Below are 72,089 nucleotides of genomic sequence, written 5' to 3' on the forward strand. Positions count from 1 at the left end.
TATAGTAACAGTTGGAGGTTGAAGAGAGAGAGAGAGAGGTGGGAGAGAAAGGGAGAGAGAGGAAGGAAGAGAAAAAGGATGTGAGAGAGTGGAGAGAGGTAGGGAAAGAGAGATGGAGAGGGGGAGGAGAGAGGGGGAGGTAAGAAGAAATACATAGAGAGAGAAAGGTTGAGAGAGAGAGGGAAGGAGTGATAAGGAAGACAGGGAGAGAGGACAAAAAGAGAGAATAGAGATAGAAGAGGGGAAGAGGGAGAGAAGGGGGAGAGAGAGAGAGAGGGAGAGGAGGAGGGAGTTATAGATAGATAGATAGATTGGAGAAAGAGAGTGTATGTTTTGGGTGTGATATAGAGAGATAGAGTAAGATAAAGATATAGATGGAAGGTTAAGAGAGGGAAGAAGAGAGAAATGGAGACATGGAGGGAGGGACAGAGAGATTGATAGATATGGAGTCAGAGAGTGTGTGAGTGTGGGGGGTGAGATAGAGAGACAAAGAAGGAGAGATGGAGGGAGATAGAGATATAGATGGAGGGGGAGAGAGGGAAGAAGATTTGTTGCACTAGATGCACTGATCTCAATGTAGATGGTGATTTTTAATCTTATTTGATTGCTTGTACTAGATGCATTGATTTTTGTGTAGATGTTGATTTCTAATGATATTTGATTACTTGCACGAGATGAATTGATTTAAATGTGGATAATTTATAATCCTATTTGATTGCTTCCACTAAATGCATTGATTTCAGTGTGGATGGTGATTTCTAATGCTATTTGATTGCTTGCACTAGATGAATTAATTTCAATGTCGATGTTGATTTCTAATTATATTTGATTACTTGCACTAGATGCATTGATTTCAACGTAGAAGATTTCTAATCCTTTTTGATAGCTTGCACTAAATGCATTGATTTCAGTGTAGATAGTGATTTCTAATCCTATTTGATTTCTTCCACTAGATGCATTGATTTCAATGAAGATGTTGGTTTCTAATCATATTTGCTTATTTGCACTAGATGCATTGTTTTGAGTGTAGATGTTGATTTCTAATCCTATTTGATTGCTTGCATTAGATGCATTAGTTTAGTGTAGATGTTTTCTAATCTTATTTGATTGGTTGCATTAGATGCATTGATTTCAATATAGATGTTGATTTTGATTTGATGTAATTGGATGTATGATGGTACATTAATTTTAAAGTGATTGGATTAACAGTCTGTATCGATTTCAGTGTAAGCACAAAAAATTATTGACAATGTACATTGACTTTTGTGTTATAGTAATTCAACCTATTAATATTGGAGAGCAATAGAGACAAGGTATGATGTTTACTACAACAACTCGAGTTAAATATTTAAATGGTTTACGATTTCAACTATCCTTTTCATATAATCGATATGAAAAAATGACAAAACTAACAAGGGTGACAATAAGAAATGTACAAGAAAATAGTTTGAGGTTGATGACAATGAAAACTATTTGTAATTGACTATATTCTTATTATTCACATTTTCTATCATTAAATACTATTACATTGTGACGCTTTGCATTCAAAAATTTTATTTCATCATTTTTCATTATTAAAGTTAATAACAATATTTATTATCTTAATAAACTGAGGTAACTAAGAACATTTAAAATTAAAATGACCATAGACATATTTAGCATATTTAAAATCATTATATTAATATTAGATGTATTTACATATTATTGATAAAATTAATCATATGTTTGATAGATTTTTCTTCACACGACTCAAACCAACCTAAATCCATATCTATCAAGCACTCAGAGGGATCAAATCTACCTTTCCTCAAGTTTTGCACTAAAAAGAGGTTTGCACCTCTACATATTTTATTCCTCTGGGATCTTGATATAGATTTAGGCTGGTATATATATATATATATATATATATATATATATATATATATATATATATATATATATATATATATATATATATAGATAGATAGATATATATGGAAACTACCACAAGAAACACATCAACTTTTACACTGTTTCAAATTTTCAGATCATTTAATAACTCTTAATAATATCACTGTAATGCCTCACAAAATTCATCAAGAATTTTTTAGTTTATATTAATGTTTAGATAATGAATTTTTGGCTGGTGAGAAAGTATTCAAAAATCTAATTATAGGAATGTTTAATTATATTTTTAATAGCGGAAATGGATTTAGCACCATCAAAAACTTATGGGACATCTAAAATAAACTTGCCAACTGTAACTGGGATTTTCAAAATTTTCCACCAGATGTTTCAAAATCATACTAAAATTTATATTAAATATTACATATAAATAAAATTTTGAGCAATATTGATAATGGATGGAAATCAATCAACAAAATATATTTTTTTATTAATACAAAGTTAAAGTTCTACATATTTTTTATTTTTTATTTTTACGGATTATGTTATAAGAAAAAGAAAATCTGCATGATAATGGAGTGAAAATCATTCAATGAGCATAGTCAGCCTCAGCCCACAACTGTTTCAACACCACTCATTCAACATGTGCCGTCAAAAAGCTCCCCTGGTCGAGCACGTTCTCTTCTTGTTGTTTATTCAAGGCCTATCCATTGTAGACACTTTTCTATAAAAACATGACAAACATTTGATACCAATCTGAGAATTGAGATTCACTAACCGATCATGATCCACTGAATCTTTGCAACATCGCCATAAATCCATGAATCACTTCCATGGGGATTTCATTGCAGATGACCAACACCCGAGCTCTTTGATTGTATTCAGTAAGGCTTTGAACACCAGCACCAAGAAATACTTATGAACGCCAACACTAATTGTCTTGAACGCCTAACTAAATCAATGCTCCCTACTTTCCCATCTGCCAAGTGAATGGCCCGTATATCTGTTTCTCGATTCCAATTTTAAAATTTGAATTCACCAACTATTAAATTCTATCAATCAGAACGGAAGCCAACTTGAGAATTAGGATAGGATAACGAAGTTTGGTACGGAGAACGTTGGGAAGATGGAGTAGGATACCCTGTAGGGCACTACCCGCATTAATTATACTGAACGATGGAGCCTCTGGGGGTTGGAGAGCTGTCGTAAAATGTAGAGATATGCATGAGTATACATATTCTGATATGTCATGGGTCCATGCACTAAGCGACTAATTAGCTTTGTGTGCTGTCATAAAATGTAGAGATATGCATGAGTATACATATTCTGATATGTCATGGGTCCATGCACTACGCGACTAATTAGCTTTGTGTATGGCCTTTAATCTTTGGGCTGGGAAAACAATAGGGGTGAATATTGTTCATTTAGGTTTTAACCAGACACAGAACATGGTACAAGACTATTGTAATGTTTTCAGAAAATTGTAAATATTTTACTTTACTGCAGTAAAACCAAAATTGGGTATTATGATTATTGTTTGAATTAAGTATTTAATTTTGTTAATTATTAAATAGATTAACAAATCTGATAACTTTTCATATCAAGAAAGTTAAGGTAGGCAGTTGCCAAAAACCCTAACTACTTGTTTGATTATGAATTCTCTAAATAAAGAACTCAAAAAGGGGAGAAAAGCCTGTGAGTTACAAAGGAGAAAGGGAGAGGAATCATGCTGAGGGGTCAGAGTAAGAGAAGCTAAGTCTGGTGGTGACCAGATAGCGAAAGCACTGTGTGCGAAGTCTTGCAAGAAGACATTGGTCTTGTGAGCAAGCTCGGGGGGAGACTTGGACCCGAGGACAAGTCTCATGGACGTGAGGATTGAAATCTGTAAATTACATAGGTGACTTCAACAATTGAATTTTATTTCATTATTACAGCTGTACAGGTAAGTAAATAACCTAAAGCAACTTATTTTTTTATGAGCTGTTAGGACAAAATGTTTAGTTTTGGTAGATGCTGTAAATAACACCTAATAACACCTAAAATGATTGAGTTTAGGCTTCTGTGATCCATATCAAGTTAAGAAAGATTCTTCGGCGAAAATCACATGGAATATCATTTGTCGACGCGTTTTGAACCAACCAGTGTGGTTCATCGTCAGGACAAGTTGAAGAAACAAATCAAGCTCATCATGTTAAATAGACTAAGCGAAGCCTCCAACAGCTATCCTTTCTAACAGCTAGTTTGACTCAAGGATAGGGGTCAAAATTATTATAATCGTTTAATTATCAAAAATTATAGGTTAATTAATAATTTAAAGGAAGATTTTGAAGATTAATTAATAATTAGGGGATCTGTTTATGGAAGATTTTGAGTCCAAGGCTCTGAACTCTTCCCGGCTCCTACCTAAGCTTTGGAGGAGGTATGTGGATGACACCAATGTCATCCGGTCTCATGGCCAGGTTGAGCTTGATCTCTTCTTTGATCATCTCAACAGGCAGTCCTCAGCCATTAAGTTCACTGAGGAGCAGGAGGTAGATGGATGCCTTCCTTTCCTTGATATTCTTATTTCTAGGAATGATGATGGTTCCCTCGCCCATCAAGTTTTCCAGAAGAAAACTCATACGGAGCAGTATCTTCATGCCAGTTCCCACCATTTCCCAGCTCAGAAGATGGGTGTCCTTAGTACCCTTGCTACTCGGGCCCTGAGGATCTCGGACAAGAAGAGCTTTGAGAAAGAAAAATCCCATCTACTGGATGTCTTTGCGGAGAATGGTTATAGTAGATACATGGGTCAAAGGGCTTTCCTTAAAGCTTCCAGGAATTCTCTGACTAAAAGAGAACCTAGAGATCGTATTCTAGGTGTCCACCTTCCTTATGTTCAAGGGACCACTGATAGAATTGGCAGGATTCTCAGGAGGCATAGTGTCCCTGTGACCTTTAGGCCCCTAAACACCATTCGTATGTCCCTCAGATCAGTGAAGGATCCTATCGACCCTAAAGATATGAAGGGCATTTATATGATCCCTTGTTCCTGTGGGACCCCCTATATTGGGGAGACTGGTCGTTCCATTAATCAGAGGATTAGCGAGCACACAGCGGATATTAAGCATAGGAGAGCTAAGTCTTCCGCTTTGGCTGAACATGCTGAGAAAACCAATCATTATGTTTGTATTGAAGAGGCCAGTGATATTGCTAAGGTTTCGCATTTCCACCATCGAAAGTTCAGGGAAGCACTTGAGATTGAAAAGAGACCAAGCAATCTCAATAGAGATGATGGATGGAAAGTCAGTAGGTGTTGGGTCCCTGCCCTCTCGTCCTAGTTGTTTTTTCGTCCTCTTTGGTTTTTTGTCGTTTTTCTTTATTTGTTCTTTTACTATTATTTTAGTTTTTATTTTATGTTATTTATTTTAATATATTTATTAAAAAATATATTTATTTTTTTTCTATTTATTTATTTTATTTTATTTTTATTATTTTTATTTGCATTTATATTTTTTTCGAGTGTTATTTTAATTTTAGTGTGATTTCTATTTATTGTTTTCTCCTTTCTTTCTATTTCTTCTGATATTTTAAGGCCTTCTTATTTTGAGGTCCCTCTTATAACTAATTTTGTTCCTTATATGTTTAACTAATAGGGTCCTTTTTGACCTTTTTGTATACATGACAAATAATATTTTTTATTTATTCTTTATATTCTATTGAGGCAATTACCTTTTTCATAAGGTCATTTTCCTATTAACTTATGGTTATTAACTTTGGTTTCTAACTTAATTTCCTTTGATTTATTAATGATATTTAAATAAAATTATTATTTTCATATTAATAAAATGTAAATAAAATTATTATTTTAGGTCATTTATTTAGCAAACTGCCCTTTAAATTATTAATCAACTTATAATTTTTAATGATTCTTTTAATTATACATTCTATTGAGGCTTTTACCTTTTTCATAGGGTCATGTATTTAACTAATTTTCCCCTAACTTATGATAATTAACTTTGATTTTCTAACTTAATTACCTTTTATCTATTAATAAAAATTTAAATAAAATTATTATTATTTTTATTAATAAAATTTAAATAAAATTATTACTTTCTATATTACTTTTTAGGTATTCTATTATTTTAAGGCCATTTATTCAACTAACTTTCCTTTAAATTATTAATTAACCTACAATTTTTTATAATTAAACGATTATAATAATTTTGACCCCTGTCCTTGAGTCAAACTAGCCGTTAGAAAGGATAGTTGTTGGAGGCTCCACTTAGTCTATTTAACATGATGAGCTTGATCTGTTTCTTCAACTTGTCCTGACGATGAACCACACTGGTTGGTTCGAAACGCGTCGACAAATGATATTCCATGTGATTTTCGCTGAAGAATCTTTCTTAACCTAAAATGATTATTGTACAATGATATCTGAAAATTAGAGATAAGATATTCCTACTTAAATAGAGATTTGAACAATTAATTATAGACTCAGGAAAATAGTTTTTCATAGAGAAAAAGGAAAACTATGCATGCATAGTATTAACAAAAAAAATCTAAGTTCAACTAGCCATGAGAAGAATGTATGAACAAAGTACTTGCTAAAACTAAGAAGCAAAAAAAATCACGGTAACCCTTTTCTTTTCTCAACATTTTTTAATACTGGCAGTAGAATCCAAAAAATTATATGGCAGCACTGAGCAATGGAATCCCAAATTAAATCCCAAAGTAATTTAAGGCGAATAAATAGAATAAGCATGACACAAATAGCCATATAAATATATGAATAGCTTAACCATAAAAAACTCTTAATAATCATTGAAAACAAATGTGCATCTTAGAACAAGAACTGTGCTTATAAGTCAAGAAAACGTTTTAAAAGCCCCAAATTCCACATATGTCAAAATAATAGAGTTCGATTCATTGCCTAGTGGTTCGTATGCATCACGCTCCAGAACTGGAGAGATGCCAGAACATAGGGCTATCCAACGAAGACATCAAATAAAACTAAAGATAGAGTTTAGTCGTATCTAAAAACATTATATGCCTAGTCATAAAAAATCATGCTATGCCTATGCTGTAAAGACGACAAGCCCAGAAGGTATCAATACACCTGGAAGCATCGCGGAGAAGGATTTGGGCCTTCTCGTGAGTTTTCCTAGGTTTCCAGTGTAAACCCAGATGCCATTTGAATATCAGAATGAAGGTTTCAAGCCTCCTCTTAAATACAAACAAAGATGATAAAGGCTAAACCCTGATTCCATTTCAACAAACAAGAGATATGTATAATCATTCGAAAATAGAAATGAATACCCAGTTAAATATACATTCGCAGTAGTGAAGTTTTCCTCGGGCCAAGCCCCTTTTTGTTCAAATTAGAATAATTACATTTTTTTTTCAAGTGTAAATCTAGACAACCTAGACAATTACTCTAAACAATCGAAAGCAACATCTACAAGAACAACCGACCTCTTTACTTGGCCATTACACAAACTGCAGCTAGACTAAAGCATACACGTAAACCCTTTAATGACTAGAGCAGGAGAACAGTGGCAGGATCAACATAAATTGCTACGTGGGTCCTTAGGAACGCCAAGACTATATCCGCAAAACCTACATCCCAATGTCGGCAAGGTGTCAGACGATACCATCGGAGATGAACTTAGACGAAAGCCAAGAAAAAGATAATGAGAAAAAGATAATGAAATTTATGGACTTACCTAACATATGTCTCACCTTGGTAGAGAAATCATTTGCCTCAAGAGCCATTACGGATGCCATGACATCCTCGACACTGCACAAACCCTCCTGGAGTGAAAACCTAGTAGCATAGCCCGAGAGTCGAGAGCAAAAGTGAATAATGAAACACACCGCTAGCATATTGCACATTGAAGTTTTCTAGAAAGTATAAAAACTGTAGGATCAACACCCAAGCTTGTGCACCGTCGATGAAGCGAAGAGAATGAGGTAAGGAGGACCGCTGGAGGACAACTGGCGTAATGGACGAAGCCTGCTCTTGCCACAACTCCGTCGCAGAGCAGAACATTAATAAGCTTTAAATTACATATAGAGAACTATGTACAACACTAAATCCCAAGTGTCTTTTGAATTGTAAACATTACGCGTATCATATGCATATTAGTACTAAAATATCATTTGAAATAAGATTGTATACGGTATCAACATAAAGCTTATAGTAAGTACCATCATAACCATGCTCCAAAGTTGTTATTTGACTTATGGAAATTACAATAAACCTTGATAAATAGTAATCATTCATATGACTATGGTAAGTAGGTAAAAGAGTTATGGTAGAAGGTGATTTATTATTATTATTATTATAATATATATGGAGATGTGACTAGTATCATTTTATTTTGAAAGGTGACAGACATTGTAGATGAGCACGAGATCAATTTTGAAAAGATAAGTTTAATTTATAAATATTATTTATTTATTTTATTTATCTATTATAATTTTTTATAATTTAAATTTTTTTAAATATAGAAACAAATCTAAAGTTTTGAAAAATTATTATATATTTAAATTTTGTAAAATAAACAAACTTAAATTTATTCTTAAAAATTATCATTAAATTTCGAAGGAAAAAAAACAAATTATTTATGCACTTATCAAATTAAGGTTTAATTGTGTTTTAGATAAAGGATCAAGTGCTCTCTTAATGCACTCTTTGATGTTAAGTTTCAACCAAAAAAACAATTGTAATGATAATAAATAAATATATTTCTTTTTTATTAATTTGTTTATTATAATTTTTTAATAATTTAAAATATATTTTTAAATATATAAATAAATTTAGTGTTTTGAAAAATTATTATACATTTAAATTTTGTAAAATAAATAGATTTAAATTTATTCTTAAAAAAAACAGCTCATCTCTACAATTATCCCAATGATAATAAACAAGTGCTACTCAGTTTAAATATAATAAAACTAAGAGATAGATGATAATTTTTTAACATTGATTAGATAAATATTAAATAAATTTTATTTTATAAAATATATTATATGATTAATATACATTTAAGTTATAATTATTTTATATTTAAATATAATTTGAATTTATTAAAATTATTAAAGCTAAAAATAATAATTTAAGTTATTAACTTTACCAAAATATTTTTATAAATAAAAAGCGTGAACATAAAATTCAAAGAAAGACCAAGTATATATAGTAATTGAAAATATATTTCTTTATATCTAATTGTTTAGATCTTTCAATTTCTAATTGTTAGGAATGTATACCAATTTTTTTGAACCAAATCAATGCAGAAAATAATATCATATGGAGGAGGCTCCTACCAATTCAAATCAAGTTTCCAACGCTAGTGAATGCCTGGATTTTGATTCAATTATGGCATATGTAATATAGAGATTTCATAACAATTAATTTATTGAATATATATCTGTTTGATTGTTTATGGCATTTTCCAAACTTTGTATCTCTTTGTCTCTATGTAATTTTTAAATTAATCAATAACTATATTATACTGTTTTTTATACCCAAAAAAAAAAATAATAGCAAAAATTATTGTAACTAGGATAAAAATAATACTACTATTATATTTATAGTGAATTGGAATAGAAATTTTAGAAATTTAATTTAATTATTAATAGCTATTAGAAGGATGGTAGGGATTTATCTTTTATGGAATATTTTAGAATAATTTTAATAGTGTTATAGAGAAAATAGTTATGCCCTTTCTATGATTTTAATTAAAATGACTAATTAAACAAAGTCATATAAACAAGTGTCATAGGAAATGAGTTATGATTTTATGGACATGTGAAATTGATAACCTATGATATTTAATGATATTATGCATCATTAAATCATCTTAATAAATATTTTTGTGATCATTAAAATCCATATATTTATATTTTAAATAGACATTGGGTAAATAATAAATTATTATTATTCCATTATTTTAAATAAATATATGATCCTATAATATTTGAAATTTTATAATTTTAAAAACATAATTGAGATTATGGAAAAATTGAGAAAGTTATGTTAAACATGATTGCAATAACACCAATTGGGATGTTGTTCCCTCATTTAATGTCAAGAAGCACAGATTAGTTTTCCTTGGTTAAGTACATAGACTCACTTCAAATAAATGAGTGCAATCAAACCACCTACTTATAAAATTATTTTTCTAAATATAATAATATTTAAATATTGACCAATTAAATAATACCATCATAAATCATGATAAAACATTAATTTAATTAATGTTTTAAATTCTATCTATTACACATATAAATAAACGTACATAGACTCACTTCAAATAAATAGGTGCAATCAAACCACCTACTTATCAAATTATTTTTCTAAATATAATAATATTTAAATATTGACCAATTAAATAATACATGATAAAACATTAATTTAATTAATGTTTTAAATTCTATCTATTACACATATAAATAAACGTAATATTATAAATAACATGACAGTGAAACTCTTTAATAATAAGTTAATTTTTTTATAATTTTTTCTAAATTAGAAAAAATATTTAAAATTTTGAAATTAAAATATTTTTTATCAATTGTTTTTCTCTTATAATTTTAAAGTTGTTAAATTAACAGACTTAAAATAATTTATATATTTTTTATATATTTATAAATAAAATATATATAAATTATTAATAATAAACAATAAAATAAAAAAATAAAAATAAAAACAATATTTTCTTTTGTTAACTTATGGAATTTAAATAAAATTTCCAATTGTTGTGACATAGGTTTTTTCTTTTGAGAAAAAAATAAAAATACAATTATAAAATAATATTGCATTTTAGATTTTTAATGAAAAATGGAATTATCAGTTAATGCATTGTGAAAATATGGAACTTTATTATTTTGATAAGTATATTAAGGAAGATACAACTTATGAAAATATGGAATTTTATTATTTTAATAATAGCATTCTTTGCCTCTTAGTTTAATAAAATATTTTAATGTCATGATGTGTTATGTAATAAAATTGTAAAATGAGTTATATAGATGCTTGTTTAACCTTTTTTTATTAATTTTTTAATATATCTATCTATCTATCTATCTATCTATCTATATATATAACATTGAAGAGAATGATAACAAGTTAATAATTATTTATTTAATATTGAATGATGATATTTTTTTTACGCGTAGTCTAATGAGGTAGAGGAGTTGCCCGGAAAGTTATGGAAATTCCGATCATATTTAGAGAAAATCCGGCAAGGATTTTTGTAAATCCAAGTTATAGTTATTAAACTTCAAAATTTTAGGTGTCTAGACGTTTTTGATGGTGCTGAATCCATTTCCACCATCAAAAACACGATTCAAACACTGCTTCTATTAGATCTTTTGAATTTTTTTTTGCTCAGGCCACTTTTGACTGTTCGGGCAATTCCTCCGCCATTTTTTATATGATGTTCATATTATAATATACATGTCATGTCATTAGAGTATAGATTGATATAATGAGAGTTGTACAAGTTGGACACATGTTATTTTTACATATTTTTTTCAAATTTATATTTTTTAAATTAAAAAATAAAACCCATAAATATTGTCTATTCAATACTTTACACCAATGAGAAAATGGAATTTTTGAATTTAATTACAAACTATTTGTGTTTACGGTACATAGTAAGTAATATATAATGTTATTTTTCAAATTATTTATATTTATTGTACGTAGTAATTAGTGATAATACATAATAATTAATAATAGAGTACACAAAAGTCAATTCTTGCTATTATTACATAAAAGAAAGGAGACATTTCAACCGATCATATTTAAGATAAATAAAAATAGACTTTATTTAAAAATAATAAATTTAATTTCATAATATTAAATTTTAGATAAATTTTAAATTTTTATAGTAAAAAAAAATAATAAGAAATCAATGAAAAATTAAATACTTCACAAAAATGAAATACTTGAAAGACAAATATAATAAAAGCCCCGGGATTATTATAATTAAATATTGATATGAAAATTATTATAGGTGAAGGTTGTTATCAACGTCAGTCGTTCACAGCATGAAGTCCATATTCAACCTGAAAAAGCCAATGTAATTTCTTCCTATATACTCAATGCAACCTGTGGATTAAGGTATTATGCGTCTGTCTTTTTCAATAACTACATGACACTGCTGTTACGTGCCATTTGTGCTTTTATGTGGGTTGTATAATAGTTTTTATTTTTTTATTAATTATATTTTTATACCGTTACAAATAAAAATAAGAGTGGTAATAAAATTTAAATATTATGAAAAATTAATGAAATTTAATTAATAATATTAAATTATAAAAAAGTTTTAAATTTATTTAAATTAAACATAATTAATAACAGATTAATTATAGTCTGTTTCAATTAATAACTAATCAATTATACATTGCTGATAGCAGGTATATATCAGTTATAATAATGTGCAATGTAAACCAGAATTGTATTTTTAGAAATCAAAATTATAACGATCAAGATTCACGATTTTGGATATTCCAAAATTTTTGTATAATTAAATCCAGCTGATTCAAGCATAAATTCTCCATTAATTTCTTAGCTGATTAAAGCCTCGTTAAACAACGCCATAAATGCATTCAATCATCCAAGAACTTTACGTGCTGGAAACTGTAATGGAGATAAATATGTGTCTTTCCGTGTGGATAAGGTAGGGCATACAATTGGTGTGAGTGAGCGATCAAGAACAGAACGGAATTGAAGTTAGTATGAGTCATTTAATATCCCGCACGTTAAAAGTATCATTTAGTATCATCATCTCATTTAGTTCTGTTGCATCTCTTCCTCGGCAGAAACTATCATTATAATTACATCCCCCTTCACATTCTTCCAGTTAGGGTATAACTTGCAGCAATATCCAATTGTCCATCCACCATGGATACACTTTCAGAGGTCTTTCACGTTGGCCCTCATTGCAGGTCTACGTCTGGACAGCAAAAGAAGATTGAAGGCTTTGTGGTGTTACAAACGAAAAATGTTTTAGATTTTAATGATTTCAGTGCAGACATACTGGACGATCCTAGCGAGCTGATTGGAAAGGGAGTTTCATTCCAACTCGTCAGCGCATCTGCAATCGATTCCAGTGGGTGCTGCTTTCCTCCAGCCGCTTTTTCCTTCTTCTCTTTTCCAATTTTTTTTTGTTAATTTCGCAGATTCACCCAATTTTCTGTAATTTAATATGTAAACTGTTCGAAAATTCATCTGCAGGCAGTGGATGTGGAAAGTTTGGCGAGAAAGCGCTTCTACAAAACTGGATTTCTACGCCTGAAAGACTCATTACCGGCCAGACTACGTATAGTATCGACTTTGATTGGGACTCCGACTTCGGACCCCCTGGAGCTGTCTTCATCACTAATTCGCATCATGATGAGTTCTTCCTCAACTCACTCACGCTTGAAGTTCCCCATCTTGGCAACGTTCATTTCGACTGCAACTCATGGGTGTATCCCGCCTCTACAGACAATAGAGGCCGTATCTTTTTCTCTAATCGGGTAATATATATATGATCAGTATGTAGTGTTCTGTGCAATCTTTCATTGATGGTTCTGTGGTTTAGATAAATTTGATTTAGTTAAGTTTGGAGCTAATTCATGGTTATGGTTTTGTTTATGATATTTAAGTGGAATGTAACTGACGCTACTTATCTGGACATCTTTTAACTTTTAAATCTATTTTAAAGATAAATACCATAAACAAAACCATGAAACCATGAGTTATCTAACCAAACTACCCTGAGATTGATGACATTTATGAGTTGGGTCAAATTATGCGCTACTAACCATGTTTTACTGTAATCTGCAGAGCTATCTCCCTGCGAATTGTCCGCCTGCGCTCATAAAACTGAGGAATGAGGAACTGATAAGCCTGAGAGGCGAATACGATGGAATGGCAGAGAGTGAGAGGAAGGAGAGAGACAGAGTGTATGACTACGATTTCTACAATGATCTCGGAGACCCAGACAAGAGTGTGGAGCTCAGCCGACCAGTGCTGGGAGGGTCTCAACAGTTTCCATACCCCCGCAGGGGCAGAACGGGCCGTCCTCCTACAAAAACAGGTCAGTTTACTTGTGATGCCGATTTATAAAATAGCACAATCCCTATTTTCCCACTCAATTGCTTAATTGTGCGGGATTCGTTGATTTTGTGGCATTACAGACCCCGCTACCAAAAGCAGATTGCCATTAGAAATGAGCCTTGACATCTACGTTCCCAGAGATGAACGTTTTGGACATCTGAAAATGTCTGATTTCTTGGCGTATGCCCTCAAGTCAGTCGTCCAATTTCTGATACGAGAGCTCCAGTCTCTGTTCGATCCAACCCTGAACGAATTCCATTCCTTTGAAGACATGATGAAGCTCTACTCCGACGGGATAAAGCTGCGCGACAACCCAATTCTGGACGCTATCAGGAGTCTCATCCCTCTTGAGCTCATCAAGGAGTTCCTTACAACAGATAGGGAAAAGTTGCTTAAGTATCCGCTTCCTCAAGTTATTTCCAGTGAGTACTTTTCTTCTAAACTGATCCCTTCATGTTCTTATTCTGCATTAAATTTCGACCTGATATTAACTGAAATTGATACAATTATGGAATGAATGTACACAGCTGACGAATTTGCGTGGAGGACAGACGAAGAGTTTGCGCGCCAGATGTTGGCCGGTGTCGATCCTGTTGTTATACAGACACTTCAAGTAATTAGCAAAAAGCTGGCCCCTCCCTGCCATTATCAATATACGGAACCTCGTTTGATATTTTAGTTATGCTTACTTCACATTGTTTTCATGTTATGAATGATTGAATTGACTGTTTTCCTCCGACAAGTAAACTGGACCCAGAGATATATGGTCCTCAGATCAGTTCTATTACGGCTTCACATATACAAAAGAATCTCGATGGGCTAACAGTGGAGGAGGTATGATCCAATCGTATACTCGTTTCTTAATCCGATTCTGCTTATGGAATTATGTAAATGAAATTCATTGCATCCAGAGTGTTAACAAATGTAAATGAAATTCATTGCATCCAGAGTGTTAACAATTTACAGTACAGTAGAATAAAGATGAAATTCATTGCATCCAGAATGTTAACAATTTACAGTACAGTAGAATAAAGATGTCATATTTCAATGGAGTAACTATTTTCTTTTACAATTTATAGTACAGTAGAATAAAGATGTCATATTTCAATGGAGTAACTATTTTTTTTTAAATGGGGTGGCTAGTCTGCTTATGGAATTATGTAAATGAAATTCATTGCATCCAGAGTGTTAACAATTTACAGTACAGTAGAATAAAGATGAAATTTATTGCATCCAGAATGTTAACAATTTACAGTACAGTAGAATAAAGATGTCATATTTCAATGGAGTAACTATTTTCTTTTACAATTTATAGTACAGTAGAATAAAGATGTCATATTTCAATGGAGTAACTATTTTCTTTTTTTAAATGGGGTGGCTAGTCTGCTTATGGAATTATGTAAATGAAATTCATTGCATCCAGAGTGTGAACAATTTACAGTACAGTAGAATAAAGATGAAATTCATTGCATCTAGAATGTTAACAATTTACAGTACAGTAGAATAAAGATGTCATATTTCAATGGAGTAACTATTTTCTTTTACAATTTATAGTACAGTAGAATAAAGATGTCATATTTCAATAGAGTTACTATTTTCTTTTTTTAAATGGGGTAGCTAGTCCCCCGAAGAAGTATTTATTAGGCCATATGTACAATATATTTATGAATACAGGCAGATAAACCGTCATATCAATCAACATTAATCTCCATATATCAAATACACTGCCGAGCAGCATCAAGATGGCGAATTGAATGCAGGCAGGCAGCGTATAAGCCTGCCACCCCACAGCTGGACCATGCACACATGTGCAATGGAGTAACTATTTTCGATTAAAAAGAAATACAATATTTATAAGAAACATAAATGAAATTCATTGCATGCAGAATGGTAACAAATATTTACGGCACCCTGGAATGAAGATGCCATATTTCAACGGGGGTCACTATTTACTATTTATAAAAGTATAAAATTTATATCAATGATAATTCGATAAGTCGGTGAAACATCCATATAAATTAAAAATATCAATATATAATTTTATTTTTTTTCTAAAACAGATAGAAGTCACATCACTTATGAAATTGATAAATCAATTTAGATTTTAGTACGATATTTTTTTTTCCAAAACAGATACCTAGTCACTTCACTTATGAAATTGATAAATCAATTTAGATTTTAGTAGGATTTTTTTTCACAAAGAAAGCAATTTATATATCATTAATTTTCTATTTAAATTAATAATAACTTTAAAATTGTTAGGTAAAAGAGAAATATTAAAATATATTAATTTTACAAATACATATAAAATTATGAAAATGTAGTAAGAAACAATTTAAGTGATTCACTAAATAATTTTTTGAAAATTTTAAAGTATTTTTTTTTACCATGCTTTTATAATGAACTAAATAACAATTTATAATGAATTGAAAATATTATAGACAAAATCATAGGTTACCAAAATTGGTAAATCTCATCTAAATTGACTCTAAGTTTGAAATGTGTTTACTCTAAATATCCTAGAAATACTTATTTTAAACTTTATTTACATAGATTAACTTGGTCTTATGTTCTTTGGGATTATACATAAATGCTTCAAATCAAAATAGTTTATACTAATTTTCCTCTCCACAGCCATACTAGGCGATGATGAGGAACAAGCTATATCCTTATTGTTTCTACCCAAAAATATTTTTCCAATCTTAAATTTGAAATACTTCTCACCATCTCCATGATAATGTAATTCGTCATTTCGAGAGTACCATTCCATTGAGGAGTATCATCTTTATCTAGAGCCTATTACAATAATGGTTAAATTCATTGGATGGAACAATACTCTACATTATTTGTCCTCAAACAATTCAGAAGTATGTTACTCTCAATGTTATCCACCATTATTTTTTCTTAAACAAAAATATCTCAAACACCTCTCACCTCACATTTCCTTTTCATGACATGGGCCCAAATTTTCCTGGCTGCATCATCTATGAATATTACAAAATAAAGCTTATAAATATAAAGTTTCTTTAAGTGGACCAAATACAACAAAATGTAACAATTCTAATATATTTGTTTTCCTTTCATGGTGACTTCTCATAAATAAAACTCTTTATACAATTATGTAACCCTAATGATTAAAAATGTGTGCTTCTAAAACATCACAAATTCATATCTAAAAAAATAAAGTACACACACTTCAATAAAATTTAGGAGTTAACCTTCTTCAACTATATTTTCATATATCATGATTTTCCAATAAAAATCATAAATCAATAATCCATAATCACAATATTTTTTTTTTTTATTATAGTCTAATATAAATTAAATTAATAATAATAAATAATAATAAATAAATATAAAGAAATAATAATAATAAAAATTATTTAATTCAGTTAAGTCAATAACCAATATCGATAGTGAATAAAGTTAACTAAATAAAATTTACTGTAACAAAACATAAATTATGAATAAATAATAATAAACAATATGAATATATAATAATAAATAAAAATTATTTAAGTCAAACTTCAATTAAAAAAAAAAATTCTCGAGCAAAAGCGCTCGATATAAGAATTATTTAAGTCAAACTTTAATTAAAAAAGCATATCTCTTATCGATGGAAAGATGTGTATTAAATAATATTTCTCTTATCGAGCGAAAGAGCTCGATATAGGAATTAAAAAAAAGCATATCTCTTATCGATAGAAAGATGTGTATTAAATTATTAAAAATCTTATATTCCAAGTTCGTGATCCCCTTTGTATTTATAAATTAATATGATAGGTCTCGTATCTTATAATTATAAATTAATAAATTAATATGATGTTTTTTATTTATGGAAATATGTATATCAACCAATACAATACATTAATATTTATTAAAAATAAATATTAATGTGGTTACGGTTGAAAATTTGATTTATATTTATTAGTGATAAATATATAATAATAGAAATAATAATAATAAAAGTTAATGTAACAAAAATATTATTATTATGAATATAATTAATAATAATTATTTCTATATAATAATTATTGAATTTAAGCTTTTTTATCCATATCGAGTTTATAGAGAAGAGTTTTTGGTGAAAATCACATTGTAATTCATTTGTCGATGCATTTCAAACCAACAAGTGTGGTTCATCATCCCAAACCACACTTGTTGGTTTGAAACGCATGGGACAAATGAATTACGATGTGATTTTCACCAAAAACTCTTCTCTATAATAATTATTATTTAATAGTAAATGTTATTTAATATTATAAACCCAAGGGATAATAATATCAATCCCTTGGGTATATTAATCTAAAGATTCATATTCCTAGAATATAATATTATTCATAGGTTTATAATATTAATCTTTTAGGTTCGATATAAATCATGGTCATCTACGGGTTTTATAATATTAGTCCCTTGGGTTTATAATACCTTGTGGTTTTAGTATTAACCCTTGGGTTTATAATATCAATCCCTTGGACTTAATATTAAAACCCCAAGGGACTATAAACCCAATGCAATAATATAAACCTAAGGGATTAATACTAAAACCCCAAGGGGTTATGAATATAAGGGAATAATATTAAACCCAAGGGATTAATAATATAAACCCAAGGGATTAATAATATAAACCCAAGGTATATAAACCCCAAAATAAATATTATAAACCCTAAAATAAACATGGTTCACCATGTATGATTTTAATATTGAGACAATCAATGTCACAATGTGACATTGGACTATCCTTAAGCATGATTGATTTTCATATAGAAACAATATTTGTCACAATGCGAAGTTGAACCATGGTTCGCCATGGTTAGTTTTCATATTGAGACAATGTTTGTCATAATGCAATGTTGGACCATGGTTGACAATGATTGATATTGTAAACCCAAGTGATTAATAAACCCAAGGTATTAATACTAAAAACCCAAGGGATTATAAACCCAAGGGAATAATATTAAACTCAAGGGATTATATTATAAACCCAAGGTATATAAACCCAAGATAAATATTATAAACCCTAAAAAAACATGGTTGACCATGCATGATTTTCATATTGAGACAATGGACCATGGTTAAGCATGACTAATTTTCAGATCTAGACAATCTTTGTCACAATGTGACATTGAACCATGATTAGTTTTCTTATTAAAACAATATTTGTCACAATGCAACATCATACTATAGTTGACCATGATTGATTTTACAAAACATTAATATGATATGTCTCTATTTTAAATTATTAAAAATCTTATATTCAAGATTTTGAATCCCTTTCAAAAATATGTATTTATAAATTTATATGATATGTATGTTCAGAGTATGGAGGACAAGGTTGTTCATTCTGGACCACCATGATGTCTTCATGCCTTATGTGAACTGAATAAACGCTCTTCCTACCACCAATATATATGCTTCTCGCACAATTCTCTTCCTTAAGAATGATGGCTCATTAAGACCAGTTGCAATTGAGCTGAGCCTACCGCCTTCAGATCAACGCCGCGAAAGTGTTCAGGAGGTTCTTACCCCAGCAAAGGAAGGCGCACAAGGAGCTCTATGGCAGCTCGCCAAATGCTACGTAGCCGTTAACGATTCTGGCTGCCATCAGCTTATCAGGCACTGGTAAAATCTGATGGGAATTTTTGATAATTCCAGAACAAAATGAACAGAGGAAAAAATGCTCTGTTTCTTAACACAGGGAAGATTTTAAATTGTATTCCAGAATTTCATCCACATTTACTTCAATCCATAGAAATGGAGATCGATTCACATAACAGATAACAAGTTTTTTATATTAACCAAAAACAGTATTACGCTGCCATACATAAAATGCATTAAGTAAAAAACATTGAACATCACACCGTCTCTGCACTGTTGTGCATTACCAAAAAAATACTTTCTCATCACTGATATGCATTACAAAAGGAGAGCTCTGTCTCTATTTAACATTGACACTGCTGTGTGTCAATTTCCTTTTCTTCACACCTTACATTCACACTGCTGTGCCCTAAAAAGTTTTCCCCTTTCGCACTGCTACGTCTACACATACATTTCATGTTCAATAAACAATTAAACAGGACATTAGATTTTTACTGTGCCATACTCCCGTGAAAAAAAAAAAAAATAAAAAATTAAAAACTTTTACCTACATTTACCAATCACATTAAATCTCATTAATTACTTTTACTGGAAAAACTGGCGGTCAATGAAACTTCTAGTTCATGTCACGTAATATGGTGCAGGTCTGTACATCAACCGTTGATTTAATCAGATGATGAGATTTGATCATAGGGAGAACAAGTTTAACGCTGCGGGAACTGTTGGATTATGCGATTTGCGATTTGATCACATCGCACAATCGCATTCAGCGCAAAACAGGGGGGAGCCTTGAATCCCATGAATACGATTTGTGATATGCGATCAGATCGCATCGCGAAATCGCAATCAGAATACATAGGGGTGCAATGGGTTAATGTGCGATAGCGATCAAATTGCATTGCAAGAGAAGAAAACGGAAATAGCGAGGAATCCTCAGGTGGTTTTCAAAACAATACGCTGCAGTTGGAATTACATTTCAACACTCCCCTTTAATTTCAACTGCTGGGTTATCAGTCATATCTAGACATTTCCTCAAAAACTCAAAACTTTTCTTCCCCAATGTTTGGTCAGAATATCTGCAACCTACTCCTGAGTTCTGCCGTGTTCTAAAACAATTTCTCCATTGTTTACCAATTCCCTGATGTAATGAAACTTTGTGTCAATGTGTTTCGTTCTCTTATGAAACAAAACATTCTTGAATAATGCAATAGTTGAGCTATTGTCACAAAAAATCACAGTTCCTTTTGCTTGCTCTTGGCATAAATTCCTTAACATCCTTCTCATCCAAATTGCTTGACACGTTGCTGTTGTAGCTGCCACATATTCTACCTCTGCTGTAGATAATGCCACAATAGGCTGTTTTTAGAAGCCCATGAAATGGCTCCTCAACCCATGTGAAAAACATAACCGGATGTGCTTTTCCGATCATCTACACTTCTAGCCCAATCACTATCAGTGTATCCAATTAAATCTAAACATTCTGAAGTAGTATATAAAATGCCAAACCTTTTAGTACCTTTAACATAACTCAGAATCCTTTTTGTTGCCTGCCAATGTGCTTCTTTTGGCCTCTCCATGAATTTGGAAATCAAACTAACAGCATACATTATATCCGGCCTAGTTGCAGTCAAATACATGAGGCTGCCAACTATGCTCTTGTACAAACTAGAATCAAAATCCTTGTTGTTGTCCTCTTTGCTGAGTTTTAATCCCATCACTATGGGAGTGATTGCTGCTTTGCTCTCTAGCATATTAAATCTTTTCAACACTTCATTAACATATTTTGCTTGTGAGATAAAAATACCATTTCCATTTTGTTCTACTTCTATTCCTAAGAAATATCTTAGCAAACCCATGTCAGTCATTTCAAATTCTTCTTTCATGACTGTTTTGAAAATTTCAATAAGATAGTCATCATTACTTGTGAAAGTAACATCATCAACATATAACACAACAATTAGTAATTTACCATCCTTTTCTTTGATGTAGAGGGTGGGTTCTCCCTCACATTTTTCAAATCCATTTACCAGTAGATAGGAATCCATCCTACTGTACCACGCTCTTGGTGCTTGCTTTAGCCCATAAAGAGCTTTCTTCAATCTGCACACTTTGTGCTCTTGGCCTTTCTTTTCATAGCCTAGAGGTTGTTCAATGTAAACCTCTTCAATTAACACTCTATTTAGGAATTCTCACTTCACGTCCATTTTGTAAACTTTCCACTTGTTTTGTGCTACTATGAACAGCACTGCTCTCACGGTTTCCATTCTAGCAACCGGTGCAAAATTTTCCTCATAGTCTCTTCCATACTGCTGCTTATATCCTTTGACAACAAGTCTTGCCTTATGTCTTTCTATTTTTCCTTCAGCATTACTCTTGGTCTTGTAGACCCATTTAACTCCAATGACTTCTTTTCCTTTTGGTAGTTCAACTAAATCCCATGTCTTGTTTCTTTCTATGGCATTGATCTCCTCATCCATAGCTTCTATCCATTTCCTATCCTTAATTGCTTCTTCGAAATGAACAGGGTCATCAACATGACAATATAAAGCAAACAAAGAATTCATACCTTCATTTGCTGCCTCTTGTTCATAAATGTCACTTAAATTTATGAACTTCTTACCTCTTTCATTTGGTGTACAAGTGCTTGAAGAAGCACTTGAATTTCCTCCTTGTGGTGTGCTTGGAGAAGCACTTTCATTTCTCCTCAAGGGTGTCTCTTGCTGTCCTTGTGTTGGTGCTGCTGTTTGGGGATGTATTTCAACCATCTCCTCATCATCTTCATCATGAGACAAAGAGTTTTTAACATTCATTGTTTTCTCTATGCTTCCATCCCAAGCTTCCTCCACGATGAACTGAACATCTCTACTCACAATAAGCTTCTTGGTGGATGGGTTATACAACCTGTAAGCTTTGGATTCCTCATTGTATCCAATGAAAATACATTTCTCCCCTTTGCTGTCCAACTTCTTCCTTAGTTGATCTGGAATGTGTGCATAAGCCACACATCCAAAAACTTTCATGTGGGTGACTCCTTGCTTTGTCCCACTCCATGCTTCTTCTGGCACTCTGTTCATGACTGCTTTTGTAGGGCATCTATTCAAAATGTATGCTGCACAGTGTACAGCTTCAGCCCAATAATCATTTGGCAAATGTTTTGCCTTTAACATACTCCTTGCCATGTCCATGATTGTTCTATTCTTCCTTTCGACAACTCCATTTTGCTGCGGAGTGTACCTAGTGGTAAACTGCTTATGAATTCCATTTTCTCTACAAAAACGTAGAAATTCTTTGGAGATATACTCACCTCCTTTATCAGTTCCTAAAACTTTGATATGCAGCCCGCTTTGGTTTTCTACAAGTGCTTTGAAATTGCAAAATCTTTCAAACACTTCACTTTTGTTCTTCAGGAAATAAACCCAAGTTTTTCTAGTAAAATCATCAATAAATTTTAGTATATAGTGGTTTCCTGCAAGTGATGGAGTTTGCATCGGTCCACATAAATCTGAGTGGACAGTCTCTAAGGGTGCTTTTGCCCTTATGCTTTTCCGAGATGGAAAACTTTCTCTGTGTTGTTTCCCCAGATGCAACCTTCACAAAGGTTGTCTGGTTTCTCTATCAATAGTAATCCTCTTACCATTCCTTTTATATTCAACAAGTTAAGACCTCGAAAGTTGAGATGTCCAAATCTCAAGTGCCACAACCAATTTTGATCTTTTGGTTCGCTTTGGAAAGCCTCTTGAGTCACTGCTGCTATTTCTTTTCCATTTTTTAAATCTGCTTTCATCCTGAGAGGGAACATCCTGTTCCTTGTCATCTTCACTTCAACAATACATTGTTTGCTGGGTGTTTTATCCATGATGGTGCATACATCATCCACAAAGAAAACATTGTACCCCTTTTGAATAAGCTGTCCAATACTTAAGAGGTTACATTTCATTCCAGGAACATAATAAACGTCTGCTATGGTTTTCTTTTCACCTTTATTTGTTAAGACATTTACTTCTCCTTTTCCCATAACAGAAACTTTATTATCAGTCCCTAGTGTGACTTGTGACTTCACACTCTGATCTAACATAGAAAACAGGGCTATGTTTCCTGTCATATGGTTACTGCAACCAGAGTCTAGAAACCATACATCTTCACTCTTTTCTTCAGCCATATTACAAGCTAAAAACAAATTATCTTGGCTGATATTTTCTATAGTGAAATTTGCATTAGTTCTATTATTCATATCATCCTACATTCATTTGCATAATGCCCATATTTTTTACAATAGTGACATTGGACATTGGATTTATCATACCTTTGTCCTTGAGCACGATGTTGTCCACTTTGTTGGTTGCTGCCTTGGCCTTGGTTTTGATTTGGATCGATGCCTCTTCCTTGAGCATTTGCTGGACTGTTTCTTCCACCTCTATTTTGGCTTCTGCCTCTTCCTCTCTTGTTTCCTCTGCCTTGACCTCATCCTCTTCCAAAGAACATCTGGGTCTCAAAGGCATGCTCTAGAGATGAGTTTTCATTTCTACTCAATCTCTGCTCATGTGTTATCAGTGATGCATGTAGTTCATCAACTGAGAAGTTTGTGAGATCCTTTGTCTCTTCTATGGTGGTGACAATCACATCGAATCTTGAGGGTAGGATCCTCAATAGTTTCTCCACAATCCTCCTTTCTTCAAGAATCTCTCCATGAGATGTTATCTATGTGACCAGACAATCACATGTGTGAAGAATGAGTCAATATTATCTAACTCCTTCATGCAGAGAGTCTCAAAATCTCTCCTCAGCAACTATAGTTTTGTTGTCTTCACTTTCTCCATGCCTTGATAGGCTGTCTTGAGAGTTTCCCATGCTTCTTTGGATCTCTTAGCTGCTGCTATCCTTGGAAACACACTCTCATGCATTGCTTGATACAAAAAGTAGATGGCTTTAGAATCCTTCTTCTTATTGCTCTTCAACAGATCTTTCTCTGCCTGAGTTAAATTATTAAACTCATTTTCATCTGCTGGTTCTTCAAAACCATCCTCAACAAATTCGTGTAAGTCTTGGGAAGCAAGCAAATATTTCATAGTTATTGCCCAATAGTCATAGTTTTTCCCATTAAATTGTGGCAGTTGGGTATTACAGATACCCATGCTAGTGTTGGCTCCAGCCATTCTTGCACTCTTAACTATGCTTCAAAATACTTGACTGTGTATTTTCAAATCACTGACTGTCCTCAACAGTAACACAAAAGCTAACTTGAGAAATACCTTGGATTCTTTCTTGACTGAGTCTTCACTCTGTTAGAGAAACTGCTGCAGCAAGAAATCCTTCCTTCAGCTTCTTTGACACCTTCAAAGAGCCTGGACAAGCTCTGATACCATGATGGGAATTTCTGATAATTCCAGAACAAAATGAATAGAGGAAAAAATGCTCTGTTTCTTAACACAGGGAAGCTTTTAAATTGTATCCCAGAATTTCATCCACATTTACTTCAATCCATAGAAATGGAGATCAATTCACATAACAAATAACAAGTTTTTTATATTAACCAAAAACAGTATTGCGCTGCCATACATAAAATGCATTAAGCAAAAAGCACTAAACATCACACTGTCTCTGCACTGCTATGCATTACCAAAAAAAAAACTTTCTCAACACTGCTATGCATTACAAAAGGAGAACTTTGTCTCTGTTTAACATTGACACTGCTGTGTGTCAATTTCCTTTTCTTCACACCTTACATTCGCACTGCTGTGCCCTAAAAATTTTTCCCCTTTCGCGCTGCTGCATCTACACTTACATTTCATGTTCAATAAACAATAAAACAGGACATTACATTTTTACTGTGCCATACTCCCGTGAAAAATAAAAAAACAATAAAATTAAAGACTTTTACCTACATTTACCAATCACATTAAATCTCATTAATTACTTTTACTGGAAAATTGGCGGTCAATGAAACTTCTAGTTCACGTCACGTAATATGGTGCAGGCCTGTACATCAACCGTTGATTTAATCGGACGGCTGAGATTTGATCATAGGGAGAACAGGTTTAACGCTGCGGGAACCATTGGATTATGTGATTTGCAATTTGCGATTTGATCGCATCGCGCAATCGCATTCGGCGCAAAACAGAGGGGAGCCTTGACACTCATGAATGCGATTTGCGATATGCGATTAGATCGCATCGCGAAATCGCAATCAGAATACATAGGGGTGCAATGGGTTAATGTGCGATAGTGATCAAATCGCATCGCAAGGGAAGAAAACCGAAATAGCGGGGAATCCTCAGGTGGTTTTCAAAACAATACACTACAGTTGGAATTACATTTCAACAAAATCATGTAGAATATGGGAATATACATGCAGAACCTGTTTACTATTTATAATATCATTATATAATATAGGGTCCCAACTCAGTGATGGTGGGATTTTTTCAGGCTCAAGACCCACGCAGTGACGGAGACATTAATCATCGCTACCAACAGACAGCTGAGTGTGATGCATCCCATGTATAAGCTACTGAGCCCCCATTTCCAGGACACCATGAACATCAATGCTCTGGCTTGCCAAATTCTTATAAATGGTGGAGGCATTCTTGAAACAACAATATTTCTTGGAAAGTATAGCATGGAGATGTCTAGGATAGCGTACAAGCACTGGAGGTTTGACGAACAAGGGTTGCCTGCAGATCTCCTTAAGATGTAATCATAATCAATACTGCCCAATCTCAATCTGTGTCATCCATTTGAATTTTGATATATATATGTGGCTACAACTTGATAGGGGTATGGCAGTGGTGGACTCATCAACGCCCTACGGGCTGAAGGTGATGATCGAAGACTACCCTTATGCTGTGGATGGATTGGAGATATGGTTTGCAATAGTTTCATGGGTTAAAGAGTACCTGTGCTTGTACTGCCAGAGTGATGATGCAGTGAAATCTGATACAGAGCTTCAAGCATGGTGGCCCGAAATCAGAAATGTTGGTCATGGAGACAAGAAGGATGAGACATGGTGGTACAACATGGAGAGCGTGGAAGAAGTTGAAAAAGCTATAACAACAATCATATGGGTGGCCTCGGCTCTTCACGCTGCGGTTAATTACGGGAAATACCCTTACGCCGGATACATGCCTGATCGGCCCACCATGAGCAGAAGGTTGATCCCTGAAGAAGGGTCCCAGGAGTTCTCAGAGCTGGTGGAGAATCCGGACTTGGCTATCCTTAGAACTCTAAGTAACCAGTTTCAAACCACCCTTGGTATAGCCCTGATAGAAATCCTATCGAAGCATTCAACAGACGAGGTATATTTGGGGCAGAGAGCCACCAATGAATGGAGTGATGATGAACGTGTGATAGAGGCTTTTGAACGTTTCAGAACAAAGTTGAAGGAGATAGAGAAGAATATAAGAGAAAGAAACCAGAATGCAGAAATATGAAGAACAGGTCTGGTCCGGCCAAGGTTCCCTATACTTTGCTTTATCCAAGCACCTCAGATCTAACTCACCAAGGAGGACTCACTGGCAAGGGAATTCCGAATAGCACTGCTATTTAATTTACACCATGCGCCATTAGAATGTCATATATTAAAAAATGTGTCATTACAATGTGCTGGGTTAAACAATAATAGTTTTATTCACAACGCATTAATTCATAATGTTATACGTAAGTTAAATAATAGTAGGTGCGTCATAATCTATCAATTAATAAATAAGGATAGTAGTAATTCATGACTATAGATATGGATGAATGAGAGATGTTAGTGATTCATGACTGTTTATATGTACGTTAGCAATCCATGATTATTAATATCTATATTTGATATTTAGGAATTCAAAACTTTGGATCTTGTGGAGGTTTTCTAATTGAATCATATATATTTATCTTCATTTTATTTCGTAATTATCTTCATTTTTTTTCGTAATTCAATGTGCAACTTGGTCACAATTTTGACGTTTTGAATTGCAACCCGTTTCCCCAAGAGCGCTGAGATCCTGACCAACTGTCCTTGAAGCCTTATACCACTGGCAATGAAAGAATGGCACTTCATGCTATACACCATTACTCTTTTATTGAAATTGTACCCTTGCACCTGCTTCTAAAGAACAAGCTTGTGCCAGCTTCTTGATGCATAAAATTCTCACATCTTTCACCAACTTTTTCATACATCGTAGGTTCACCCTGTCCCTTCTTGTTGCTGGCAAGAAAGTGGCGTTTTGTCTCCAATCTTGTACATTGATTAAGTTTTGTGCTGGCCATGCTCTTCAGAAGCTTACAATGCACGGGATATATATATATATATATATATATATATATATATATATATATATATATATATATATATATATATATATATATATATATATATATATATATATACTATGCTGTAATATAATATAAGGGATTGTATATTTATATAAATATTATATTATATTAGGGATTATATATTTATATAAATGTTATATTATATTAGATATGTTTTTTTTCCTGTTTTTTTTCTATAAATCAGATGTTTTCATAGCTAAGTGTTTTTAATTTTCAAAAAAATGGATAATCAAATCACATTATAAATAGTTTATTTTTTTTCCAAAAATAATTTTGGCTAACATGATTCAATAATAATGAATCTTTATAGTCTCTTGTGATTAAACACACATAATCTGGAAAGTTGTAATCCATTTATTTGACTAATAACAAGTTAAGGTATTGAAAGCATGTCAATAATGAAGAATATTGCATCCATTTGGTGGAATAATTAGAGATGACGACACTAAACCATGTGACAATAGTGGTAGGTTACAATTCTAAGTAATTAATCCATACATATGAAAGCCAACTCGAAAAATGTTTAAAGAAGAATGAGATGAATAAAATTTGAGTGTAGCACAAACTCTACTTGTGTCATAATGATGCCATGTTATAATGATTTAGAGACAACTTCTTATGAGATGAATAGAATTTAAGTGTAGCATAAACTCTACATATGTCATAATGATGAGATGCTATAATTATTTAGAGACAACTTAGTATAATTCAAATTGCATTTCACCATCACCATTAAACCTTGGGGCAATTTCATGGGTAGTTGGTACAACTCAATTAGAAGCTATAAATTGTTGTTTCAAATGATATCAATAGTCCATCTTGCATGGAAGGATCATCATGTCAACAATTTCCCATTAGTGGCCACACATTGGCTTTGATCATTGTTCTTTCCAATTGTATGTATGTTCCATGACCTAGGTAGGAATCCCATTTCAAACCAATCACATATTAATTTCATGAGTTTTTATTATGATGATTAATTAGATTAGTCTTTTTACTTCCTTTTCCTTCTCTTACTTTGAGTGAATCAAATTCCTAGCAATTTCATTACTTCTCTCATAGTGATACTTATAAAAAGAATATTTATGGTCACATCTTTACTATGTGAAATTCTTAGCTAGGGATCTTTCCTCCCTTACAACTAATAACTTGAACATAAATGTAGTGTCCCTAAATACAATGTAAGAAGGTGCTACATCACAAGTAACATCATCATTCATTGGTTTGATGCCACATGTTACACTTTTAAGTTACTCAAACATCCTTTCTTTGTCCATACCAATGAAGGGACTATAGTTGTAAATGCTTGATAGTGTCCAAAAAAGGGATTTTGGATTGTTGATTTTCATGTCTTCTAACTTCCACTATTGATGATGACATGAAAAAGTTGGCCATTAACCACACATTGATTGTTAAAAAACGTTGTTTTGTAAAATTAAAGTTTTTTGATATTTCTGAGAGGTTTTGCATTAACCAATGCCAACTTCGTATTTTTTCCAAGAAATTTGACCAATCATGTCGTTCAAAATCAACATTTATTATTATATTTGAATTCAACTTATGACAATCTCACTAAGTGTTTTACTAGGAATTTTGTTGACTATGAGACTAATTCATATCATAAGTCTTTTTTGTTCAAACCATCTTATTGAATATATTTTATACATTAATAGCATTGAGATCAACTACAAGAAATATACTTGTCATGTTCATGTGTGAGGAGGTCATTGAAAGGCTCATGCCAGAGGATGTTGATGCTTGTTGCTACTTTTATGGTTGCAAGTGGATTGGTTTCTCTCTATCATATTGATTCCAAAAATTAGATAATTGCAAGATATTGATGTATGTTGCTATTTTTATTATTACAAGTGGGTATGTTTCTCTCTATCATATTGCTTCCCAGAATTATATAATCACTTAGCTTTTAAATTTTCTTTGAATTATGGTTTTATATCATAATCACTACAATCATATAGTTATTACTTTATATATTTCATTTTAGGGGGGAGGAGGTGCCTTTCTAGCATTAAACATATTGAAAAACTAACAAAAAGACTAGGTAAGTTTTTCTATGTCATGAAAACAAAAAACATCATTTTAAAAGAAAGTCAATTACTAATTTAAAAAGCCATCAAATGTTTGATAAAAAAATGCAATCTTTTTTTATTTAAGGTTATTCCATTCAATATACTTTGTTATATAATTGATACTTCTTATACAAATGTAAATTCATTTTCTGTAAATTTATTAATTATAAAGAAAGATTAAAAATTTTGAAATATAAATTTTTAAAATGCATAAAAATTAAGATGTTAGATGGCTATATTTTTCCAAAAGTATGTGTATATATATATATATATATATATATTATTATGTTTTTAAAAATTAAAATTATATATAATATTAACATTTTCATTTTTAACTATCAATATTACACAATTCATCTCTTATAAAGTTTTAGATTATATTGGATAGACAATGTATTATAATAAATAAGGATATTCTTACTCATAATGAGTTGAGTACAGAAGGTGCCTTGCTTTTCTCCTGCTTTGAGAAATAACTATTTGATCTAAGATGTGATTGATGTCTATAAAATCTTTATTTTTCTGAAGTTTAATATTATAATAGTTTATGAACTTTTTTAAATCTTGGATGCATCATATATTTCCAAAACATTACATTTTAGTGATCGACATTTCTAGGTTTTTAGATGTCAACAATATAGACAACAAAGAAATCAACTCAAATCCAACCTATGTAAGAATTTTTCATTTAGGTATTTTAAACCTTTTTCTTGTAAGTTTAGTAGGACCTTTCATTCATTCATAAAATGCATATTACAACCATAATAGACATTTCGTGGCCTCAAACCGCCCATCGGGAAACCATGTCTTTTGTCCATTGGAACACGTTATACGCCATCCAATATCTGAAGTTCTTAAGTCTGTCAAACTTAACCTTATAGGCCTAAATGTCTAAAAACCAATTCACTCTTAATCTACTAATAGTCATACTACTTAAAGACATATACAACATCAAAATTTAACAACCACAAAAAAAGAAGCATCTAGAGCGAGTCCCCCGAGGACTCCATTGGAGTTGGATCCTTTGCACTGGAACCTGAAGTCTATAATTGAGGTGGACACCTGATGTGTCATTCAATACGATCCAACCAAACATTTTTTTGCGGGATTTGGAATTAGACAAGTTGGAATTCCTTTCGGATTTCCTGAAATCTTGGATTAGTTTTAATGAAACATGTTGTGTTCATAATTTCCCTAGCCACTATATTCTTCATCATCCAGTAGAGATGAATTGTTTGTTTATACTGTGTAAGCCTGTCCTAGGTATTTATGGAATCTGGAACCAAAAACCTCCATTATTCCTCCTATATCTTTTTCTTGGCACATTTGTTGAGGTCCACCTCCCAACCTACAATCATCTGTCTCACCTGGGTAGGGATTCCTGTAACATAAGCTTGAGCTGCAAAACTGATATGTCGAGCTTGCAATTTTCGGTCAGTCCACCTTGGCAGTTGCAAGGAGGAAGTTCCTCTTCCCTCCCGAGGTGCTGCATTTTGGCGACGCTTGCACCCTTCTATATCATTTTATTTTTTCACTATGGTTGGTCGAGCCATATTTTCCAACTCCCACTGAACAACAAAACAATCTTTGAGCTAAACCGCTAATCGACCAAAATCTCATGGCTCATACACTGGGCGGGATTTCAACCTACTAACACCTAGTGCATTAACAAAGAACCAAAAGAGGGGAAATATAAAATTAGGTTCATTTCTGATAAAAATACATTGAAATTGGGCATCCCCCTGCCATTGGTACTCTTTTCCATCTGTTACAACCCCGTGCTCTAGCACCACATTGAGAAAATACAAACCATGGTGGGTCGATCCCCTTCCGAGGAAGGGATTGCCAACCCGCTCCTCAAGCCATTTACCACATCGAAATTCAGAGTAACAAAAACCAACATCCTACAAGTCCTAATTGTAAACCAATTTGACCAAAAATATAAAAAATCATGCCGACCATGATGGATACCCTTCCCCCAAAGACAAAAGGTCCACATTATGCCTTACATTCCCATGTGTAGCAATAAAATACCATACAAGACCGAAATCAGTTTAGAAATAGAAAATTCAACCACATTCCCATCTAACAAACAGACCATACCAAATCTCATAGTCACCCATTCATAGGAGGGAAGTAAAATCTTACGAACTACTGTCACATCTTTTGTATGTCTCTGGCAAGGGTTAAAGGGAAGAGACAACACATACCCTAGAACCGTAATCATGAAGCCTACGTCAAGACCCTTCTGCAACTGAGGCATGTGTTCCAAACTTGCCACAGGAAATGAGCTCAACCAATGATCCTTAGCTCCCAGAACCACAATACACCACAACCAAATTGCATGCAAAGAACTGGTGATATCCTTCACCACCTGGATGTTTAATTCTTGGCGCATCTTGCTGCCCAACTTGCTCTCTCCCACACATCCTTGCATCACCTCATATCTGTCATACACATCGCACACCTACCACGGCCGCCCTCCCACATTAAAAACCATAAGATCATTCATGGTTTGGGTCCCAAGTGAGACGATCCTCTTGCATGCACCCTGATTGAGAGAGGTATTTTAAACATTTTAAAAATCAATCAATATTTTAAAAATATCGAATCAACATATATTGAATCAAAATAGCATTTACTTACGAATTATCGAAAAATAATGCAGCTAATTGTATTTTAAAAGGTGAAGTTTTTATTTTTATTTTTTATTTGGTTAGTATATGATAAAAAAACTAAAATAATAATGAATAATTACCCATAAATTGGAAGATCAAAACTTTTTTAAGATTATTATTAAAATAAAAAATAATTTGAATAGAAAAAGATTAGACATTTTATGTTTTGGGCTTTTGATATTTTATCATCATCATTAATATTTATTCAAATTATAATTTTAAATTATTAATATTATTATTTTAATGGATAAATTACCTCTAAAATTTGTAAATAACTCCATGCCAAATTAAATTATAAAAATTTATTTTCTCATATTTGTAACATCAATTCAAATTGATTAATAAAATATATTTAAATTATCCCAAAAAACCATTTAAATGTAAATTAAATTATAAACATCTTCTTTATTTTTTGGATTATAAAATTTATCTACAAATTCCAAAAAAAGAAGAATTTGATAGACCTAATTAAATTTTACTTTATATAAAGTTTAATATTAAAAACAAACAAACATTACTTATTACATTATCAAAATTTTCCTCACCATTGCTAAGAGAGATTTCTATAAATAGGGAATAAGACAAGAAAGAGAGTCGTTTTTATAAATAATAGACATAGATATTCTATCATAGATTTATTTTAACTCGGAATCTATTAAAGGATGAGAGGATAAAATTTCTCAAGATGCAAACTTCTTCTTTAGTATAAAATTCGCTGAAAGGTTTACACCTAGAGATTCAATTTGAGACATTTGATTTCTCTTTTAGTTGATTTGGTATTAGGATGGATCTATGTTAGTTTGATAAAAACACTAATAAAATATTTAGCTATAAGAATTTTCTTATTTTCACTCAGTTTATACTATATGTACATAGTTGACATTGAAATATTTTATTTATGATTCACAGTCTCCACATGTTAATGGCACACTTACTCATATTCAGAAGAAGATATATTCTCTATATATACACACACATTATCTCTCTCTATATACACACACACACATTATCTCTATCTATATACACACACAAATATACACAAATTGAATCATGTTTACATATCAACTCCATATTGGGAAGAACTCTCTAGCTCTTTATCTTGTCCTGACGATGAACCACACTGGTTGGTTCGAAACGCGTCGACAAAAGATTGGTTATGTGATTTTGCCGAAGATTATCTAAACAATGTTATGGATCACAGAAGTCTAAATTCCTTAAAAATATTTTACTTAACATACATATCAAAATATTTGATTTATGATCTATATGGAACTTTTTCTTGTTATTAACATTTTTTTAAATACTATATATCAATTTCTTTTTTTGCTAAAGCAAGAGTCGATCCTTCTATTATCTTGTCACTAAAAAGTATATTACATAAAATACATCGCTCCCAAAGAGGAAGAGGGCTAAAGACTTAGAAATCACTTCAATCTTTGGGAAAAGAGTCAACTGATTGAGAACCGGGCCTATTGCCCAAGAAAAAACAAAACACACTTCCTCCACCGCCTGAACCGTGAACTGAGGTCAAGCGGTCAAGGGGTAGAATGGAATGAAAACGTGTAAACCCGAAAAAACTTTGAGTAGACCTGAAGAGGTGAATAGGGACCACAAAATAAAGATTTTGGGTTTGCTAGGGATCACCCAGACCCACTAACCTGCTCATCGAACCTAAGCCCTTGATCTGTAGCTACATGATCCAACGACTGAGGGAAATATCGGGCGGAGAAGAAGCCGAAGGAATACCAGCTCGATGAAGGTGGTAATATCTCACCTCCGAAAGCCATGTGTTGAACATTGAGTGGCATCAGAGACATTTCTAATAAACCACTTCAGGTTTTGAGGACGCCCGATAACCCGGAAACTGCTTTGACGCTCGATAACCCAGAAACCACGAATACGTTACACTATTGCCATCCCTTCCACTGAGCCACCCATTAGAATCGATGCCTCGTAGTTTAGAGCAGAGTATCACAATTTTTCTGACTGCCCGCTTGCTTGCAGAGCCAATGAGAAGGCAACCTGTGGTGTCCCCCTACAGGACCTGAATATGCCAAATCTCAGGTTTGCTATCAATTGGACCCCTATCATCCATTTGATTAAAGGTCAGCTAGCGGATTCCCCTTCATGAGATGATAATGATCCTTGTCTGTGAGGGCTAGAGACTGGTAGCCATCACATAGATGTCCTGCGGGTACTGACTCCCACAAGCAACACTTGTTGTCTTTTGTGCATCTCACCCCTTCATTAGCAAGCCAGTCCACTACTCTGTTGGCATCTCTACGCACATGAAAAAAACTAAGAGTTCTTAGAATTCTTAGGTGCGATTGAATTTGGTAATAGACCTGCAGAAGTCTCCAGTGTCTTGAGACTTTGTTTGGTGCAGTGCTCGTGCCTAGCCGCTTGACCGAATTAATTATTAATTCCGAGTCAGCCTCGATGATTGTATTATGTAAATTGAACTCTATCAGAATCTCTAAACATTTCTCAATGGCCATGAGTTCAGCCATATTGTCAGTGGCCCTCCCCAGATGACTGTGAAAGATGAATTTTATGTTGCCCTCTTCATCTCTTATGACTCCTCCATAACCAGCGTCCCCAGGATTACCTTTTGAGGCTCCGTCTTTAAAAATCCATGGGGAGGGGGCTGCCAGAAAGCCTTTCCTACTAATATTTTCTTTGTTGACTTATTTGTTCCCTAAGGGACATGAGGCTAGAGTCCCAACAGTTCCAGAATGTGAGCGTCCCTATGACCCGAGGGTTTCTCAGGAGGTTGCTTCTGAAGGGCATTGATAGTTTCTTTGAGTTGTTTGAGGATTTGTGCTATGATACTTTGAGTTGAGCTAGATTTATCTTTGAAGATCCTGTTGTTACATTCTTTCCAAACATCCCAGATCAAGAATCCTGGAATCAGAGCCTAGGCTGTGTTTACAGTCTCATTGTCTGAGAAGTCCTTCCTCCAGTTATTTAAAGTGTCAGTGATGTCATTTTTGTTCATGTTTATCTGCTTGAAGATATAAGCTACCCAATTCGATAAGGTGAAGGTGAAAGAGCAGAGGTTTAGAAGGTGATCCATAGTTTCTTTTCGCAGGCCACATAGTTGGCCTCTTGATGGCCCAACGAAACCTCTCTTTCTGAGATTTTCCCAAGTTAGAATCGTTTTATGCTAAACCAACCACCTAAACAGTTTGATCTTCGTCCAGTGTGGGTTGTTCCATAGGTATTTCCATGTCTTATCAGGGCTTGGGTAGTTAAGTCCCATGGCTATTTTTTTAGCTTCTTTGAGGTTGAAGATGCCCTCGTTGTGTCTTCCCCATCTTAGTAGATCATTTGAGGTAGAGGTCAAAATTTGTCTCTTTTCTAGAATGGCTTCCAGAACTTTAGCTTGGGTCTTCAACAGGGTCTCTTCACTGTAGTCTGGTACCTTCCAAATTCTCCATTTACCAGTATCCCTTGACTGATCCCAGTAGTCACTTACTTTTTTTAGTCCTTTATTAATGGTGTCATTTTTGATGATGTCCAGTCCTTCTCTACCAAGCTTATGTTCCTGCTGCCAGTTGTCCTCCCAGAACCATGCAAGCTTCCCATTTCTGATCTCCCAGAAACTGTGTTTCTGAACTAAGGCTCTATTCTCCCACGCCTTGTTCCAAATATGGGAACCTCTGATGTGTCCTGTCATTCTAATGTGGTCCATTTCTTGCCAATCCATTGCATATTTTTTTTTCCAGAGTTTAGCCCAGGGGTTTCTTATTTCCTTTAGCCATCTCCACCAAAGTTTTTCCCCCAAAACTTTGCTTAGAATATCCGGGTCATGGAGACCCAAAATGCCATGGGTTTTGGGTTTACAGAGCTTGTCCCAAGCTACCAGAGCCCATTTATTTTTCTCTTCCCCTTTACCCCAAAGAAAATCCCTTTGAATATTCATGATTTACATTAAGACTCATGTTGGTGCTAGAAGGGTTGATAACATGTAGATTGGAATGGTTTGTACTACTGCCTTTATGAGAACTAACCTCCTTGCTAAATTCAAGGATCTGTTTGTTCGTTTCCTGACTTTGTCCTTCAATTTATTAATTATAGACTCCCAAACTTCCTTGCTTAGAGGTTTTTCAGTGAGGCGTATTCCCAGATATTTCGAGGGAATATGATCTCTTTGAAAGCCTAGAATTCGAGAGAGATTTCTCTGAATTGAAATATCAGTGTTGAAAAAGAAGACTTTAGATTTTGTGAGGCTTACCTCAGTACCCGCAGCCATTGCGAACTCATACAGGATTTGTTTGAAAGCTTTGGCTTCCTTGACTGTGGGTGTGCTCTACAGCATAGTGTCGTCCACAAATTGTTGATGGGTCAATGTCTTCCCATTTGGAGTGAGTCTAAGTCCCTGGATTCTTCCTTCCTCCTTGGCTGAAATGATCGCTCTACCCAATCCTTCCATCATGAGGATGAAGAGGAAGGGGGAGAGAGGATCTCCTTGTCTGAGGCCTCTCAATGGCCTAAAGGTTCTGGAATGAGAGCCATTAAGAAGAATAGAACAACTGGCAGTGGTAACAAGAGCCATGACCCATCTTATCCAATTGTGGTCAAAGCCATATGCTTTACGAACTTCCCTGATATAAGACCAGCTTAGCTTATCATAAGCTTTCATTATGTCCCGCTGTATTATCATACCTACTTGCTTATTGGTCTTGAGGGAATGCACCACTTCGTGAGCTTGAATAATATTATTGAGAATTTGTCTACCTTCCACATATCCAGTTTTCTCCTTTGACACAAGTGTTGGAAGAAGAGGTTTGAGTCTGTTAGCAATTACCTCGGAAATGATTTTGTACACCACATTGCATAAAGCTATGGGTTTGAATCTATCTGGAGTCATGGATTTTTCCTGTTTGGGGTTTAAGGCTATGAAGGATTCATTAAGCGCTCTCAAAACTGATTTTGATTTTCTCGAGTCCTCCACCACCTCCAGAATGTCATGTTTGACTGTTTCCCAGCATGTTTTGAAGAACTCTACATTGAAACCATCTGGTCCTGGAGCTTTCCCATTGTGCATCTCTTTGATTGTTTCATTGACCTCTTCCTCCGTTACTGGCCCGTTGATATTATAATTGTCTTCTCTGGTTACCAGTTTTGGAATATGCTGAGTAAAAGTTTTAGTAAATTGAGATCTGTCTTCCATGGTCTCCTCTGCTATACTTTGAAAGTGTTGAACCAGTACAGCTTCCATTTCCTTGTGAGCATTTTTCTCTATACCTTGAGGATCTATAAGTTTTGTGATCCTACTATGTGCCCTGTGTTCTATGGTAGACTTGTGAAAGAACCTAGTATTTTTCTCCCCTTCCTTAATCCATCGCACTTTGGATTTTTGTCTCCAGAAGAATTCCTCTTGCTGGCATCTGTTGTCCCATTCTTTTTGAAGTTAGTCCGCTTGCATTTTTCTTTCCTCTGTGAAGCCTTCCATGATGAGAATTTGATTAATTTCCTGTAATTTTTTTTCCACTTCTCCCTTGGCTTTGAATATGTTGCAAAACTCATTTTTATTCCATTCTTTGAGCTTTCTCTTGATGTGTTTGAGTCTCTGATGTAGGAGGAACATTTTTGTGCCTTGGGTGGGTATTTCTTTAGCCCACCAATTTCCAATGTTAGTGATGAAATCAGGGTGAGTAAGCCAGACATCTAAAAGGTCTGTTCCTTGGGGTTCCAATAAAGGAAGCTTCCAGGTGGATGGGCTAGTGGTTCGAGCCTCTGAAAGGGAGGATGAAAGCTGTCATGATACGACCAATGAGAAGGAGATCCTCCGAGATTATGAATCTGTGTAATATCGAGGCTACTTGCGAAGTTCCTCCTCTCTTGTTGTTCCACGTGAAGATGCCATTTATTGTGTTCATATCCACCAGTCTCATATTGTTAAGGAAGTTCTGGAAGGCTATTGAGTCTCTACCAAGTGTTCTAGTTCCTCCTTTTTTCTCTGTGAGAGATCTGATCATATTGAAGTCCCCTCCTAGAATCTAGGGCATTGCTGGATGTCTCTCTCTCAGCTCCTCCAGAGAGGTGAGGAGCCTGAGTTTGTCTTCTAGAAGTTGAGGACCATAGACATTTGTGATCATGTAACAATCCTTGTCCCCCAAAGGTTGGATGACCATTGAAAGGTGGTTTTTGGATGCCTCAGCATCTAGGATTCCATAGAGTGAGAATTCCTCCTGTTGAATTATTTTCTTTAACTTCTAGGTACTCATACTTAATAAGCCATTTACTATGCATTTCTCTAATTTTTTCTACTAAGCATTTTGTTTCCTGTATAAATACCATATTTGGTTTTTCTTCTTTTATTCTGTTACTGATATTTCTTTGTTTCCTTTTACTCCCTAGTCCTCTAATATTCTAGGTTGTAAGCTTCATAATGATGGGTTTGTAAAAGAGTAACTGGTGAGATCTTTCATCTTACTTGAATTAATCATGAGTTTTCCACACTTTGTCAGTAGTTCATTATGTCTCTTTCTTCCTCTTTTCTTGCCTGGGTTCTTGGTGGTGTGTCCTGTTATTATCTCCATTGATTTAACCCCTTTGTTCTCCTGGATATCGTGGTTCCTTTTGACTCCTACAGCCTTTGTATGTGACCTTCAGAGGAATAGATGTTGTACTCTATCAAACTCCTCTTGTGGTAGACAGTCAATTCCTTTGTTGATTCCCTGCTCTAGAAACTTTTCTAGTTCAAGGTTCTCCCTCTCGAGGATCTCCTGTAGGTCTTGGTCCTCTGTACCTCCTTTGCTTGGGGTCATCTCATGGTCCCTTCCAGGTTCCATGATGCTCGGTGGGTCCTCCTTTTTTCCATTGTATTCCTGTATGATTTCCATGCTATCCTTTTTTTCCTTCTCTATATGATAGTCCTTTGGGTTCTTGTGCATTCCATTTTCTCCTCCTTCTTCTTCTAAAATTTTGAAACTGTTATGACTTGGTATCTTGCTTTCGCTAGGTTTCTTTTGGGACCTTTTTCCCCCTCCCTTTCCTCTGCCTCCCACTTTGGTAAAACCTTTAGGGTCTTTTCCTTTGTTGGTTTTTGGGTATCCCTCCCTTTTGTTGAGTGGGCAGTCTTTGAAGAGGTGCCCATGTTCATGACATTTACGACATCTGAACGGGATGTGTTCATAGTCGACTGCCTGGACCCATTCCTTTTCATAAACTTCCAGGATGAATTCATCCAGGAGTGCTCCCGATCAGTCCATATCTACACATATGTGGGCAAAGGAGGTATATTTCCCTCACAGAGTCACCTCTGATATCTTTATGAAATTCCCTAATTTGTTACCTATAGCTTTTAAAGATTCCGGTAGCCAGTAATCTAAAGGTAAGGAGTATAATCTAATCCATACTGGGACTGATGTGAACGTTTCTCACTCCGGAGCAAAGTTCATCACCCAAGGTCACATGTAAAGGCCTGCAATAGCATAGAAGTAGGGTCCTCCTTCGAAAACTTTGTCTTTGTCCTCTAGGTTAGTGAAAACCACTGTGAAGAAACCCTTGGAGCCAAGATGTAGATTTATTTCTCCCTTTGGTTTCTAGTTGTTTCTTATCCATGTATACAGTGCTTTCTCCGTGGGCCATATGCCCATGAACTTGCAAATGACCGCATAAGTTGCCATATGGTCTCTGTGCACCTGTAGTGTAGGATCATTTAAGACCACCCGGGGTTTAATGTTAGCCTTGGGCTTGCAGGGTCCCGTCGCAGACATTTTCTCAGTTCTCTGACTGCTGTCGCCCGGATTCGTTTCCCGCCTAGCTTCCTTGTGGGTCCCTTCCTTTTCATGGGAATTGCTGCTTCTCGGCTTGTGAGTGCCAGTTGTCTTTGTCTCTGCCTCCGGTGGTTTCTGGAAATTGTTCAGACTCGCCTCTTTTCTTCTGTTTGAAACCACGTTACTGTAGGAGGGAGTGGAGCTCCCTCCTCCAAGCCCCTCCATCGTTACCAACTCGCTCCTGTCGCCCCCTGTTCAAAACCCTAGTACCTTAGAGCTTCCAATTCTCATCCACTAGATCAAGCAAGAATGTTGCATATTCATTAACAAAGTATGTGAGCCTTATATATCAATTTCATGTTAAGATACGCATCTATTTTATAATGAAATGTCAAAATATATTTTTTGAAAAATTTAAATTACTTTGTTTTTTCTATATAAAATTATGTTATTCAATATGAGCATGGAAATATTTTATTTATGGTTGACATTATTTTTCTATTATTTATATATTTTTGTTTTAAGTATTACAAGTCAATTGAAAATAAAAAGAATTACACATCATATAATATCAATAATATTATTTGGCATGCCATCTACAAACCCCATATCAATGGGGCATCATCTTTTGGCCTATATGAATGTGATATGATCATTTTCCTAGGGCCTGAGTGTTCCTAAATATTTCATTGGCACTGTGGCTATGGTACCAACACTCAAACTGAATTACTTGCTCTATGAGGTGTTCTGTAATGTGCTTCTTAACTTGGCTTAAAGGATATTACTATCTTTGGAGACTCAAAATCTATCATCAATTAGGAAAATTAAAGAGGATCCTTAAACTCTCTTGCTAACGAATCTTGGAAAAATAGTACAAAGGCCTTGTTCAAAATGCTCCACATCATCTCCATCTTGCACATCTATCGATCCCAAAACAACGATGTTGACTAGATCTCCAAGGATGGAGGTAGCTTGGAGTCCAACTGGATCAATTTTCAATTTTATGATAATGGCATTTTGCATGGGTCAAGAGACATTCTGATCTAATTGAATAATTCCATGCAGTGATTTCATGCTTTCTTTTCCATCTATCTTTGACCTATTGTATTTCTTTGGAGCAACGAATTTTCTTTGGCTTCTCTGCAAGAGATGAGACTTCCTCTATTTCTCTAGATCGGTTCATAAGAGGACTCCTTTCCTACTATGTTTTCTGGGAATACTTTCCTTTGTTTTTTGAATACCTATTGTATCTTGGTCCTATTTTTTGCATGAAGGTAGCTCTATGTTTTTCTGTAGAGAGATAATTGGTTTAAGTTTATAAGTTCATCATATGACGACATTGAGAAGCTCTATTCTCTGATCAGTGTGCTTTCTCTTTTTCAATCAATTGAAAGTGTTTTTTCTATTTGAAAAAAAATATAAGGAATTATATATTCCATTATTTATATATATATTCTTTTTTTACTTTCAATTATTCTCTATATAAAGATGTAAACTTAAGGTGGAAAATGAAATGTTTTATTTATTAATAACATTGGCTTTTTTGTTATTAGTATTTTTTTATTTGTTAATGTAAGTATTATTTTATTATTTTGAAATATAAAGTTATGGGACACATCTCTTATAGCCTTAAGGGTTAGCTAGTTTGGTTGAGGTCCCGTTGCTAAAACACCTTGCCATTAGGAGTTCATGGGTTCAATTCTCCTCAATGGCCTCAAGGTTAGAAGGGGATTGAACTTGCCATCACTTGGATGCACAAGGATTTTGCCAATTTTGCTACCACCCATGTTTTTTGCCAATTATACTACCACACAATTAAACTAAAAAATAAAATTATTTTAAAAGTGATTAAAAACAATAAAATGTAATAAGTACCAAAACACTTTATTATACATCTCATCTCATGTAACTATAAATTAAAAATAAAATCATAACAACTAAGTTATATCTTTATTATTATTAAAAGAATTAATATATAATTTAAACATATTTACATTTAAAAAAAAATATGAAAAAAAATTTAGATATAAAACTTCTATATCTATCACATTTTTTCATATCCTTATATTTTATTTATATATTAATATTTTTATAAATCTTACCATTTATATTTCTTTGGTGTTAGAGTTTTATTATTTTAATATTATAGTTATTCTTTATATTATTTAATTTTTTATTATATATATATATATATATATATAATTATAATTTAGTTATTTTGTTTGGATTATATTATTATAAGATTTTTTTTTAATTATTAAGGTTATGTTATTTTTATAATATTATAATTTTTTTATCATTAAAAATTATTTAATTTATTTTATTCTAATTTGTTTTATTTTTTAATTTTCATTTGATTCAATTTCAACATTTATTTATTTTTATTAGTTTTTTATGTTTTCCAATTTTTTAATCTGTATTTCTCAGTTATTTCTTTATTAGAAGTTAGTAATATTTTTCATCTGAGTGCTTTGATGATGATCCACACTGGTTGACTAGAAATGTCGAATAAAAGAAAAAATGTGATGGATCGTGAAGTCTTATATCTAAATTAAGCATGTCACATCTTTAAACTCAGAAATAGAAGAAAATTCTTAATGATGGAGGTTCTTATTCTACCAGCATAGATCCATCTTAAGTATGGATCGAACATGTGCCCGAGTGGGATGCAAGTTTCTTTAGAATGAAAAATACAATGTGTAATTTTTCATTGTTTAAATTGTATTTTTGAATGCTATATAAATTATATATTTTTTGAAGATATATACAAAAAAAAATGATATAAACTGATATATAATATATACATAGTTGATATTAGAATATTTTGTATAACATGTACATCCAAACATTTTATGAGCCCAAATTAAAATGGTATTTTTATTATTAATATATTTTTAAGTATATGTCAAATGTTAAAATATTTTTATTGATAACCCACACTAAATATTTTATTATATTCAACATGAAAATATTTTATTTTAACAATTTGTTTTTGTATAATAATAATAATAATAATATCCATTTTTAAGGTCACAACCAAGCCAGACACCAAATTGGTGTATGAGACCCCCTTGTTTGTGGGACAAGGGACCAACCTCTGCGCAGCGATTTGACTGCTAAGTCTATGAAGGCATACATACTCTACCCCCCTCTGGTTTTGAACCTGTGACCTCTTAGGAGGAAACACATGCTCTTAACCATTAGGCCCATATATATATATATATATATATATATGAAATTGATATGGACATAAATTAATTAACATAGATCTTCAAATAGTTTATTTAAATAATCGGTTGAAATATTTTTTAAAAAATATCTTATTTAGATTTGTTGTTGAAATAATTTTAAAAAGTATAAAATTTTGAAAAGTATAAGGTTTAAACATCTTACTCACACATTTTTTTTACTTCTAATTAATTTACAACATTTTTTTTATATTATTACAGTGACATTAATTTTCTATTTAGAGCATAATTATTTTTATTTTATAAGGGCATGTGTCAATTTTACTGATGGGGAACTTACACATCCCCTCATACTGGGTTGTAGAATGAGCCTCTTGGCTCAATAACTATACTTTGTTACAATATCGTGGGCCAATACCATGGTTTATGAATACGACATGTCCAAAAAAACCATAACTTACTTCAAATGAGACTTGTTCATAACACATTTTTTTTATCAATTTAATTAAAAGACTAAAAATGGCAACCCAGGGAAGCTCACATGGCAAGCCCATGAAAATGTAAAGTAAATGTAAGTGAATGCCTCACTTGGCAAGCCCATGAAAATGTAAAGTAAATGTAAGTGAATGCTCTGATATTCAAATCTATTTATGGTTAGTGATTGATGTGGCAAAGTGGTCCACATAGGAGATTATAGTGGTTGCTGTCATAATTGATTTTATGTCACACAAATAAGAGGAAATCTCAATGGTTGATTCTTACTTTGGAGATAATTATCAACTTTTGATTTATACATATTATTATGAATATTTTAAAATATTCCAAAAAAGTTAAATTCCTATAATCTACCTAATAATAATTTATAATTAAATTAAAACTATAAACACTTTATTCCAAAATAAATACAACTATCCCATAATTAAAATTAAAATTTATTATATATATATTATATATATATATATATATATATATATATATATAATATATATTATATATATATATAAGTATATTTTGTGAAAATTTTACAAGTTATCACTAAAGTCTCGAGAATGTGATCTAATAATTAAGTGAAATTTAATCCCTATACATATCATGATCTAATTCCACAAAACTATACATATCATAATCTAATTCCACAAAACTATATATATGCTTGATAACTACTCCAAACCCCATTTCTCCCAGTGAAAAAATCAAAATGATCTGTAAAAAATTCAATCCGACAGACATTTCATGCGTTCCATGGCATTTGGGTGCCATGTCCACACATTGAAAACCCCTGGCAGGCCTGCCAGCAATCTTAACGAGTCTACTGCCGATTGGCTAATGTTCGCGGCTTATGAGACGACATCACACTAGGTACAGGGTAGGTGTCCGAGACATGGCGTGGCATCAACATCTCGCTTCCAATACAATCTAAAATTGATCTTCGCTTCTTCCTTGTGGACTACGTTCTAGTCCACAAGGACTAGGTGAAAACCAATAGAGGAGCCACAAAAGGGGCATATATGCTCAACATTTTGAATGGTGTTAAAGCCAAGGGGCATTATAACGAATATATTATCATGCCAACTTACACATATGGGATTATTCCGATTCATATAAAAACAAAAAGCAACATTCATGTAAGTGTTAAGTCATCAAAATGTCTCGCTGTCAAAGGTTCCAAATGTCCAAACGCGCAGAGAGTTCAGGTATAAAGGAAAATGAGTGCCCATCTCTACGAGTCCACTAAGATAATTGTTGTCAAAGATCATTTTTATCTGTCAAACGTAGAGAACACCAGGTGCAAGCCAAATGCAATGTGCAGATTACGAAGCTTTGTGGTGCTCTCGGGCTAATAATTAATCACTCTTTCTTACTAATAACTTCCAAAACTGTGTCGCTGATCTCGAGAAGAAAAGAGCAGAAAGGAAAAAATCTGGTGGTCCTTGAAATTCTCAGAATAAGCATTCTCGATCAAATGTTGGGGGCTCTTGAGCACATATGCCTCTAGCTAAAGCAGGAAAGGCTCATAATTCTTATGCTTCATCTAATATTTCTAACAAGAGTTTCTATTGACCTTCAAATATGGTTCAATATCCCGTTGGTGCAATTGCTTCATATAATTTACCTAGCCAAAGCAATTATGATAGGTCGAGCTAAGCCATCTATGGCTTATCCTATGGCAATGGAATCAGAAGCCCAACAATTCTATCAAAAGGTTACACATATCCAAATCCATCAGAGGATTTAGGGGCATCTTTGAGATGTTCTTGCTCTTACAATACCTTTTCAAACTACAACAATTATCACTTTGACAGTTGTGTTCTCCCTCCTAGTTATCAATTTTCATACATGCAATAATTGTACTTTTGTTTGTTAAGGTATTTTCATGGCTCTTCAGGATTTGTGAACATAAATGCCCGTATGGGATGAAATTAGTGCTGTAGACATGCATAGTTGTTTAGGAAACAAGAGAACGACCTGAGATGACTATTGCCATTAAAAAAAGCTAAATGCCAAGTGTCGATTGCAAACAAATATTGATCTAAAAACATGAAAGAAAATCGATGTAGATGGAGGAAATTAAGGTTAATATCTTACAATTTAGGAAAATTTTAGTGTCAAATGCTGAGAAATTATTATAGTACTCTTGTCACACGGGGCACCAAGAAGAAATGAACAATATCCAATTACCAACAAATTTACAGGAATGTCAAGGGTGTCATTAAGCAGCTGAAAAACTAAAGGAAGAGATCTAGGTTTTCTCCAAATTTTGATAGGTGGTGAAATTTCATAGATATAAACTTTTTGCAACTTTCAACGTCGGATGTTGGTGTTCAAAATTTAATGGTTGAGATTTAAATTGGGAACCCCTAGGGCTGTTTGAACTTTAATAGAGAGGAGGCCTTTGCAATTTGTGGTTTTGTAAAACCACTTTATGCACATGGAAACTTGGGAAAATTTGCTTCTCCCCCAGTTAAAAATCACTTACCAGAGTGACCCCTCCCCCCCGCAATCCACTTCTGGTTTTACGAGGCAACATTGCGTGGGTTATTTCTTTGTCAGTGATCATCAAGGCCATTGAAGTGAAAGAAAATATAGTAGTATATTCAGAGGCTTACAAAAATGTTGAGTCTCATTGTCTTCATTCTACATATTATGTTGGTGCTTGTTGACATAGTTTATTTTGGGTTTACATAAATCCAAGTTACAGAAGGGCAATCAAAGATTTCATATAGAGCATTGGTATTCATAGTTGCAAGCCACTCAACATGGGCCTTCATGGAGGCCACAAAGCTCATATTGATTTAAGTTTTAGATTCATTTAGCATGGACTTTGTTAGGTCACTATAATACTAGTGATTCCCCCATTACTATTGTCATTGTAGCCCTTATTGTTATTGTTGTGCCTGTGTTATCCCCATATTGTTATTATTGTGCCCTTATATTATTATTGTTATGTCGGCTTTGATTATATTGTGACTCCTCAGACTCCTATATATAGAAAGAAGGTTTTGTCATTTGTATCATCCAAGAATTGTTCATTTGTGTAATGTAAAAGAGGTTTCCCCCTCGAAGAGGCTGATTTTGAAGTCGTTGATCTATCTTTTCTATCTTTTTGTGAGCTGTTTTCTTAACATTTGGTATCAGAGCTTTGGATTCTAAGTTTTCACTGCTCTAAATAGGTCATTGCAGTATTTTTGCTATAACTTTTTGTCTACGAAGATGCTGAAGCTGAAATTAAAACCCATTTGAGCCGAAATCGCAATGAAACTTGGGTCCATATTTTAGACCCTTCCGCTATATTTTTGGATATATGATCCAATGAAGTTAGGGTTTTTGCAGGCTACTGAATTACATCCCAAACAGGTGACCTTAGAAACATTGTCATAACTTTCTCTCTGAGCATCAAATTGAAATTTCGTAAGAAGTCACAGAAAGAGGACAAAATGTAGTTTTTTGTATATTTTTTTCAGAGCCAAAGGTCGAAACAGGGATACATGGGACTTTGTACAAGTTTTCTCTGCTAAAAAAGTATATAATTAGGTCATCTTGAGAGATTGGGCATAACTCTTTCTTGGAGAATCCAATTTCGATCAGATTGGTGGCATTGGAAAGAGGACTCAGAGGGCTACTACAGGAGGAAATTATAGACCTTGGAGATCCACAATTACAAAGATACAACAGATTCAATATCGAGCTCCTACAAAACGAAAAAATGTGTGTAGTCATTTTAAAATTTTGCAGAAGTTTGGGTTGAAAAATTAGTTTGAAGTGATTCAAAGGGCATAGTGAAGCATAATTATCATTAATTGATGCTGCGAAGAAAGAAAATGGAAACACCTAGTAAGAAACCCAAAATATATAGCATGAATCATGAATAAGAGGAAGAAATGCAACATGATATATCAAAATTACGAGACCAAGTGCAACAAATTTCACTCTCACAAAAGGTAACATAAGCTAAGACATATGGTTTAAAGAAAGGCGTGGAATCTAAGATGAATGTCATGGAAGCTAAGATGGATGGCATGGAGGCTAAGATGAATGGCGTGCAAGTTAATATGGATGACGTGGAAGCTAATATGGATGGTGTGGAAGTTAAGATCGATGGCATAAAAGCTAAGACGAATGGCGTGGATGCTAAGATGGATGGTATAGAAGAAAAAATGAAAGGAAACATGGAAGATTTGAAGATAGATTTGACAAAGTTGCTACAAGAAATTTTTACTAATGGCGAAAGGGTAGTAAAGGAAACTCATGATGAGAACAAAAGAAATGTTAATCATGATTTCATAGACTCTAATGTTGGATTGAAGACCCACCATGTTCCAAAGACCGATATGAGGAATTTTGATGGCAAGGATCCTGTAACATGGATACTACATATGGAGCAATATTTTGACCTCCATAATGTGCAAAACACACAAAAGGTATGCATTGCAACTTTATATTTGAAACCAAATCAATTTGTATGGTATCAATGGCTTTTCTCTCGTAAACAAATTGTCACTTGGGCAATTTTTATGGAAGAAATGGTAGCACATTATGAGGATACAAAAAGAAACACCTTTTTTAGCCAATTGATAAATCTCAAACAAAAGGGTTCAATGATGGAGCACATTGAGGACTTCCAAAAATTGAATATAAGGGTAAAATATATTCCAGCAGAGCATAGGATTGATGTGTTCATAGGGACTTTAAAGGATAACATCCAACATGAGGTTTGCCTTTGGGAACCTGATTCATTGGAGAAGGCATTCAGGTTGGAAAGAAAAATAGAAAGCAAAATTATGGCAATAAGGAAGCCTAACACTCACAACTATAAAGATGGAAGTGTTGTTGCCCCTAGCCTTCCACAACCTACAAGGTTGACACCACAAAAATTGGAAGAAAAAAGAGCAAAAGGGCTTTGTTACAGTTGTGATAGCAAATACACTAAAGTTCATAAGTGTGCTGAGAAGAAATTATTTTACATAGATTGTCAAGAGGAGGAATAAAAGGAATAAGAAATGTCAAAAGAAGAAGATATACATCAGGAACAAACCCTATAGAAAGAAGAAATGAATTTGACAATATCTTGTAATGCATTGGCCGAAATTACCACTCCTCAAACTATGAAGATAGAGGGACACATCAATAAGAAAAAGGTAACAGTGTTGATTGATTCGAGCAGTACCCATAATTTTATTCAATGTAAGATAGCCAAGGAATTGAATTGCTTCATATATCCACCATGAGAGTGTCAAGTGATGGTTGCAAGTGGAGGAACCATAAATTTATTTGGAAAGTGCCATAATATCAAGCTATCCATGGGAGAATATGTATTGAATAGCCCAATTCTTTCCATTCCAATGGGCGGTGCTGATGTTGTACTAGGAGTCCAATGGCTACAATCTTTCGGTACAATAAATTTTAATTTTCAAGAACTCTTCTTGAATTTTTTTTCGGAAGGAAAGGAATTTGAATTAAGGGGTATTGCAAGGAAACCAAGAAAGATAATAAGATCTAATGGAATGACAAAGCTTTTAAAGAAAGAACGAGGCGTAATTGCACAATTATGTTTGTTAGAGGTTCCCACATCGAAATCATCTATTTCTCCAGATCTCCAAAAAATCTTGGACAATCATTCCAAGTTATTTGAGACTCCCAAAGGCCTCCCACCTATTCGTGATCATGATCATGCTATTCATTTGATTCCAGGAGGCGTTCCTCCAAACATTAGACCTTACAGATATCCCTATGCCCAAAAGAGTGAAATTGAACGTATGGTTGCAGAAATGCTAGAGGCTAGTATAATTCAACCTAGTCAAAGTTCTTTGTCTACTCCAGTAGTATTGGTGCATAAGAAGATGGATCATGGCACATGTGTCTAGATTATAGGGAGCTCAAGCTCACAATTAAATATAAATTTCCCATTTCTGTCATTGATGAATTATTGGATGAATTGCATGGATCAATTTACTTCACCAAGTTGGATCTTCATTAAGGATATCATCAAATTAGAATAGAATAGGAAATACATCAAACCCATTACATAATTACTAAGTTAGATCAAGCTCATTACATAATTACTAAGGATATATCAAAAATAGTTTTCTTATTTTTCTTTATTACCAAATGTTTGTATTCAAGTTAGGTTGCTACCAAAGAACCAAATATGCAGGGACAGAGATAATCTTTGGGTAGCATGGACAACCTGCTTCCAATTCTACAAATTAGGTGCCTTACGTAGTTGGACAATCAAATATTCCAGCCCGTGCCAAACATTTTTTGGGTGATGGAAGAGCAAACAAAGGTATCAACGAGAATAATCTTGTAAGAAATTATAAAGGATTAGTGCACATCCATATGGAAGCCTATCTTGATCTACTTTCCAAAGGAGTCTCCACCATTGTGGTTTCTTATTCTAGTTGGAATGGCCAAAAGATTCACAATAACTATTTCCTTCTTTCTCATGTTCTTGAGAAGCAAACTGGCTTCAAGGGTTTTGTTGTTTTTGATTTGCAAAAGTTCTTCAATATTGCAACAAAGGAGGGGATTCAACAATGCCTTTTTTTAGGAATCCACGGTCACGTCGTTCCTAGAAAGTTTTTCCTCTCTTTTTTCAGTATATGCATATACCTTGAAGGCCACAAAGAAGAGAAATATGTACAATTTTGGTGTGGTTTTTCTTGAGCTCCTAACTGGAAAATGACCCTGTCGAACTAGAGTTTTGGGGAGAACAAGGATATTGCTTATTGGACTTCACAAAGGAAGACACACTTGTGATTCTTGACTTTAAAATTTCCCCATCATTTAAAGAGGAGACATGTTAATATCTTGAGTAGAAAAAAAATATCTCATGTTAGATGGAAATTAATGATTTAGAGTGCACTTGCACTTTCTTTTGGTGCAATGATGAGCTAAACACTTGATATTTTCATATAGCTACTTTTGGTGCCTATTTGATCATCAACAAGTTTACAAAATTGTTGAAAAGCTCATTAACATGTTGATTGTTGTTTTGTTCATGGAAGAAGAAATAAAAAATAGGGCTGGTGGTGATATCAACAAAGGAAAAAATGTTATATGACAACTGGATAGAAAGGTGGCAGTCAATAAAAGTCATTTCGAGATTTGCAGAGATTTTATCACAATGTTCAGGCATCATTTGAGCACCTGCAACAATGTATGGATATTTCATGTGTTGGAACCTTGATACCAAATGGAAAAACAAAGTTAGCAGTTCATGCAGGTGATGCCATTATAAAATTTCTCATTATTGAGAATGTTCCTACCGACAAATTCAAGAGGCCATTGAAATTAAGAGAGGAAACAAATAGCAGAAGGTCAATACTCGGACATCTAAAGAAGATAGGTGATGGTAAAAAGATGAGTCATCTCAAAGTTCAGTTTTCTAAGAAGGCATTTAAGGATTGAATCCCCTATTTTCAAGCACATTTCAGCAGTGATGGAACAAGTGGCAATTTAAGTAAGTGACTACATTTTTAGATCAACAAATTGCAGATTTCTAAATAGACAATTCAAACAAGTGGAATTAAATTCAACAGATTAAATATTATTCCAGATTTGGTGGTAAGGTATTTGGCATCTATAATATTTGAGGACTTAGCTGAGCACTTTTAGGTATGCAATCAACAAATGAATCTTTTCTGGCAGAAAATAAACATAAGAGCATTGTTTGCATTCGAAAGGATAAAATTGGCAATGACACTTAATGGTCAAAGTGGAGATATTATAAAGAAGTAAAATAGGTAGATCGAGTAGTTGAAGGAAAAAAAAAATGATAAAGCAACTTAACAAATTGAGACATCTGGTAGTGATTTCAGATTTAGTTTATTTTTTATTTTTTATTATAATTATGTTCCTAGAATTATGTAATGGGTTTGATGTATGTCCTTATCTATTCTTGAATTTTTATGGGAAGAGGGTTGGCTTTTGATGCCAAAACCCTAAGTTTTTTTTGTAAAGTCTCTTGTTGCAAAATTTTTAATCAAAGGTTCTTGGCTTAGGACTTTGACAAAATTTGTCTTATTTATTTCTTTTCCTATGATACATATCTTTTTCTGCATATATTTAAGGTTGTATAGGACACTAGGCTAGGCTAGGTTTAGTATCAACCTCCTAAGCCTACCGCAATGTTATGTTCTTTACTAAGTAAATCATGGTGACAATGTGTCACTGTTGAGCCCTCTAAATCAATAAATTGTTACTTCTATACAAATTCTTAAATGTACTATTGTTTGTTGTAGAGATCCTTTTACATGATTTTGTTCTTAGTTATATAATTAGACATCGAGGAAGGATATTTATTTTTTTAATTTCTCCTCCATTCCCCCATCAAAACCTTTCAAGATATGTTTTTCTCCCATAGCTGAACGCTAGCACTTTGATAAGGACTCTGAAAGAGAGGGATTTGTTAGTGGGCAGGGATTTGTGACTCATCAACAACCACCATTACAACAAATATTATATCTGTTTGTTGTGCTTCGTAGGTTGATGTCCAATGACAGTGAAAAACATTGAAAAGCCTTATAACACTTGAGGGAGCCCCCTCTGATTCGAGGGCTAGCTTGAACCTAAAGATTGGTTGAGTTGGTTTCTTAGTGCAGTTTCACAACCAAGAACTACCTTCGAGAAATAGATACAACATTTGACATCGTTGTCGGGGAGCGAAGTAATGGAGATATATTTCCCCAGAGAACGATAGTTGACTAGTTCTAGTCCTTGCTAGTGAACAAGGATTAGACATCTGATTTTGGTTACATTTATTTCACTTGGTGGCTCCACCTTGTCTATATGGTAGTTCCTTTGGGGAACTGATTCCACTAGTTTGAGATGTCAGTCACATTCATTGTTGTCTTCACTCAAAGTCCCATTCATAGAAAATGAAAAGTAGCATTCATATAAGTGTTAAGTCATCAAAATGTCCAGTTGTCAAAGGCTCCAAACGTCCAAACATGTCGAGAGTTCAGGTATAAAGGAAAATGAATGTCCATTTATATGATTCCACTAAGATAATTGTTACCAAAGATCATTTTTATCTGTGAAACAAAGAGAACACTAGGTGCAAGCTAAATTCCAAGTGCAGATTTCGAAGCTCTGTGGTGCTCTCGGGCTTTTAGAGAAAATGCTAGATATTGTAGAGGAATTAATAAACAAGGGAAAAAAAGTTGAGGATGTGTATTTTGCACATGCGGCAAGACTCTTTGAAAAGTTTCCTCTGGTGCCTTTACTGAAGGCATATCTAAAGAATTCAATGAAAGTTACACTGGAAACATTGAAAAGTGGAAATAATTTTGTTGTTGTGAATGAAGCAAACACAAAAGAACTCACTTCTGTGAAAACTATTGTTATGTGCATTGAATAACACAACCTTTAATCACTCTTTCCTACTAATAACCTCCAAAACTGTGTGGCTGATCTAGAGAAGAAAAGAGCATAAAGGAAAAAATAATGTGGTCCTTCAATGTCTCAGAATAAGATTTCTCGATCAAATGTTGGGGGCTTTGGAGCACATATGCCTCTAATTAAAGTGGGAAAGGATCCTAATGCTTATACTTCATCTAATATTTCTGATAGGAGTTTCAATTGACCTTTAGATATGGTTCAATATCCCGTTGGTGCAATGGCTTCATACAATTTACTTGGCCAAAGCAATTACGATTGGTTGAGCTAAGCCATCTATGGCTCATCTTATGGAAGTGGAAGCAGAAGCCCAATATCTCTATCAAAAGGTTACCTATATCCAAATCCATCAGATGATTTAGGGGCATCTTTGAGAGGTTTCAGGTCTTACAATACCTTTGCAAACTACAAAAACTATCACTTTGGAAGTGGTGTGTCCCCTCTTGGTTATAAGTCCTCAAACATGCAATAATTGTACTTTTGTTTCTTAAGGTATTTTCATGGCTCTTTAGGATTTGTGAATATAAATTCCTATATGGGATGAAAGTAATGTTGTAGACATGCATAGTTGTTTAGGAAACAAGAGAACAACTTGAGATGAATGCTGTCATTAAAAAAATATAAATGCCAAGTGTCGATTGCAAAAAATTATTTATGTGAAAACATGAAAGAAAATAAATGTTGATGGAGGCAATTAAAGTTAATCTCTTACATTTTAGGGAAATTTTAGTGCCAATTGCTCAGAAGTTGTTATAGTCAGTATACTCTTGCCACGTGGGGCACCGAGAAGAAATTAACAACATCCAGTTACCAACAAATTTATAGGAATGTCAAGGGTGTCATTAAGCAGCTGGAAAAATGAAGGAAGAGATTTGGGTTTTCTCCAAGTTTCGATAGGTGGTGAAATTTCATAGATATAAATCTTTTGCAACTTTCAACGATGGATGTTGGTGTTCAAAAATCAATGGTTGAGATTTAAATTGCGGACCCCCATGGTCGTTCGACATTTAATAGAGAGCGGTCTGCCACAATTTGTGGTTTTGTAAAACCACTTTAGGCATGTGGCAACTTGGGAAATATTGCGGCACTCCCTAGTAAAAATCCACTTACCAGAGTCACCCCCCACAATCCATTTCTTGTTTTACCAGCCAACATTACAGTGGGTTGTTTCTTTTCGAGTGATTGTCAAGGCCATTGAAGTGAAAGGAAATATAGCTATATATTTAGAGGCTTACAAAAATGTTGAGTCTCATTGTGTTAATTATACATATTTTGTTGGTGCTCGCTAGCATAGGTTATCTTAGGTCTACCAAAATCCAAGTTGCAAAAGGGAAATAAAATATTTCATATAGAGCATTGGTATCCACAGTTGGGAGTGGCTCAACATGGGCCTTCATGGAGGCCATGAAGCTTGTATCGATTTCAGGTTCAGATTCATTCGACATGGACTTGGGTTTAGTTGTCTTATTTTTCTTTATTACCAAAACTCTATATTCAACCTAGGTTGCTACCAGAGAACTACATATGCGTGGACAAAGATAATATTTGGCCATTAGGGACAACTTGTTGCCAATTCCACGAATTAGTTGCCTTCCATAGTTGGACAATAAAATATTCTAGCCTGTGCTAAACATTTTCTGCGTGATGGTAGAACAAACAAAGGTATCAATGCGAATAATTATGTAATCAATTATAAAGGATCAATGCACATCCACATGGAATTCTATCTTGATGTCCTTGCCAAAGGAGTCTCCATAATTATGGTTTCTTATTCCAATTGGAATGGATGGAAGATGCACAATAACTATTTCCTTGTTTCTCTGCTTCTTGTGAAGCAACTTGGTTTCAAGTGTTTTGTTATTACATATTTGCAAAAGTTCTTCAAGATTGCAACAGAGGAGGGGATTCAACAACACATTTTTTTAGGCATTCACGGTCATATTGCTCCTAGAAAGTTTTTCCTCTCTTTCGTTAGTATATGCATATACCTTAAATTCCATAAAGAAGATAATTGTGTACATTTTTGGTGTGGTTTTTCTTGAGATCCTAACTAGAAAACGACCTTGTTGAATTGGAGTTTAGGGGAGAACAAGGATATTTCTTATTGGAATTCACAAAGGAATACACACTTGTGACTGTTGACTTTAAAATTTCCAAGTTATTTAAAGAAGAGACATGTTAATCTCTTGAGTATAAACAAAGACCTCATGTTAGATGGAAAATAATAATTTTGAGTGTACTAGCTCTCTTTTTTTGGCATGATAATGAGCTACAACACTTACTGTTTTCATATAGCTACTTTTAGTGCCTCTTTGATCATAAACAAGTTTTCAATTTTTTTGAAAAGCTCTTTAACATGTTGATTGTTGTTTTTTTCATGGAAGAATCAATCAAGAATAGGGTTGGTGGTGATATCAACAAAGGAAAAAATGTTTCATAACAACTGGATAGCAAGGTGGTAGTCAATAAAAGTCATTTCCATATTTTCATATATTTAATCACAATGTTCAAGCATCATTTGAGCACTTGCAACAATGTATGGCTATTTCATGTGCTGGAACCTAGATACAAAATGAAAAAACAAATTTAGCAGTTCATGCAAGTGATTCCATTATAACATTTCTCATTATTGAGAATGTTCCTACAACAAATTCAAGAAGCCATTGAAATTAAGAGAGGAAACAAAAAGAAAAATATCAATACTCAGACGTCTAAAAAAGACAGGGGCCAGTAAAATGATGAGTCATCTCCAAGTTCAATTTTCTAAGTAGGCAATTAAGGATAAATCCCCCATTTTCAAGCACATTTTAGTAGTAATGGAACAAGTGGCAATTTAAGTAAGTGACTACATTTCTAAATGAACAAATTGAAGGTCAAATTGTATATTTCTAAGCAGAGAGTTCAAACAAATGGCATTAAATTCAACAGATAAAATATTATTCTAGATTCAGTGGTAAGGTATTTGAAAACTATAATATTTGAGGGATCAGTTGAGCAATTTCAGGCATCCAATCAACAAATGAATATTTTCTTGTAGAAAATCAACATAAGAGCATGTTTTGCATTCGAAAGGATAAAATTGGCAATGACACTTAATGGTCAAAGTTAAGATATAATAGAGAAGGAAAAGAGGTAGATCGAGCAGTTGAAGGAAAAAATTTGATAAATAAGCTTAACAGATTGAGACATTTGGTAGTGATTCCATATTTAGTTTATTTTTTATTTATTATTAAAATTTTGTTCCTACAATTATGCAATTGGTTTGATGTATTTCATTATATAATTTTTAATTTTTATGGGAAGAGGGTTAGGTTTTGATGCCAAAAATTTGAGTTTTTTTTGTAAAGTCTCATGTTACATAATTTTTAGTCAAAATTTCTTGGCTTAGGCCTTTGACAGAATTTTCCTCATGTATGTCTTTTCTTGTGATACATATATTTTTTCTGCATACATTTAAGGTTGTATAGGGCAGTAGGCAAGGCTAGGTTGAGTATCAACCTCCCTAATAGCCTACCACAGTGTTATGTTCTTTACTAAGTATATCATGGTGACAATGTGTCACTGTTGATCCCTCTAAATAAATAAATTGATGCTTCTATACAATTTCTTAAACGTACTATTGTTTGTTGTAAAGATCCTTTTACAGGATTTTGTTCTTAGTTAGGTAATTAGACATCTAGGAAGGATATGTAATTGTTTAATTTCTCCTTCATTCCTCCATCAAAACCTTTCAAGATATATTTTTTCTAGCATAGTTGAACACTGACACTTTGATAAGGCCTTTGCAAGAGAGGGATTTGTTTGTGAGCATGGATTTGTGACTGATCAGCAACCACCTATACAACAAATCCTAGATCTGGTCATTGTGCTTCATAGAATGTTGTCTAGTGGCAGTGAACAACATTAAAAATATTCGTAACACTTGGGGGATCCCCCTTTGGTTCGAGGGCCAACTTGAACCCAAAGATTGGCTGAGTTGGTTTCGTGGTGCAGTTTCGCAGCCAAGCACTACTTTCAGGGAACAGATACAACAACCCCCATTGCAAGTCTATGTCTGGACAACAAAAGAGGATTGAAGGGTTCATAGTATTGCATGAGAGAAATGTTTTAGACTTTAATGATTTCATTGTAGACATCCTAGACGATCTTAGCAAGTTCATTGGGAGGGGAGTCTCCTTTTAGCTCGTTAGCATATCTCAAATCGATTCTAGTGGGGGTTGCTTTGCTTTCCCTTCATATTCATTATAGATTCAGTCTTTGGTTTGCTCTTTCTTATTTTTTCATTTTTATGCCGATCGTCCTCCTATTGGAATTCATTTATTTATTTATGGTTCATTACAAATTAATGAAAAATGTTGTCATCTTTTCTTATGAAGGTTTTAATAATAATTTCCTTTCATATCTAAATTAAATATTTAAACCTTATTTAAAATAAAATTTTACCCAATTATGCTTCCCACATGAAAAATGAATTAGAAAAAAAAACAAAAAACAAAAAAAAAAACAAAAAACAAAAAAAAAAAAAAAAATGAATTAAATTTTGGAACATTACTTTTCAGGGTTCGCCCAAGGTAAGTGGAGTAATAAATGATAGGTGCCCTAGCGTGATGTAATTATTAAAGAATAATAATTATTCAATTGAATATTTAACTCAGGTCAATCATTTGGTAATTATTTTATTAATTTATTTAATTCATGTCGATTATTTTGATAATTATTTATTAAATTATTTTAATTATATATAGTAGAATAGTTTATTAAATTATTTTATAGTGTTTTAGTATTAAATTATTTTATTCATTGTATTAATATTAATATTAAATTGAAAGTCATCTCGAGGCTTTGCATCGCTAGGGTTTGGGCTTGCCTCTGCAATGGTGCTAATAGGTTCATCTCTGGCTCCTCGTTTCAATCGCCTTCTGCCTAGTGACAGCAAATGACTGTTAGTCTCGGTTCTGCAATGACCCACCCCCAGGGGGGGCTTCAATGCCTTCCCCCTCCTCAGAAAGGGATCCTCCGATGGTGAATACGACCAGGCCTGCGGATCTAGAATAGGACGACATGGTCAAATGGGACCCCATGGGGCAGGAAACGACAAAAGAATCCACAGTGCAGTCTGACAAAAGCACTGAAGAACAAGAGGGAAAGTCCAAGCAACGGGAATCGCCAAAGGTAACCTTAGCAACATGCAAACCCATAGCAACTGAATGGCCAAAAATCGATCTTCCCAGCCATAGAATCAATGGTCAGATCCAACGCATGAAGGACAATGCGCTCATTGGAAAGTTTATTGGATTCTGGCCAACGGAAAAAGCACTGCAAGGATGGATCTCTGCCAAATGGAAACCCAAAGGACATGTTTCCTTGCAGCTAGGACCAAAAGTGTTCTTCACGGCGATTTTTATCTGCATCGAAGATTGGAACAGGATCATGGATAAAGGTCCCTATTTCTTTAACTCTGCTGGTCTGTACTTAAGGGCATGGAGGGAAAGATTCAACCCTGACTAGGAGGATCTCAGTTGGGTGCCAGTATGGATCAGGATGTACTCGCTCCCATCAGAATACTGGGATGAAGAATCACTCAGAGACATCGGGCAAGGGCTGGGAGAGTTCATCAAAATAGCTGAAGAAATGAAGTTGCGCAGATACACCTCCTATGCCCGCATTTGTGTCTTCATGCGCCTGGACAAAGCCCTTCCGGATTCGGTAAGCCTCTTCCATGATGACTATGAATGGATTCAACCCTTAGATTTTGAACATGTTCCCTTTCGATGTCGTAAGTGTCATGCCCTTGGGCATCTGTTCAGGGATTGCCCTCTTAATGCTAAACCTCAAGCCTCTGAACCCTCAGGCAAGGCAGACCATGAGGGCTTCACAAAAGTTGCAAGCCGTAAAAGAATGCACAAAAAACCCACCTCTGGGAAAAAAAACCAGCAGGAAGCCGCCTCCACCCCCTCCACGAGTAACAGCTTCGAGGTTCTTGCCAAAGTTGCGGAAGACCCACCCCAGAAATCCACACCAACCCCACAGCTGATCATCCCCACCCCTCTGGCCCCTCTCTCTGCCTCCTCTCCCTCACCCCTGCCTCAAAAATTCCTCATAGGAACTCCTAAGGTTTCTCTCATGAATACTGATGGGAAATCCAATGAAATGGATGTTGATGCTCTCCCCAGCCAATCTTTACACTTAGCTCTCACCTCAGCGGAAAGCAGTCAATCGCAACTCATGGAGGTAGAGCCGGAAAGCATAGATCTGGGCGGATTAGACATTTTTGAACTGGAGCAAGTATGCAGAAAGAAGGAATATGACAAGATTCAAGTGCATCAGCTCAACACCTTGGAAGTTATCATATCCAGGGCCTATCAGCAGCAACAACTGGGAATACAGCCGGGCAGTCAATGGGATGGCAGCTTCCTTCCCAAAGATTCCAAAAAGCACGGAAGAAAGACAGATCTCCAGAGAACTATTGCCATAGGGAAAATCCTGGTTGATTCAGGCAGATATGCGAAGTTGACCAAGTATTACAAGCCCACAACTAATAGTGAATCATGAAGCTAACCTCATGGAATCTAAGGGGGCTCAATAGCCCCGGGAAACTCAGAATGATAAAAAATATGATAAAGCAAGAGCAACCTCAGATTTTCTTTCTACAGGAAACAAAATGTAACAGTAACACTTTGGGAAACATCCTCTCAAAAGCATGGCCCGGTTGTCAATCGGTTGCAGTGGATGCTTCGGGTGCATCCGGAGGCTTGGAAATTGCCTGGAATACGCAAGCTATAACTCTTTCAGACTTCCATGCCTCACATCACATTATACAGGCCACGTTTCATATAGTAGGTACCAATATCCATGGGCATCTCACTAATGTTTACTTTCCACAGGAAGCAGCCAACAAAATCGCTCTTCTAGACACAATAGAAGCACTTAGCTTCAACAGGGTTCATCCTCTATGGATCATTGGAGGAGACTTCAATATGATTACCAAATTAGAGGAAAAGAGGGGAGGTCGAGCCAAGCTGGAACAGGAAAATGACCACTTCAAAGACTTTATCCAAAACAACTTGCTAATAGATATGCAATCGTCCAATGGAATCCACACTTGGAGCAATCGCAGGGCTGGGAGGCAACAAATTGCTTCAAAGCTCGATAGATTCCTCATCACAGACAACGCAGTGCATCTCGGTGGTGACCTCTCTGCATCTATTCTCCCTTATTCGGGCTCAGACCACTGGCCAATTTCTCTCTAGTGGCAAAGGCTAGGCAACTCAACCAGACGTCCTTTCTGATTTGAGGCTTTTTGGCTTTCCAATCCCGCCTTCAACGATCTCATCAGAACCTCCTGGAACAACTTCCCAGCGCCTGAAGGATCTAAAATGTTCCAGTTCCAATAGAAACTCAAATTCTTAAAAGCCCAAATCAAACGCTGGAATCAAGAGACTTTCGGCAACATTTTTAAGGCTCAACAAGATCTACAAAAAGAAACGAGAGATCTCTAGCAACAGATAATTGAGGAGGGGCACAAGGATGGCACATTGGAACTGGAACGACACCTTCACAATCAACTGGAGGAGAGGAAAAAGCAAGAAGAAATTCTTTGGAAGCAGAAATCTAGGATCTGATGGCTGAAAGATGGCGAAAGGAACACTAAATTCTTCCACAGAACTACAATTCAAAGAAGAATGCACAATACCATCTCTTTCATACAAAAGCAAGGAGGGGAAAGAGTGGAAAACCATGCTGAGATCGAACAAGAATTCATCAGTCACTTCCAGGAGGTCCTTCAGGAACCCCAAATTGATAGACGGCCTGCTATTGAAAAGATTACTCAAAATGTGCCTAAAATTATCACAGAAGAACACAATTGGCTCCTTCTTCGACCTGTAACGCCTCAGGAGGTGGATCTGACCATGAAACAACTTAAGGAGGGCAAAGCCCTTGGTCTAGATGGCTTCACCACCACTTTCTTCCACTCCTTCTGGGATCTCATAAAGGGGGAAGTGTGGCAAGTGGTGGAGGAATCGCGCACTCTTCATTGGATGCTGCCCTCTCTCAATTCAACTTTTATCGCCCTCATCCCCAAAGAAGAGAGCACCATCACACCGGAAAAATTTCCCCCAATTGCTCTTTGCAATGTCATATACAAGGTTATATCTAAAGTCATTGCCAACAGACTGAAGCCGCTTCTGCCCTTGCTCATATCGCCCGAACAATCCAGATACGTTGAAGGACGACAAATCTTGGACGGCATTATCCTCTCTCATGAGATCATACACTCCCTCAAGAACACCAAACAGGCAGGTATGATTCTCAAGATTGACCTTTCCAAAGCTTTTGACAAGTTAAGTTTGACTTATATTCAAAAAATGCTAAATGCCTTTGGTTTTTCTCCAATGTGGGTTCGCTGGATTCAAAGCTTAATTTCTTCCACCTTCTTCTCAATCCTCATAAATGGCATTCCATCTCGACCTTTCAGTCCCTCCAGAGGCATTAGGCAAGGAGATCCCCTCTCCCCATTCCTTTTTGTTCTAATGGTGGAAGGTTTGGGTCGCCACATCAAGCAAGCCCTCCTCTCCCAGCATCTCAAAGGATTATCCATTCACAATTCCCTAGCCATCACTCATCAACAATTTGTTGATGACAACATGCTATTCGGGTACCCCTCTGTTCAGGAAGCCTCCATTTTTAAATCCATCTTGAATGACTTTTCTGAGGCATCAGGAACAAGCATAAATAAGGCAAAATCACAGATTTTCTTTTTTCATACCCCTCCTATGACCCAACATGCCATTTCTCACTCTAGGCTTTCCCATAGCCTCCCTGCCTTCCAAATACTTAGGCACCCCCCTTATAGACTCTGCAATCAAGCACGCCTCCTGGCGTATGCTCCTTGAGAAGCTGGAATCACGTCTCTCTTTATGGACGCACAAAACTCTGAACATAGCCAGCAGATTAGTGCTAATCAAAGCTGTGCTCCAGGCAATGCCTCTTTATCTCTTCTCAATCCTGGCAGCGCCTAAATGGGTCCTTAAAAAAATCAGAACTCTTCAGCGGGATTTTCTCTGGGGTGCATCTGGCACAAATCGCAAATGGGCCCTAGTCAAATGGACTACAGCCTGCAAGCCAAAAGAAAAAGGAGGCATAGGTCTGCGGGATCCTAAACACAGTAACAAAATCATGGGTGCAAAAATATGGTGGCAATGGCTCTCGGTGCCCAACAAGCCTTGGGCAGCAATCTGGACGGCCAAATACACCAATCATAGACCAGCGGAGGAGCTCATTCGATTCACTCCCATGGAAAAAGGATCGCTAATTTGGAATGCGGCTAGACAGCACTTCCTGCTGATCCAACAACACAGTTTTTGGGAAATCAGAAATGACAGCTTTGCCCGATTCTGGACGGATGCCTGGAATCAGCTCCCTAAGCTCAAGAGCATCCTCAGCCCACCGCTGAGTCAAGAATGGGAGGAACAACAAAAGGAATCCGTTCAGCAACAGTGGATTCCGGAGATAGAACAAGGGTACAGACAATGGAAGCAGGTCGACAGGCTGATCAACAATGCTGATAACCAGACTAAGGAAGTCTTGGAGAGTGAGCTTCAAAAAAGGCGAATCAGATACTCCGAGGGCAGCGACATCCTAAGATGGGGATACACCCCTAAAGGCTCCTTCACTACCAAAGAGGCTTATAAGATCGTATGCAAAGATTCGACGCCTTTGGATCCTATCTGGGGAAGAATATGGGCTACGAGTAACTGGCCCAAAGTTTCCTTATTTCTCTGGCTCGCTGGGCACTGAAAAATCCTTACCTGGGATAATTTAAGAAAGAGAAACTTTCATGGGCCCTCCATATGTCCCAATTGTCATTCTTAGGAGGAATCACTTCAACATCTCTTGGACTCTTGTTCTCTGGCCAATCAAATGTGGGAAAAGGCCAGTTTTCGTTTCCAAAGAAAATGCCGAGTATCCGAGGACATAATCAACTCCATTCGCCTTTGGCACCAGAGCCCTTACAAAAGCGCAGTTCTCAACCAATTATGGAGCATAATACCCGGCCTGCTTCTATGGACAATATGGAAAGAGAGGAACAAGCGTATTTTCAAAGACCAAAGCACGCCAATAGAAATCATTTGGGGCAATTTTTGTCTCAATCTAAAAGAGACCTTGGCGTTGAAGTCTTGGCTTCCGGATGACTTTCCCACACTGGCAAATGAGATAGCCATTTGGGAGAACTGGAACATTCAACTCCCTCAACCCCTCCCCGCCGGCAGACCTCCAGTAAGCATAAACTGCAGAAAGCATGCTTGGTCCCCCCTTCCAAGGCATAGTTTCAAGCTCAACTTTGATGGAGCTTCCAAGGGCAACCCAGGCAAAGCTGGTTTTGGCGGAATTTTCAGAGATCATAAGGGCTCGCCTCTCCTTATCTACTTTGGAAACATTGTATGGGATATGAATAACTCGGCTGAGCTAGAGGGTCTCTGGCAAGGAATTCTCCTTTCCCAGCAATATGGTTTCCATCCTCTGGAGATAGAAGGTGACTCCCTAATCCTTATCAACTTGGCCAACCAACTGCTCAATGGAGCTCATGCGCACAAAATCACCAACAGTTGGAGACTTGAAGCCAGACTGGATGACATTGAAAAATCGCTCAGCACCAACCGAGCAATCATATTCAATCATGTCAAGCAGGAAGGCAACAAGGTAGCTGATCTTAAGGGCCAACCTAGGAGTTGAAATTGGGCATTCTCTTCTCACTGGAGCTCTAGACATAATATAGAATCATGATCAAGAATAGGAATGCAAAACTCTTGTCCAAAAGGAGGAAGCTCCCCCGGATGTGGGTGTCCAGCCATATGGTTAATGTGATGGGACAGAGGTGGGGTGAGAAGGGCCACCACCTGCCCGCCCTGTACAACAAAGTTAATAACCAGTCGACGAATGATCATCGGCATGTGGGCATCGCTGCGTTTAAGGGCTTTACTGCAGGCGACTTTGATACTACCAGTCTGTCCTTCGATATGTCTTTCACCTTCGCATGCTCTGATCTGCTCTAGATCTCGGCTCTCTTGAATGCCATAGTAATGGCGGGAGCAATTCGAGGCAGGGGAGAGGGTAATAAATCTAGCCTCCACCATGGGATCGTTCTGGAGCCTCTAATGTTGTGTTGGTTGGGTTATGGACCGGTGAATGCTGGCTCAAGCGGCTTGATAGGTGCGACGAAGCTGGGTTCCTGCTCTGGTAGACCTGCGGACCTCCCTCAGTCAGTTCCCTGGATTCTCTCTAAGGCTTCGGGCTCCTGTCTGGTTGTTCGCTTGATCGACCTATGTTCTACTTCTGTGGTTGCTTGGTCTTGTTCCCACAAAGTCGCTGCTTCTTTCGTTATGCCTCGTCTTCGCCATAGGATGAGATGCCGCAGAGGCACCCCTCGGCGGGCGTCCTCTAGCCCGTCCTCCAATTCTCCCTCCAGCGATTTCATTTCTGGCCATTACCCTCGCACTCGTAGTGGGAGAGGGTGTTTTCTTCTGCCCAGCCATTACCTTGAGCCCCGTCCTCCAGACTCCTTGTCCTCTCCCTCTTTCGGCTCTGCGATTTTCACTTTCAATTGCATCCTAAATCGTCCCAAGATTACTGCTCATGTTTTGGTGCTCTTTCTCGAGGAAGCCCAGGAGGTGGGAGAGTCCAGCTCTCATCAGGAGGGCCCTGGCTCAGTCTCTGTGCTGAATCCATGCTCTCTGCGGGCTCCGGAGGTTCCTGCGAGCAATGCTATTGACATGGTGGTGGAGCCAGCGGCCCCGGGTCCGTCTGTGAATGATGCTACTCGTGGTCAGGATCCGTCTGACGTTGGCTGGTGCAGAATCATGGAGGAGCCTCCAGATGCTTAGTTCATTCTCTGCAACTTTGTCTCAGGTTATGCAGCCCATTATAGAGGGCATTTTTTTGTTACTACTGATAATTTTTGTTAATGCTGATAAGCCAGGTTCAAAATGAAAGTTTTTTGGAATCTCTGTAAGCTCAGTAAGGTCAAGAATGTTAACACTGGTTCCCCTGCGTGGGAATGCATAACAGGATCTCATCCAAATTATCTGTCTTGGACAATTTTTCTATTTCTATCTACCTCTCCTTTTGGGCAGTTGCCTTAGACTTCGGTCATGATGTAATTGTACACCTTTAATGTGAATAGAGTAGTTTTATTTAGAAAAAAAATATTAATATTAAATTATTAGTTTAGTATTAATTTCAAATTTTAGGATTAATGAATATTTTTTATATTGAATTATAGTATTACAATTTTTACATGATATGAAAAATATAATATTAATAAATTATTGAATTTAGGTTTCTATGATCCGTGTTATTAAAAGTAAGAAAAATTTCAATAAAAATCACATCATCAGAGTTTTTTCGACGTGTTTCCCTTTACACTAATATTCCCATCAATGAGGCCAGTGAGGTCATCAACCGTATCATGGATCTTGATACTGCTAAATTGGTTGAAATTTGTCTTACTTCTACTTTCTTTAGCTTTGAAGGGGAATTCTATGAACAAACGTGTGGTGTTTCCATGGGCTCACTCCTTTCCCCTATTGTAGCTAATATGTTCATGGAGGACTTTGAGTCCAAAGATTTTTCCTTGACTCAATACAAACCAAAGCTTGAAAGAGATTTGTGGATGACACATGTGTCATCCGGTCTCATGGTCAGGATAAGTTGGATCTCTTTCTCCATCATCTTAATAATTAGCCTAGCTCCATAAAATTTACTATGGAATGTGAAATCAATGGGAGCCTTCCTTTTCTTGACATCCTTATTTCAAAGAAGGACAATGGATCATTCTCACACCAAGCGTTTTAGAAGAAAACTCACATGAAGCAGTATTGTCACGCTAAGTCCCATCATTTCCCTGCTCAAAATTTGGGTGTTCTCAACACTTTAGCCACTCGTGCATTTAAAGTTTCTCGTGAAAGTCATCTTGAAGATGAGAAAACCCATATCCTCAAGGTTTTAAAAAATAATGGTTATAATAAGCTCCAATATCTTAGGGCTTTCCTTAAGGCTGGAAAGGGTTCCAAGATTAAAAAAGAAACCAATGATCAGTTTTCTGGGGTACAACTTCCTTTTATAGAAGGGAGCACTGACAAGATTGCAAGGATCCTAAGAAAGCACAAGATTCCATCAACCTTTAGGCCCCTTAACACTATTTAAAGTTCCCTAAGATCTGTAAAAGACCCGATGGAGCCTAAGAATATGAAACGTGTTTATGTAATCCCTTGTTCATGTGTAACACCCTATATTGGTGAAACCGGTTGCTTAATGAATCAGAGGATTCAGGAACATGCGACATACATCAAACATGGGAGGACCCGCTCCTTAGCATTAGCAGAACATGCGGAAAATACAAAACACCACATCTACATTGAAGATTCCCGAGTCATTGCTAAGATAGATCATTTCCATCACCGTAAGTTTAGGGAAGCTATATAAATTGAAAGGAGGCCGAACAATTTGAATAGAGACGATGGCTGGAGAATTAGTAGTTGTTGGATCCCTATAATTTCTTCTTAAGCTTTTATATATTTGTATTTTTATCTTGACTACTGATGAACGATTAATTATTTTTCTCATTGTTGATTTATTTATTTAGATCATTATTATTATTATTTATTTAATGTTTATGTTATATATATATATATATATATATATATAAGTTTGACGATTTATTATTTTTATTTATTTTTAAGTTTTTAGAATTAATTGTTTTGATTATTTATGTTTGACCCAAATATTAATTTTATTTTATTATATTATTACATTAATTATATTAATTGTTTTATTGTTTTGATTATTTAGGTTTGACCTAAATATTGTTTTTATTTTTAGATATTCATTTCATTAAAAGTTTCTTTTTGATTAATTATTTTCCTTAATTCAATTATATTATAACAATTATTTCTTTATATTTAAGTATTATTTATTTAGTCAAATCTAATCGTTATATTATAATGGCTAAAAACATTTCTCTTCATCTATTTAATTGGATGTCAAGATTGGGTTCTTCATCTTGTCCTAACGGTGAGCCACACTGGAGGTTCAAAACACGTCGACAAAACTCTCATGATGTGATTTTTACTGAAATTTTTCTTACTTTTCATTAATAAAATATCTTAAACCATTTATAATATCTAATAAATCTGCTTATTATAATATAATATTAGCATCAATATTAATATTATAAACAATAATAATAATTGAATTTAGGCTTTTGTGATCCATATCATGAATAGTAACCAAACTTTCGGTAAAAATCACATCATTAGAGTTTTATGTTTCGAACCATCCAGTGTAACTCATCGCTAGGACAAGATGAACAATCAGATCTTGGCATTAACTTAAAGAGATGAAGACAAAAAAAAATAGTTGTTATAATATAAGTGTTAGTTTTGACTAAATAAATATTATTTATTAATAAAAAATATTTTAATACAAAGAAATTACTCTTATAATATAGTCCTTAATATTGAATTAAGGAAAATAATTAATCAAAAGGAAAATTATAATGAAAAGAATATCTAAGATAAAAATAATATTTAGGTCAAACTTAAAAAACTAAAACAATAAAACAACTAATTCCAAAAAATAAAATAAAGATATTTGGGTCAAACTTAAATAATCAAAACAATAAACAATTAATTCTAAAAACTTAAAAATAATAAAATAAAATAAAATACACAACTAAATAAATAAATAAATAATGAAGAAAATAAAGTAATTAATAGTTTATTAGTTAAGATCAAGATTTAAAGGCACAGTTTAAAAAAATAAATAATATAAATATAAATAAATAATAAAAATTAAGAAGATAGATAGATAAAAAATAAATGAAATAAATAAAATAAATAAAAAGTCAAGAAGAAATGGCAGGGATTCAACAACTGTAAATTTTCCATCCATTGTCTCTATTCAGATTGTTTGGTCTCCTTTCAATCTCTATAACCTCCCTAAACTTATCATGATGGAAATGATCTATCCTTGCAATGACTTGAGCGTCTTCAATGAAGATGTGGTGCTTTGTTTTTTCTGCATGTTCTGTCAATGCTAAGGAATGACTCCTCCCATGTTTGATGTTTTTCACATGTTCCTGAATCCTTTGATTTCTTGAGTGACCGGTTTCACCAACATAGGGTGTCCTGCATGATCAAGGGATTACATAAACACCTTTCATATTCTTAGGGTCCACGAGGTCTTTTACAAATCTTAGGGAACTTTGAATGGTGTTAAGGGGCCTAAACGTTGACAAAACCTTGTGCCTTCTTAGGATCCCTGCAATCCTGTGAGTGGTCCCTTGTATAAAAGGAAGGTGGACCCCAGAAAACCGATCTTTAGGTTCTTTTTTAATCTTGGAACCATTGTCAGATTTAAGGAAATCCTTAAGACTTTGGAGCTTATTATAACATCATTTTTGAAAACCTTGAGGAGATGGGTTTTCTCATCATCAAGGGGACTTTCATCAAAAACTTTAAATGCCTGAGTGGCTAAAGTGTTGAGAATACCTAACTTTTGAGCAAGGAAATGATGGGACTTAGCATGAAAATACTACTCCGTATGATTTTTCTTCCAAAATATCTAGTGTGAGAATGATCCATTATTCTTCTTTGAGATAAGGATTTCAAGAAAAGGCAGACTCCCACTGATTTTACATTCCATAGTAAGCTTTATGGAGCTAGACTAATTATTAAGATGTTGGAGAAAGAGGTCCAACTTATCCAGACCATGAGGCCAAATGACGTAGGTTTCATCCACAAAACTCTTCCAAAGCTTTGGTTTGTATTGAGATGAGGACAAAGCTTTAGATTCAAAGTCCTCCATGAACATATTAACTACTATAGGGGAAAGGGGGGTACCCATGGCAACACCACATGTTTGTTCACAGAATTCCCTTCAAAGTTGAAGAAAGTAGAGGTAAGACAAATTTCAACCAATTTAGCAGTATAAGGATTCGTGATGTGATTGATGACCTCAATGGCCCCATTAATAGGGATATTAGTGTAAAGGGAGAGAACGTTGAAACTCACAGGAAAATCCCTAGGATCAAACCTTATACCCTTTAATTCATTGACAAACGATGAAGAGTCTTTGACAAAGGACTTTGTAAGGCCAATAATGGGTTTTAGCTTTTGGGATAAATACTTTGCCAGAAGATAGGTTGGCCCTCTTATAGTGTTTACAATGGGTCTCAGGGGAACCCTCTCCTTATGGATCTTGGGAAGACTATAGATCCTAGGAGTGATAGGGTTACTCTCGATGAGTTTATGGCTCAATGAGCCAATAGTGCTACTGGATTTTATAGCTAGAGCCACTTTTTTAAAGATCTTCTTTAAGAATTCTTATTGAGTTTTCTGTAGCTCCCGCTGTTACAAAGGTGGTACAACATTTTTCTCTTGTAATCTTCCTTATCAAAGATAACCACACCACCCTTGTCCACTTTGAGAATAACAATGTCCTTGTCATTGTTCAAAGTTTTGAGGGCATCAAATTCAAGCTTGCTAATGTTGCTCTTAGGGGGCTTTGCCTTTCTAAGGACAACTACACATTCTTGTCTAATGATATCCTTAGTGTTGTTCAAAAAACCCCTAATCCCAAATTCGATGTCACAAATAATTTCTTCCACAAGATTTTTTCTAGGAGAAAGGGAAAAATTTAATCCTTTCTCTAGAAAACTGAAGACATGAGGGTCAAAAGAAAAGTTAGAAATATTAACCACCCTATTACTATAATAAATGGTATAAAACTTATTATCATTATTATGATTAGTATTAGTGTTATTATTAATAATAACAACAACATATAATTATTATTATTAACATCAATAATAATAATAATAATAATAATAATAATAATAATAATATTATTATTATTATTATTATTAACAACATTATTATTATTGTTATTATTATAGTAATCTTTATTATAATTATGATTATAGTTAATGTTATTATTAAAAGGCCCGAAATCGAACAAGAGGGGAATATTGGACCCCAACGACCAACAATCAACTGCAAGATTATTGAGGAGGTTAATACCATGGCCTATCTCGGTGGATCCCATCCCCTGGTTGGAAAAGTTAGTGCTCACTAAACAATGTAATGATGGGGTCGGAGGGAAACGATTGGTGGAGGAAGGGTGGCGATTCAAGTCGATGCCTGAATCAAATGACTAAGATGAATGGTCACGACAAGAAGGGAAAGGTGACGATTTCTTATCAAAGCTTGTAGATATGCTGGAGGGAAGCGAGATCTGAGGAACAGTAATAGTGATGGAATACAGGTGAGGAAGAGAGGTAAAGGTTAAGGAGTGATCCTTGGAACATAAAGATCTTGAGTAGGAAACTTCATGGGAAACAACAACGCTAGAGAATTAGGCATGCCCATGACCTATAGAGGCAAGAGGAGGTATAAGAAGTGGAGCCTTGGAATTCATAGTGTCTTTGCAAGCATCATCAAATACTGAATTATTGTTGCGACCCGATCGACATAAAGAATTTGAAACCACATTTTCGTTCAATAGGGAAGACATAGATCTAGATTCTTGAAGAGCGACATTGTTGATCCATGAGTGAAGCATGGATATTTGACTACCATCAACTTTTCTAGAGGAAGAACAACCTGAAAAATAGGAAGGACTCCCAAGAGAAGAGGATATTTCTGTGAGCTTGAGAAACTTTCTCGACTATTTATCCTTCCAAATTTATTCAAAGAGAAGAGACTTTAAAGTTGAATGGGCTTCGATGCTCATCCAAATAGTTGTGGACATCACATGAGAAAGCTCCAGGTGTAAAGATAACACCTTTCGAGAAATAAAATCAAGACCTTTTCTAACCCTGTAAATCTAAGACCAAACAAGGGCCAAAATCACATTAAAAGATACACAATAGTTTGTGGAATTATTAATTCAATGTTTAATGTGTGCAAATAATGGAACGATAGATGAATATCCACATCATTTAAGGAATGCCATTTCTCACTTCATCTTTGAAACCTATAAGCATGCCCTTTCAAATTGACGAACCTTTATCGCAATGTCCCTTCCATGCAAGGTTGTAATAATTGAATTTAGGATTTTGTGATCCATATCATGAATAGTAAGAAATGTTTTAGTAAAAATCACATCATTAGAGTTTTTTCAATGCGTTTCAAACCATTCAGTGTATTTCATCATCAGGACAAGATGAAGAACCCAATATTGGCATCAAATTAAATAGAGAAGAGAAAAAAATTTAGTTGTTATAATAAAACTGTTAGTTTTGATTAAATAAATAAATAAATAAATAAATATATATATATATATATATATATATATATATATATATATATATTTTTTTTTTTTTTTCTAAGTAATACTAATCTATTTATAAGGGAAAAATAAAAAATACAGCGAGGCACTAGCCTCTGCGGTGCTGAATAGAGTTATGTCAAAATTAATCAAAAGACTATACTCGACTGCCCACCGAGGGGAAACCAGTCCGAGAGAACCCAATGTAAAAGGCCCACATAGGGGTCTTAGAACAAAACTTAAAAAGGCCCACACAGGGGTCCTGAACCAAAACCAATCAAAACTAGCCAAATGGT

The 72,089-nt window shown here is 34.7% G+C and overlaps 2 protein-coding genes and 1 pseudogene across 3 annotated transcripts; all 3 read left to right on the forward strand.

Moving 5' to 3' along the window:
- The first annotated feature begins 12,587 nt into the window (after positions 1-12,587).
- LOC149153683 (putative linoleate 9S-lipoxygenase 5) lies at positions 12,588-27,119 on the forward strand (annotated as a pseudogene). Its single transcript, XR_016262397.1, has 10 exons — positions 12,588-12,989; positions 13,115-13,398; positions 13,709-13,961; positions 14,062-14,403; positions 14,509-14,595; positions 14,709-14,815; positions 16,625-16,641; positions 19,316-19,603; positions 26,003-26,266; positions 26,349-27,119. The product of XR_016262397.1 is annotated as a putative linoleate 9S-lipoxygenase 5 (transcript).
- A 32,961-nt stretch (positions 27,120-60,080) lies between these two features.
- LOC149153684 (uncharacterized) lies at positions 60,081-60,716 on the forward strand. The gene has a single exon (XM_089443894.1). The coding sequence runs from the start codon at positions 60,081-60,083 to the stop codon at positions 60,714-60,716; it is 636 nt and encodes a 211-aa protein (XP_089300020.1).
- Positions 60,717-63,387: 2,671 nt separating this feature from the next.
- Positions 63,388-64,200, forward strand: LOC149153685 (uncharacterized). The gene has a single exon (XM_089443895.1). The coding sequence runs from the start codon at positions 63,388-63,390 to the stop codon at positions 64,198-64,200; it is 813 nt and encodes a 270-aa protein (XP_089300021.1).
- Positions 64,201-72,089: the final 7,889 nt, after the last annotated feature.

Source organism: Pinus tabuliformis, chromosome 9, assembly GCF_031772625.1.
Source record: "Pinus tabuliformis cultivar Carrire ecotype Pingquan chromosome 9, CPIR1, whole genome shotgun sequence".
NCBI lineage: Eukaryota > Viridiplantae > Streptophyta > Pinopsida > Pinales > Pinaceae > Pinus > Pinus tabuliformis.

Excerpts from the sequence above, each read along its gene's own strand:
- LOC149153684 (XM_089443894.1), top strand. The coding sequence starts at position 60,081 with ATGATAAAGCAAGAGCAACCTCAGATTTTCTTTCTACAGGAAACAAAA.
- LOC149153685 (XM_089443895.1), top strand. The coding sequence starts at position 63,388 with ATGTGGGAAAAGGCCAGTTTTCGTTTCCAAAGAAAATGCCGAGTATCC.